Source organism: Mobula birostris, chromosome 1, assembly GCF_030028105.1.
Source record: "Mobula birostris isolate sMobBir1 chromosome 1, sMobBir1.hap1, whole genome shotgun sequence".
Taxonomy (NCBI): Eukaryota; Metazoa; Chordata; class Chondrichthyes; order Myliobatiformes; family Myliobatidae; genus Mobula; species Mobula birostris.
In genome coordinates, this window is record NC_092370.1 from 196922898 (window position 1) to 196994986 (window position 72089).

The 72089-nt window shown below is 41.7% G+C and overlaps 1 protein-coding gene across 1 annotated transcript; it reads right to left on the minus strand.

Annotated features, from left to right (window-relative positions):
• Positions 1-16626: 16626 nt before the first annotated feature.
• Positions 16627-28750, minus strand: dact1 (dishevelled-binding antagonist of beta-catenin 1). The gene is made up of 4 exons (XM_072280791.1): positions 28146-28750; positions 26124-26256; positions 21969-22124; positions 16627-18694 (listed from the first exon to the last, which is right to left on the minus strand). Exons 1-4 carry the CDS (start codon positions 28479-28481, stop codon positions 16824-16826), a joined length of 2496 nt encoding a protein of 831 aa, XP_072136892.1. The 5' UTR covers positions 28482-28750; the 3' UTR covers positions 16627-16823.
• Between the last annotated feature and the right edge of the window lie 43339 nt (positions 28751-72089).

Below are 72089 nucleotides of genomic sequence, written 5' to 3' on the forward strand. Positions count from 1 at the left end.
ATGAGACAGCCTACAGAAAGAAGGAAGGTTTGAGGCCTGGTGCCAGGCAAAAAACCTCTTCCTCAATGTCAAAAAGACAAAAGGAGATTATTATCGACTTCAGGAGGCCTTGCACTACTCACAACCTGCCCCACCCCCCCACCCTGAACCCTTTTACAAAGGCAGTATAGCAGTGAAAACTGCAAGCAGTTTCAAACTCTGGGAGTGCACATTTCACACAACCTCTCTTGGTCCCAGAAAACATCCTACACAATCAGCAAAGCTCGCCAAAACCTCTACTTTCTGAGGAGGCTGAAGCGAGCTGGACCATGCACATCTATGCTCACATCATTCTATAGATGCACAGTAGAGAGCATCCTGCCAAGCTGCATCACTGCATGGTACAGAAACTGCACCGCAGCAAGCAGGAAGACTTTACAATGGGTAGTCAAAACTGCCCAACGCATCACTGGCACCAGTCAAACTGCCATCAATGACAGAAAGGGACAGTAGCATCATGAAGGATCCCAACCACCCTGGTCATAGACTGTTTGTCTCACTCCCATCTGGGAGGAGGCTACATTGCATTCATGCCAGGACCACCAGACTCAAAATTAGATACTTTCCTCAAGTAGTGAAGCTGATCAACACCTCCACCTAGTAACTCACCCCTCAACATGCCCAACCACCACTACTTTGTTTCCTGTCAGTCACCTCATGTACAGGTACTCCTGTGCCCAATGTCACCTTATGGACATGTGTAGAAGCTATCTTATGTATTGATATATATTGTGTCTTTTATCTTTTCTGTTTTTTTGTGCTGCATCAGATTCTGCAGTAACAATTATTTTGTTCTCCTTTACGATTGTGTGCAGGAAATGGTATTAAACAATCTTGAATCTTCCAACTATTCTAAGAATGTACTGACTGTTCCTGGATTCAACTCTAAATTAATCATAATCCAAATGGTAGAGGCAAGACAATGAAACTCAGTATTTTCATTAATAACAAGGATTATCACAAGCAAGTCTGAGCAAGAATTCCCTCAATGTTTGCTCTTTCAAGAGATTCTACCAATTAGTTCTCCTCAACATTTTTTTCACCATCATACCAAATATTTATTGATTCTCAATTATTACTCTACCTCTGGTCAGCTAACCCTGTTTTTCTCTCCACGGATGCTGGCTGGCCTGAGAACAAAATACTAGACATTTTTTTGTTACATATAACCTGGCACAGATATCCACATTTCATCCTACAAAACTTTTGTTTAAATTCAATCACAGAAAGCAGGCACTGCTGAAAAAAAATCTGATTTATTCCTGGTTCCGTCTAGCTCTTGAACCACCATAGTCTTTGTGGCAACGATAACTCTAGTTCTGCTAGGCAGGGAGTTCATGGATTTCAATCCAGCAAAGGCAAAGGAAGAGTAGTACATGGTCTGTAACCTGCAGAGGGATAATCCAACCCAGTGATTAACTAAGCCAGTTCGTAAGGGTCCATTAAGGATAAACCACACTGCTAGGTCAGGTAAAGGCAGCAAACTCTTTTTGTAAAGTAATACATTAAGTTAGTGGAATTTTTAATGATAATTGAAATATTTCATGAGCACTTTCATTGAATATGCAACACTACAGTACAGCCCACAATGTTGTGCTGACTTTTCAACCTATTCTAAGATCAATCTAACCCTTTCCTCCTACATAGCCCCCCCCAATTTTTTATTTCACCCATATGCTTATCTAAGAGTTTCTTAAATGTTTCCAATGTATTTGCCTCTACTACCACCCCAGCAGGGCAAATTTTCACCCTTTTAATGAAATTGATTTTTTGCTAAAATTCCAGATTTATTGAACAAATCAAGAATTCACCAACTGCAAAGGTTTGAAGTTATATCTCTAGGCACGTCCCTGCATTGGCAGAAAAAAACACAATGACGTCATAACCAGGTAAGCATTTCAAACAATGTCCTCACCCAAAGACTCTCAGAAAAAGTCTCTTTACATGGGGAAGGAGTCTGTTTATTTGATATCAATTTAACACAATAAAATAAGATCTTGAAGTAAAATGGGCTCATCAGTACATCAGAACAAAGCAATTTAATAGCACTATCTGTTGAAATAACTCTCAACATTGTGGACAAAGAGATTCCAAAGATCCACATTGCAATGAGAAATGTAGCATTCAGAGCACTTAAAGATGGACATTTAATGGTAAATAATTTTTAATAGACATCCTTACTCATAAAACCCTTAGATTTACTTTGTCTCACAGGCATGTTGATGGTAATCTGGATAATGTTTTTACTGTAAATCTTTCCTAATCAAATCCCTTGACATCATTTTCCTTTAGGGAATCAGCAACAGCTTAGCACAGCTCCAGAGCAGTTGTTCAGGTATTAAGTTTGTCCACCTGGCCACAAGCTGACCACATCATTGACCTTTTGGGTCAGCCTTCTGCGGATGCACTCACAGAATCACTTAAAATCAAGACAGCTGACCTGCTTTCAGGTCAGTCAGTTAACTTCAATCTTTCATTCCCCCATTATTGTGAAAGAAAATGAGGGCTGCCTTATGCGCTTGGTCTACCAATTATATAATTGAAAAAAAAGGAGTCTGTGGTAAGTTTCAAACAAAATTGAAAACCTCCGTTTGCATCAGGTAACTTGACACTGAAGAACAATTGCTCTCTCAATGAGAAAACATTGAAAAGAATTACCCTGGGTGACTGTTCACACAAAGGAAGAAAGTGCTGACTGTCCGTATTTTGATACCAGATCTAAGAGATTTTATATGTTTTTCCCCCTGCCAGTTCTTTAATAATTAGCTTACGTGAGAGAATTTATTACTGGTAATTGTCAATTTCACTTTACTTTCATGGATAAATAAGATATTACTTCCATTGATAACAATCAAAATGGACACAAAGACCCAAATCAGACAAATCCTTTGAAATGTAGCAAACAGCTCAAGTAGATTAATACACTGTCCTCTGGATTTCACAGAAATGCAGTCTCCCTGAGAGTGCATGAGCTGATCGGTGGCAAAACAACCTGCTACCATACAAGCCCTAGGTCACTCTCAAAGGTAGTCATCCATAGTAAACAGGAGGGAGAGCGAGTTAGCCAACAAACACCAGTGAGGATTGAGAGTCTGTCCACCTGGAGTGGCAGGCGCAATTTCTCCAGACACAGAGGAACGTTGAGTTCCATGGCTCCAGGTCCCACAATTCCTCAGTTTATTACTTACATATCAAAGATTTTTAACTTCTTATATTTTATCTGCCCTCAAAAATAAAATTGAGAGAGTACAGAGGAGATTTACTAAAATGTTGCCTGGGTTTCATCTCCTAAGTTACAGAGAAAGGTTGAACAAGTTAGGTCTTTATTCTTTGGAGCGTAGAAGGTTGAGGGGGGACTTGATAGAGGTGTTTAAAATTATGAGGGGGATTGATAGAGTTGACGTGGATAGGCTTTTTCCATTGAGAGTGGGGGAGATTCAAACAGGAGGACATGAGTTGAGAGTTAAAGGGCAAAAGTTTAGGGTTAACATGAGGGGGAACTTCTTTACTCAGAGAGTGGTAGCTGTGTGGAACGAGCTTCCAGCATAAGTGGTTGAGGCAGGTTCAATGTTGTCATTTAAAGTTAAATTGGATAGATATATGGACAGGAAAGGAATGGAGGGTTATGGGCTGAGTGCAGGTCGGTGGGACCAGGTGAGAGTAAGAGTTCGGCACAGACTAGAAGGGCCGAGATAACCTGTTTCCGTGCTGTAATTGTTATATGGTCTTATATGTTAATCCTAATTTTATGCGATCCAGAAAGTTCAAAAACCAAAATAAATGCTTTAAAAATTTTCTTCTCCTGTCATTATTAAAAAAAATTAGAGATAGCATGGTAGCAGCAACTAGCATAATGCTTTAACAGTGCCAGCAACCTTGGTTCAAATCCTGGCGCTGTCTTTAAGGAGTTTGTATGTTCTTTCTGTGACCACTTGGGTTTTCTCCAGGTGTTCTGGTTTCCTCCCACATTCCAAAGACGTATGGGTCAGAAGGCAATTGGTCACATGGGTGTAATTGGGCAAAATGGGTTCGTTGAGCCAGAAGGAGCTGTTACTTGCTGTATCTCTAAATAATTTTTTTAAAAATTCTGTTACTTCTACAAATGATCTTTTACTCTGGTTAACTTTGTGTAATCCCTGGTAAAGGTTTTACCCTACAACATTAGCAGTATTTCATGAAATAGTCTTTCTGTAGAAGCAGTGTTTAGGTTACTGTTAGAGATAAGGGATGCTTAGGAATGTGGGCCATCCAATCAGGAGAGTGGAAAGTGGAGAAGGTTCTAGAGAAGGCTGGGTGAGTGGTTTTGTGACTGACACAAAGTTTGTTTTTGTTTGGCAGGAGATGAAGAGAGAAGATGCTGGAGAGAACCAGCTGTAGGATTCAATCCGGTGGAAAAATGCAATTCAATGGAGCCCAGGCACGGAGGTCTACTGAGGATCAGTGAATATGGCTTTTAGAAGATTTGAGCTCCAAACTGTGTACATTTGACTGTTTAATTATAATCAGCCGTTTTTATTTTTTTTCCTTTCCTTTCTTTACTAACTCTTTGGTTAAGTTAATATTCACAAATATACTTCTTTATAATTCTATGCAGTGTGCAATCTCTTATTTCATGCTGACGGGCTATTGCAGGGCAGTAAATCACACGACATTCACACAAACTGGGGTTTGGGTAAGCGAGACATCCAAATCTCATGGAACAAAAGTTGTATAAACAAACCCTAGACGTACGAAGCCAGAGAAAGGTGGGTTTTCTGGGCGCTGAATCATTGGCTCTTAGCAAGGGGCTAAAGAGCCATTTCTAGAGATGCCCAGGAAAAGGGTTTCATCTGAATTGCTCTCAGAAAAGGTAGAACAAGTTACGCAGTTTGTCATTAATGCAATCATCAGAGAAAGTAAAAAACTAGGTGGACCACCTGGCATCCTTTAGGAACTATATGCAGAAAAGGCAAACTCATTCCCAGCACATTCCAATGACGGTGTATAAATTGGGAGAGCAATCCCTGAAATGGGTCAAGTAACAGCCCTACATTTGTACTTCAGATGTGCCAGACTCTTCCATCTCAACTGTCCTTTAAGTCCTCAGGTCACTATTGACATAATTTCAATCGGGCAAAGGGAACTGCCCCATGATTATTTACTACTGCCCTCTTTCAGTTGATAAATAAGCAGCCCACCATTTTGAAAGCTAGCGTGGGAATCAATGAGGGATAACTCTACTTGAGCTCATCCACACCAGCCTGTATGAGACAGATGCATGTGTTTACAATAACGTCTGTAGAAGCAATCACTGTTTATTCTTATACGATCTTCATATCAAGGACACATTTCATCCCATTGGGTGGTGCCCCAACTGTACTAAATTGGTTAGATGCAGAACAGATGTGGCAGCTCAAAATTAAGTATCTGCAAGGTGCCATTAGTATATAAAGCTACCAATTTATAACCTCCTTGCGCCACAATTACTATCAAAGCAGGTAATCAACTTTATATTATTAAGAAGGGAATGCCGGAGGCAGCACCAGGCATACTTTGAATGGAAAGGTACTAACCTGGTGAAACTGCATGACAGAAATGAATGCATGCAAAACAACATGCAACAGATCAAGCCAAACAACATGAAAACTAGCGCATCAGATCAGGGCTCTGCAGCTAGTGGTGAATGAAAAGCACATACAAGTTGGTTTGTGTTTTGTGAGCTCTAAATACAGACTGGATTATTCAGCCAATAATTAGTAAAAATTGTTGAACAGACGATCTATCTTAGCTTCCCCCTGAGAGTCCCATTATCACAGATGTCTGCTGCCAATTCGTTCATTCCACATGATTTCAAGAAACTACAGTACGGGCTGCAGGAAAGGTTATGGGACAAAATGTTCCAATTTGCAGTACTGAAGACCTGTGCCCTAGAAACGGCTCCATCTCCAACCAAGCTATTTCGGTACATCACTGGTGATTACCCAATACTGTGAAAATACACCCAGTTCTGTCCTGTCTGCAACAGCAAGGCAAATCTAATCTGGCCAGTTACCACCTAATCAGTCTCCTTTCCGTCGACAGATGTGATGGAAAGTATCTTTGTCTCTTCCATCTAGCAACACCTTCTCATTAATGTCCCTTCTGGGTTTTGCCACTTCTCCAGACCCATCACAAACAAAGAGCCGAATTCAAAGGGATGGATGCCAGTGATACCAAGGCAGCTTTTCCCTCAGTCTGGTGTCACAGAGCACCAACAACACATTACACAAAGCAGTAGTGAGTGTTGGCGATCAGTCATATTTGGCCTCGTAACACTGCAGGAGTTCCTCACAGCAATGACACAGATCCAGCCACGTTCACCTCCTTCAGAAATGACCTTTTTTTCCATTTTATAGGTTATACATGGAAATTTTCATCATTAACTGCAAAAATCTAAAAGCAATTCACAACTTCTGAGCCTCCAAAATATCTTGTAATTGCATGAAAAAAAACGTGGACAATAAACTACTATGTTAGAAACATGGCAAGCAGCTTCTATGCCACAAAAATGTTCCAGGCAATGAGGTTCTCCAGCAAGATGGCGTACTCATCACAGAATCTCCTGTATCCTGGAGTCAGACCAGAAATCCAACTGGACCAGCCAAGCCTACAAGGGAGGTTCAGAGGCAATTCTATGATGACTGTCTGTAGACTTGTCTGCAGAGAAGGAGATCATGGAGTAAGTTGAAGACCGTTCCTTGTGGACTTTACATATCAGTTTTAAAAATCAAACCGGGCCTGTGGGGACTTGTCTGCAGAGCAGGAGACTGCTTGGGTTAATGGTAACTAGGTTTACTTAGCAAGTGGCAATAAAAAGAAGTGGGGTTTGAACAGAGCAGCTATTGTGTGAGTGGATAGTGTCAGAATGGTCAGGCTTTGGGTCAGCAAGCTTGGGCAAGAATAGACACAGTCTAGAACTTGAAGTACATTTGAGAAGTTGGAGGCATAACAAGTGTAGGCAGCATGTTAGTTCAGGTAGTGGAATGCTCCTCTTGTGAGATGTAGGATTTCAGGATACCCTGATGACTATATCTGCAGGAAGTGCACCCAACTTCAGTTCCTGACTAACAAGGTCAAGGAAGTGGAGCTGGAGCTGGATGCCCTCAGGACCGTCGGGAGGCTGAAAACGTCATAGATGAGTGCTCACACCAAGAGTGCAGGCTTCGGATAGCAGATGTCTGACAATCAGGAGAAGCAAGAGGAGTAAACAGTGAGTGCAGGGTTCCCCTCATAAACAAGTACACCCCTTTGCATACTGATGGGTGGGAGGGGAAGGTTGACCTATCAGAGCACAGCAGCAACAGCCAGGCCAGTTCTGGGGCTCAGCAACGGGAGTAAAGTCAGGCAGGGTGGTAGGGATAGGACACTTGACAGTTATGGAAACGCACAGGAGATTCTGTGGCACGAAAGGGAAGCCAGGATGGTGAGTTCCCTCCCAGGTTCTAGGGTCCAGGATGCCTCAGAGCGGCTGTAATAGATTCTTAAGAGGGATGGTGAGCAGTCCAGTCAGAGGTTGTGGTGCACATTGGCATCAATGACAAGGGTAGAGACGGTGAAGAAGTACTGTGCAGTGAATAAGGGAATTAGGAAAGGTTGAAGAATAGGGCATCCAAGGTAGTAATCTCCGGATTACTCCCAGTACCACATGCTAGTCAGGACAGCAATGGGATGATGATACAGATGAATGATTTCTCGATTTCAGGTTTCAGATTTCAGATTTCTGGATCATTGGGATCTCTTTTGGAGGAGGTATGACCTGTACAAAATAGACGGGTTACACCAGGACACAAGAAGGACCATTATCCTTGTGGACAGGTTTCCTAGACGTGTTGAGGAGAGTTTAAACTAAGTTGTAGGGGGATGGGAACCAGAGTGATAGGGCTAAGGATGGGACAGTTGGTACACAAGTTGATGGAATGTGTGGTGAGACTGTGAGGATAGACAGGCAGATGGTAGGGAAAAACTGGAGTCAGTGGGATGAGGTGAAGTGCAACATAGGGGCAAAATTGAAAGGGGTGGTGAATACAGGAAAGATGGAGTTATATTTGAATACACGCAGTATACACAATATCCTAGATGATCTTGTAGAGCAGTTAGAGATTGGCAGGTATGGCATTATTTAAACCTGAGCCATGGCTTGAAGAAGATCATAGTTGGGAAGAGCATCAAGGATACACCTTGTTTTAAAAGGACAGGCAGCTAGGCAAAGGAGGTGTGATGGCTCTGTTGATAAAAAATGAAATCAAACCATTAGAAAGAGGTGACATAGAATAGGAATATGAGGAATCCTTATGGTTAGAGTTAAGAAACTGCAAAGGTAAAAATACCCTGATAGGAGCCTCGAACAGTAGCAAGGATCTGGAATATAAATTTCAACAGGAAATAGAAAAGGTGTGTTTTAAGGGTAATGCTATAAGATGATTTTTTAGGGCAGCTTGTGGTTGAGCCCAATCGAGGAAAGGCAATTCTGGACTGAGAGTTGAGTAATGGACTGGATTTGATAAGGGAGCTCAAGGTTGTCATAACAGAGGCGCTGGGAGCAGACCCAAATGCAAGACACAGACACTGAAGTACTAGGAACGGGACTAGGAGTGTCAGGAAAGCAAGGGAAGCGAGGAAGAAATGACACTGGACAAGACGCAGGCCCTGGAGGAGACTAGGATGCAGGGCCTGGGCTAGGACTAGACTTGGAAAGAAGAACCTGGACAAGGATTACAAGCCAGAGACTGGACAGGAACCCAGAACCTGGGTCTTGACTCGGGCTTGGACTCCAGATCCAGGCGAAGACAAGACGTGGTGTGGCAACAGAACTGGACGTGAGACTCCTGGACAGGATGAGGGAACCCCAGCACAGGACTGATCGAGGTACATGGACAGGACAAGAACACGAAGCCTTGACTTGGGTCAAAAGAAAACAGGAACGCAGAGCCTTGGTCTAGGGAGAACAGGAACATGGAACACAGAGCTGGGACCCCTCCTTGGGAACAGGACTTGGGGACGGGGCTCAACAGGGTCAGGACCCCTCCTAGGGAGCAGGACGTAGAGCCGGGACTCATACACAGAACACTGAGAGACAGATCTTCACACAAGGTAGCGGCAAATGGCCGGACCTACCTAGCGAAGGCGTGGACACAGAGACAGTTCCAACTCAAGGTAGCAGCAAACAGCCGGACCTACCTAGCGAAGGCGAGGACACAAAGAGACAGCTCCAAACAACGAAAGACAGTTCCTTATCTAGACACAGCAAGGCCCCAATCTTGCCCTGGCGGTTGAATCTGACGGTGTTACAGGCGAGGACACAGGTGAAGGTAGCAGACGAGGCTTCAGACGAAGGTAGCGGGCGAAGCTTCAGGCGAGGGTAAAAGGCGAGGCTTCAGGTGAAGGTAACAGGTGAGGCTTCAGGCGAAGGTAGCAGGCGAGGCTTCAGAAGGAAGGGGAAGGGGACGGAACAGTCCAGCAACTGAAGCTGAACCTAGGAACTGTTTATGTAGCCAGCCCAAAATGAGAATCATGTGCCTCAATCAAGGCACACAACAGGACAAGGGAAAACCAGAAAACCTGGAATAAGGATCGATGGACCGGACCGTGAACTGGAATGCGGACTTCACAGACCAGACTGTGACAAAGGTAAGAAACTCTTGGGAGCCAGTGATCATAATATTATAGAATGCACTCTGCAATTTGAAAGGAAGATGTATCAGTATTGCAGTAGAGTAAAGGGAATAACAAAGGCATTACATCCTTGCCCTTATATTCTAACCCTCTCAAAATGAATGCTAACATTGCATTTGCCTTCCCTAGTATGAACTCAACCTGCAAGTTAACCTTTAGGGATCCCGCACAAGGACTTCCAAGCTCTGATTATTGAATTTTCTCCCCGTTTGGAAAATAGTCTACACCTTTATTCCTTCTGTCAAAGTGCCTGGCCATATACTTCTATATGCTATATCTACAGTATTTGCCACTTCTTTGCTCATTCTCCCAATCTGTCTAAATACTTCTGCAGACTCTTTGTTTCCTCAACACTACCTGACCACACCCCACCTATCATTCCTACAGTCCTGATCGATAAGTTATGGAACCTGGGTCTCTGTACCTCCCTCTGCAATTGGATCCTCGACTTCCTAACCAGAAGACTACAATCTGTGCAGATTGGTATTAATAATTCTTCCTCACTGATGATCAATACTGGTGCACCTCAGGGATGTGTGCTTAGCCCAATGCTCTATGCTCCCTATACCCATGTCAGTGTAGTAGGTTAAATGCCATCTATAAACTTGCTGATGATACAACCATTGTTGGCAGAATCTCAGATGGAGAGGAGAGAGCGTACAGGAGCAAGATAAACCAGCTAGTTGAGTGGTATCGCAGCAACAACCTTTCACTCAATGTCAGTAAGACCAAAGAGCTGATTGTGGACTTCAGAGAGGGTAGGACAAGGGAACACAAACCAATCCTCATAGAGGGATCAGAAGCGGAGAAAGTGAGTAATTTCATGTTCCTGGATGTCAAGATCTCTGAGGATCTAACCTGGTCCCAACATATCAATGCAGCTATAAAGAAGGCAAGACAGTGGCTATATTTCAGTAGGAGAGGAGATTTGGTTTGTCACCTAAAACACTTGAAAACTTCTACAGATGTACCATGGAGAGCACTCGGACAGACTGCATCACTGTCTGGTATGGGGGTGGGAGGGAAGGTGGCTATTGCACAGGATCGAAAGAAGCTACAGAAAGTTGTAAATTAGTCAGCTCCAGCTTTTGGTACTAGACTCTGTAGTATCCAAGGAGCAGTGTCTCAGAAAGACAGCATCCATTATTAAGGACCCCCATCACCCAAGACATGCCCTCTTCTCATTGTTACTACCAGGTAGGAGGTACAGAAGCCTGAAGGCACACACTCAGAGATTCAGGAACAGCTTCTTCCCCTCTGCCATCCGATTCCTAAATGGAAATTGAACGCTTGAATACTACCTCACTGCTATGATTTCTGTTTTTGTACTATTTTTAATTTAACTGTTTAATATACATATATACTTACTGCAATTTATTTATTTATTTCCCTATTTTATCATGTATTGCATTGTACTGCAAAATAAACAAATCTCACAACACATGCCAGCGATATTAAACCTGATTCTGATTCTGAAGGTAGGAGAATAGGGTTGAGAGGGATAATGAATTAGACATGATGGAATGGCAGAGCAGAATTGATGGGTTGAGTGGCCTAATTCTGCTCCTATGTCTTATGATTTTATGGTTTTATGTACTGACTCACTTTCTGACACCTCAAGGGATTTCCATTTCCTGCAAAGCACAAGTCTGGAGTGATGTCTACTACCTCACCTCCCTGGATGATTACTAACAATTCTCAATGATCAGCAAAACAATTCGCTTCATTGGTACCCCATCCATCTCAAACACTCACCCCTACTACTGTAGGAGTATAGTGACTGTGCGTGCATCTTTCATAAAATGCACTTAGTCCAACAGCACCCTACAAACCCATGACCTCTAACATGAAAAAGGACAAAGGCAGCAACTATACAAGAACACTACAACCTGCAAGTTCCCACTACATTTCCTTACACAGCCACATAGGCTTCATCGGATTCACTGCTTTCCTCCTACATCCCAAAGCATTGCCACTTGGTAAGTGAATTGGCCACTGTAAGTTGCTCTTTGTGTAGGTGGATAACAGGAAAATCCAGAGGGATCTGACGAGCATGTGAGAGAGAAAGGGAAATGGGAAATAAATAGGGAAATGGGAAGGCTATGAAATCCAGGATAGATTCAACGGACTGAATGCACAAAACACAAAGACACAATTAGGTTTGGCAGAGTTGCCTATTAACGAACAACATACCAGCACTCATTAGGCAACAGTTTGATTTTGGCTTATGGTTACCTTCCTTGCTTTACTTAGGCAGGATTTTAAGCACAAATATAAGCTAATCCTCTAGCCCCTGGAGACAATCCAGTGAAGCCTCACTGGTGTCTGCACCTCAGACAGGCAGAGGACCCAATCCCTGTATGCTAGACATCCTTTGACAAAAAAACAAAAATGTCACATCTGAATGTATTTCCTACAGCTTTAAGCATCTCTGGTATTCAGATATTTAACTATCACGATGATTGCTTTAAAAAAAAGCAATAGATAAAGGCAAACAGAAACAAGCATTTTTAACACTAAAGAAACATTAATAAAGTTAAATTACTTCTGCTGACTTTTTCCCATTTAGGCTTGGCAGGAATGTCAACAACAACAAATCCCAGCTCCGTACTCCTCTTGAAGTCTAATCACCAAGTGGAGTAACAAATGCACAAGTCTGGAGCTTACTCTACTAGGAGCAGCTCCACACTGGTAGTTCCTTTCGGAACAAACTCATTTTTAATGAGTTTCCCCCATCCCTCCCCACCGATCTCCCTCCTGGCACTTATCCTTGTAAGCGGAACAGGTGCTACACATGCCTTTACACTTCCTCTCTCACCACCATTCAGGGCCCCAGACAGTCCTTCCAGGTGAGGCGACATTTCACCTGTGAGTCGGCTGGGGTGATATACCGTGTCCGGTGCTCCCAGTGCAGCCTTCTATATATTGGCGAGACCCGACGCAGACTGGGAGATCGTTTCGCTGAACACCTACGCTCTGTCCACCAGAGAAAGCAAGATCTCCCAGTGGCCACACATTTTAGTTCCACGTCCCATTCCCATTCTGATATATTTATCCACAGCCTCCTCTACTGTAAAGATGAAGCCACACTCAGGTTGGAGGAACAACACCTTATATTCCATCTGGGTAGCCTCCAACCTGACGGCATGAACATTGACTTCTCTAACTTCCGCTAATGCCCCACCTCCCCCTCGTACCCCATCCGTTATTTATTTATATACACACATTCTTTTTCTCTCTCTCTCTCTTTTCTTCCTCTGTCCTTCTCACTATACCACTTGCTCATCCTCTGGGTTCCCCCCCCCCACTTTTCTTTCCCCTGGGCCTCCTGTTCCATGATCCTCTCATATTCCTTTTGCGAATCAACTGTCCAGCTCTTGGCTCCATCCCTCCCCCTCCTGTCTTCTCCTATCATTTTGGATCTCCTCCTCCCCCTCCCACTTTCAAATCTCTTACTAGCTCTTCTTTCAGTTAGTCCTGACGAAGGATCTCGGCCCGAAACGTCGACTGTACCTCTTCCTAGAGATGCTGCCTGGCCTGCTGCGTTCACCAGCAACTTTGATGTGTGTTGTTCATTTTTAATCTTGACTTTTTAAACCTAGCAAATACAATAGGCCAAATTGATTAGACTATGGCCACAGGTTCCCTTGGATTTTAATTCCTTACTGGAATAAAAAAATGAGTATGTTATCTAATCATTATTATACTTTCACAACTGGCCCAATCACCTAATAAAAATGTTTCAAAATATTTATCAGCCGTAAAATGTAGAAAACAAACCGAAGGATAACATCTTCCTTTGTGTAGTACCTTCAAACTGCAAAAAAATTAAGATAATTTACAAGAACATTGTAAAAGAAAAAAACCTATGGTGCCACATTAGTGATATTGAGACTCATGACCAACATCGAATTTTAAGGAAAATCCTAAAGGATGAATAAAGGGGTGCAGATCCAGGGAAGCTTATACTGTTAACTCAGTGTAGGCATTTGAAGGTCTAGTGACTAATGGAGGACTAAAGCAGTAATTTTCAAGGGACTGAAATTGCAGAGTATTTTTAAGAGTGTTACAGAGTTGGATATTATAGAGAAATGGAGAAAAAGGCAATGGAAGATCTACTTAAGTTGAAGATTTAAAATTGACATTTAAGTCATAGTGTATGGTAACATTTAGTAATGTATCATCTAGCTCTAGTACAATGGACGATTGGAACTTGAGGCAAGGACTCAGGAAGCATTTTTTGAATGGTCTTACAATTCCGGAAAGTAGAAAGGAGGTGACCCAGGAGTGCTTTGTATAATTTAATCAAAAGGTAACAAAGGTGATGAATTCAACTGCAAATCAGCTGAGATAGGAACACAACCAGATAATGTTATAAAGGGCCACAACATGAAATGCTGGAGGAGCTCAGCAGGTCAGGCAGCGTCTCTGGATGGGAATAAACAATCAACATTTTGGGCTGAAACACTACATCAGAACTGCTGAGTTCCTCCAGCATTTTGTGTGCGTTGCTCTGGATTTCCACCATCCACAGAATCTCGTCTTCATAAAGTTGTAAAGGAGAGCTTAACCAATGACATTATTTCAGAAACAAAACACAGGCTCTGCATGTTCTTATTAAAGTCCAGATAATTACCAAGGATAAGGGTGGTGTCAGTGAATAGAATAGACTAAGTATTTGAATTTATCTTCAACAATATAAAATTCTTCAGTGCTTTATTAAAAATGTCTAGATAGCAAAATATTTCAACCAGATAACGTATGGTATCTTTGGAATTAAGGTTGTCATAAAATGTGTGTGCGTTCTTACATTCCCAATTCCCACCTGTTATCTGCAGTATAACAGTGATGACGGTAGATCCAAAGGTGGTGGAACTATTTGTGATTGCAGCTGGTTTGAAGGAAGAAATGTTGGGTGGTTGTTTTAATGAGCAGAGTCTGGTTCTCAAGGATAAGGACACAAGAGAGGAGTCAGATCAAGGTGCAAGTACAGATTTGGTCCATTACAGGAACTACTTAAAAGATTCTGCCACTTACTATTGATAGCTAAAAAAAAGAATCGGTGGCAACAAGAATACTGGAGGTAAATAATCAAGGGTGAGTGGGTGTAACCATGCTTAGGTTCTGCTCCAGCCTGCTCCCTCTATTTTCCATGTCTCCCTGCCTGTATTTGCACTTGTCCCAAGGTGAAAACATTACCAGCAGAAACCTTGGCAGGAACAGAGGAAAGGGAAGCAGAAGTAGTAAAGTAGTATTATTTTCACTATATAACAGGAATTCTGCAGATGCAGATGCTGTGTGTTGCATTAGTTTCACTATCCCCATTTTGACTTATTCTCTCCTATTGTTCAATTTTATTTCAGGACAGGACTAAAGAGGATAATCCAGCCCCTTTGCAATATTACATGTGATTAAGGTGATAATTGCTAGTATTAGTACGTATTTAATATAAAGCAAATGGGATCAGAACACATATAAGTAATCCAATGATAAAAATTATAGTTCTCTCTAAAGACAGGCAGAAAAAAAATAACCAATGTGATTGACAGAGCAACAGGGAACATGGGAAAAGCACAGAAACATGAAGATGAGACAGAACAATTTTATTTAAATGACAGAACAGACTCGTGGGATTATATGACTTTCTCTATTCCCGTGTTAATGAGAGAGTTTGTTGGGCAGTATGGTAGTGCAGCAGTTAATGTAATCCGGGCTCAATTCTGTTAGTCTGAGTTCTCTGCTTTCCTCCCACGTGTGGGTTAGTAGGATAATTGGTCAGAAAATGTAATTGGGTGGTGTTGTCTCATTGGGCTGGAAGGACTGTTCCTATTGTCTTCTCTACGTAATTAAAAAAATAAGCACGGTACCTCCAGATGATTTTTTTTAAAATACACCCGTAAAATATTTCACTAAATCAAATTAAAAAGGAATTGAATCAAATTCTTAAAGTGTCCAGATGTTTCCCCTCACCTCTTGAAAATGCTTCTTCATTCCAGCTTAATAAATAAAAGTTGGCCAAGCTTAGTTTCCTCAAACCAGCTTCACAATCAGAAGGGGGAGAAAAAAAACACTGATCAGAAGGGGGGATCCAAGTGTATCCTAGCACACTAGATTTTTAAAACTATTTGCCAACAGGTTAAGTTTCTCTGATGCATCAGCCCAGCTAAAGCCATTAATACAACACAACAGTTATGGTGCAAATACCAAAGGCAATTTAGAACACACAAATGAAACACAATCTTACAGAAAATGAGTAAGTTATATAATGTAATGAAAGATCAGGCATGCAAACTAAATGCAGCAAACCGGTGTGTATGCCCCTCCTGAATGTAGGTACTTCTATCCAACACTGAAATATTCTACAGTTCATTGTCAGAACAGCAGGGTGAGCCAAGCTGGCATGTGCAAAGTGTAAACATTGACATTTAGATTCCCCAGTTTTGTTCTATAGCTCTTTTAATTACTTACTCACTGATTGCTTCAATCTCAGGAATGTTGCATTGGCAGCAGAGACAAATTTTGGTCATCTTTTCTACCCTTTTACATAAACTGCTTTTCCTCAAACTATACTTAAAGTGTAAGGATGCGTTTTAGTTAATACCAACCATCTCATATTACAGGTCTTCCCCCATTCACGTAAACCCATTTTAAGTAAGGTATTTACATAAAAACTGACATTAGAGCTGCAGGCATCTTTTGCCGTGTGGAAACTCACTTCGTAACCTCTTTTCTAACTTGCAAACAGTCCAGGTTATGAACAGTTCTCAGGGAAAAAATATCCTACTGTAACCTGGGGAAGACCTATATTGCACAATGTAAAAGAACAAAGTGAAGCAAATTTCAAAACAGTTAAAGATTCAAGATAAAACAATTTATTAAAGCATGAAACAACTTGTATTAATGTACAGGTACTATATACAAACAGCAGTGTACAATTTAGAGCCAATATTGAACAATAATATCATGCACAGAATACTGATAGTTTAAAACCTACATGCTTAGTTCTGAGAAATGGTTCCTTAAATCCTTAAGTGTACAATTCAAAGTAAGATCCTACCCCGTCACATGGAGTTCAATATAAATGTCAGATTCCCTTATACAGTTGTCATTAATTTTAGTGAACCTGATCTGAAACGTAGAATCTTTTTCTTTAGATTGTGCGATGCTTTGATTTTGACAAAGGCCTTCGATGGAGACTTCTTTAACTCTGCAGCTGATTTTTGTGCAGGCCGAGACTGGGTAAATTGTGACCAGACTAGTGCACCATTTTCATCTGAGTCACTGGATGAAGTAGTTTCTCCTACGATATCGACATCGCTCAAACTGGACTCACTATCTCCAAAGCAATTGGTGGTGTAATTGCTGTGCTCGTCCTCGCTAGTGTCTGCCACAGTGGAGTGAAACAAAGACTCACACTCAGCAGAATACTCCGAATCACTTCCCCGTAGAGCACAAACACCATTGTTCTGCCTGTACACACCAGGCACACGACAGAGCACCTCCTTTCTGTTGTGCCTTCTGAAGCGTTTCATTGCTTCTTCACGAGAAACCTCAGCTGAGGACCTCCATTTCCGGTAATCAATCCTTTGTTTGTACCTGGGCTTCACCAGGACAGCTTCCCTTCCAAGCCCACTACACCTAGTAGATTTGGTCCCAGTCTGTCTTCCAAGAACGCTGTTCTCAGATATGGTATGGAAGGACTTCTTTGTTCTGGATGTGGGCCTCCTCACATTTCGTTTCACATGATCAATGTCATCGGAAAAGTGACATCTTTTTGGAGTAACTTTCGTTTTTTGTTTCAAGGTCTGAACATTTGATTGAAGAGTTCTGTCACAGTGGGGCCTGGACTTCAATGTGGAGCTCTTAAATTTGCTGACCTTTACATTTTTGGAACCTTTGTGAGATTTTATCACTTGTTGCTCAGCTGAAATGAATTGGCTATTCACTAATTGCCCATCATCTTCTAAACTCTGTACAGAGGATGCTTCACTCCTGGCATCTAGTGGTGCTCTGTCTTCCACGGGAAAGGAAGCCACTGGTGGTCTTTGCGGCCTTTTGGGAATCGCCACCTTAAGAGGCTGCATGACCTTGTCTTCATGTCCTGAGAAATGTTGATGTGCATTATCTTTAGGTGTGCAAGAGCCACATTCACCAGTCCCTTCTTGGTAATCTACAGTCACAGGACATTTAGTTAGCCCATTGGTCAATACATTGGCCTTTTTTTTAGGCAGGCTACTCAGCTGAAATTCATTAACAGTAGTTTGAACAACAGTTATTTGGGTATTTATAGATTCTATTTTAGATTCTTGCACGTTTTTCTGGCTCTGTTTATTTTCATTGCCTGGAAATTGCCTTTGTGGGGACACTACATTGCAGTCAGACCCATTAGTTGCAGGAGGATGGGTGTGAACATTTTTGGGCATTTTCAAATCAGAGTTATTGGGTACAATCGTCTGTTTGACACAGATACTACCTTGCCTCAAGATTCCCTTCAACGGATCTGTATTTAGGCTGGTCCTTGGCTTATTTGGTCTAAGAGGTTGGATTTTCTTCTGAACAAGGCCAAGTATATAATTATCCAGTCTTTTCATTGTTGAAGGGTGAACCACTGGGCAAGAACTGTTCTGGGAGGCTGGAACAGCAGAGTCGGTTTTTACGGGTTCACATTCTGATGCTACTGATGAAGTGCCTGCACCACACTGAGGTTTCTCCTCTTCCTCTTTAACACTCCCTGTTGCAGGGTGAAAAAATATTGGACTCTGTACGGCAACTGCATGTAGAGGGCTTGGATATCGATACACATCATTACCGTTTTTGGAAACCAAGTCACATTGATACTTGGGGTGAATATCAGTAACCACATCAAGGGAACTAGAATAGGGTGCAGAGAACGAACGTCGAACAACACCAGTATATTGGCACTCAAAAAGCTCCTCTCCATAATCTCTCCAGCCAATGAAATCCTCTGCAAATAAAAAAAACAGCAATTAAAAGGTCTCACTTTATTTACATCAGTATTTCAGTCTTGTAGTATTTATAGCCATGCCTTTCACCTGATAGATAGATAGATAGGTAGATATACTTTATTAATCCCGAGGGAAATTTGGTTTTCCATAACATTTGGAAATACCAGAATCTCATTTGCTATACCTTGCTTTAAGAGGTCCCTCAACACTTAGCTCCCTGATAAAGTTTGAAGTCAGTCAGCATAATATGGAACCATCAAATTATAGTTGAACCACACACACAAAATGTTGGAGGAACACAGCAGGTCAGGAAATGAATAAACAGTTGACATATTGGGCAGAGATAGTTCTTCAGGACTAAGAAGAAAAAGGAAAGATGTCAGAATAAAAAGGTGGGGGGAGGGGGGAGAAACATGATAGCTAGGTGATAGGTGAGGGCAGGTAGGCTGGAGAAAAAGAAGAGAGGAGAGTCCATAGGAGAAAGGGAAGGAGGAGGGCACCCCAGAGGAGGAGATAGACAGGTTAGATGAGGTGAGAGGCTTGAGTGGAATCTTCCCTTTTTCGGTCCTGAAGAAGTGTCTCAGGCACAAACATCAACTGTTTATTCATTTCCATAGATGCTGCCTGGCCTGTTGAGTTCCTCCAGCATTTTGTGTCTGTTGATTTGGATTTCCAGCACCTGCACACTTTCTCATGTTTATGAATTGTGTTTGATGCTTTTACACAACACTTTTGGGTTTTTTTATTATATTAAAAGGGTAGTTTATAAATTGTATTTCTTGTTGACTTCCAATTTTCTTTTACAAACTGGTTGTTTAGAAGTGAACATTCTGCTCAGAAGCATTTGCAGTTGCTGAAGCTTAGGTATTGAAAATGGCAGGAAAATGTGTTAGCAAAAGGACAACTATTTCTCCAAGTGACACTGAAGAATAAATCATTGGCATGACACTGGAGATAAATTCTGTTATTCAAAAATTATATTTATATCCATCTCCAAATGGTAAATAGATCAACTCACCTCATTTGAGAAACGGTACCACCTATATTGTAGCATAGCCTTGGTTCTAAACCAAAGCACCAGCCGACAGTTTTATATTCATTTCTCTGGTATGGGACTAGGAACATTCAAATTGTTTAACTCAGAACCTTGGCCATTACTAATGGAATCAAAGGTGGTACGGCTATGGCTGTAGAGACACAGCAAACAATATAGAAATAAGACAATTTTATCAGAGTTTGATCAACTAAATCATGATCCACTGTTACCATATAACAGTGTGAAATATACAAATGAATGCTGAATTATGTCTTCATATTGCAAAAATGTACATTGTTAATCAGAATGGCAGTGTCTGGACCATTGAAATACTCCAGTTCAAAGACTTCAAACCAAACTCTGAAGCAACACTGAAATTATATCCTTTTGCTTCCTAAAGTGTAATTGTTAGAATGTTACGTTTTTACACCATTAAAAAAAACAAATTACAAAGCACAATTTTAACATCTACTTGTCTAGGCATATGTTTTCTCATGTCATTCTACAGGTGTGCATTAGACAGCATCCTAAAAAGCTGAGTCACTGCTTGGTATAGAAACTGCACCGTAGTGGACTGGAAGGCTCTACAATAGGGTCGTCAAAACTGCCCACTGAATCACCGGTACCAGGCAACCCACCACCAAGGACATGTATAGAGAAAGGTGCCAGAAAAGGGCCAATAACATCATAAAGGATCTCACCCACCCTGCTCATGAACTGTTTGTCCCAGACCCATCAGGGAGGAGGCTATGTAGCATCCATGCCAGGAGCACCAGACTTAAAAACAGTTACTTTCTCCAAGCAGTAAGGCTGATCAACACCTCCACCTACTAATCCACCCCTCCACATCCCAAACCACCACTACTTTATCATTTCCTGTCAGAGTCACGTTATGTACAGACACTCTTGTGCTCAGTGTCACTTTATGGACATACAATCTATGTACATATGCTATCTTATGTATTTACATTTATCATGGATTTTTTGTTATTATTGCGTTCTATGTATTATTACGTTTTTTTGTGCTGCATTGGAACTGGAGCAACTACATATTTTTAAAGTGGAAAAGCTATTGCACTAGGAGAGTTCTAATCCAGCTCTAGTGGTATGAGTAGTCATTATAGACTGCAATCTTCCTTGATTGTAGTGGATGACCATGACTTCTCTGTGCCTTGCCATGTCCTTCGCTCCCCAAGAAGTGTTGCAGAACCACCTTCCTGGCAGTTGGATCTCACTGTTGATCTTATCTGCTTAGTCCGCTGGAGCTGGATTCACATGCTAGGACAGACATGTCCATGTTTCACCAGGGTACGAGGCCCACCACCTACCTTCACCTGGTTTAGCCCGCCTGTCGAAGCAGTGTACTGGAGTGTGGCTGCTAACAGTTACTTGGTGCCACAGGTGAGAGCTGTGTGTCCAATAGGGACCAAAAGTAAGTGAGCTGCCCCAGGATGGACACGACAAACCCCCTTCACCAGAGGTGTTACCCCTCCCTGGACATCCCATAGACCGCAGCGTACACTGAATGAATTTCCCCCATTGGTAACTATTAGGAACTAATACATTGTATTATAGTACTGTAGTAGTTTTGGTAGTGTTCTAATTTATTCTGTATTTGGCTTAAGTGCTTAATTTGTTACTCGGTTAAACGGTAGTTTGTCTTTTTTATACCTTTTTAACTATTTCCATGAAACCTTGGCTAATTGGAGCAATCATTTAATTGGGTCAAAATGTACTGGTTCCAATGTGTCCCAATTAACTGGAATCCACAATACATATATAAAATATGTGTTTTTTTAAAATCACAAGCTAGCACAGAGGGGATTGGCTTAATCGTGTACATCCACGTTATATCAAAATCCCAATTTGTAAGCTTCTTCATAAATCGTCCCCCACTCAAGAGATGGACAAGATAAACCCAACTACCCATCTTCCTTGATAAAGTATTCAGCAATCAATAAAGACCTCAAGGTGTGGCATCTCTGTATTTTAGTTGCAAATATGCAATCGGATGAAGCATTTTAGGGGAAAAAATGCTAAGAAATCATCTCTGTTCTTCCCACCACAACTGTAATGTTATGAACTAAAAAGTTAAATTTGACATTTTTTGCTGCTCAACATTTGATGCAAACATCACCGCATTAGCAAGAAGGTACCCAACTCCATATTAATTGCAAGTCAGATCACCAGATTATAGATGAATTTCAGTCATAACAATCCATTTACATGTCTCTTACCTGTTGACTTAGGGCGGCCATCTGTGATGTTCAGTGGTGCATCCAGTGGACTACAGAAACAGGTGCTGGAATGACAACTGGATAAACACTCACTGAAAACAGAATTAGAGGAGTTTGAAAGTGACCCTGATGCTCCATCACTCATTTCGTAAAAACCTGTCAAAATCAAAGAGAAAAATGAATTTTCTATATACCAAGTTCACATAAATTTGTTAGAGAAGTTACTCAATCTTTCAATAAACTAGATATTGCAAAAATATATACACAGTATATGGTGTAGTGTAAGAGAATATTAGATCATCACATTTGATTAGGATACCGAAATACTTAAAAAGAAAATTTAGTTAAGTGACAAAATAGCATTCTTTTTTTTAAATCATTTGTTTCAGTTAAAGCTGCAATAAGTTGAACTCTATTTTGGGTGTAACATCAAAATGTTTGGATAATTTCTACCAGAAGTTTCATGACAAAAAAATAGATTTCTAATAAACACGTACTTAAAAGGCAAGCAAAAATGTAAAGGCTTTATAATACGGTTGAAGACATCAGCAGCAAATGAACATTATTATAAAAATACATTAATAAAGAAAGGAGAAAATTAGAAGTATCTGAAACAGCATTTTATTGGCACAGGGAAGAACAATCACCTTTTAAGGCAATTAGAAATTCTGAAGTATAGGGCAGTAGTGGTGAAAGCATGTTAATAATTTTACTTTTGTATTATTTTGGCTAACATCAGGTAAGCAAATTGGGTTCTTTCCTATAAATGAAAAAAGTATAATTCAAATATGGTAAAACAAAAAAGTGGTAGAGTCGATATGTGCATTAGTTAAAGGTCTTCTTACCAATCAAATACCTTAATGGTATTTAGTATACATTCCATATATTTTGAGAGTTTCAAACATCTACCTTCCTTAAAGGAAACCATATATTACTTACTTTGCAGTATTTCAAACAAAATAGTTGATTGCTTAAGATTTAACATTAAAGCAAACCAAAGATGGTCAGCAACATTTAAAATTATTTATATGTGCTTAGTATTTTTGGTATTATTACATTTTCTTAATTTTTCTATTCCCCCCACCCAATTTAGAATTTAATTGGCTATCCCCAAGTTATTAGTGCAGAAGCCATTTAGCACAGCGGCACAGTAGCATAGCATTAGTGCAATTACTTTATAGTACCAGTGACAGCCAATATCAGGGTTCAATTCCCACTGGTGTCAGGAGTTTGTCTGTTCTCCCTGTGACCGCGTGTTTCCTCTGGGTGCTCTGGTTTTCTCCCACATTCCAGCAACGTACAGTTAGGGTTAGTAAATTGTGGGCATGCTATGTTGGCACCCGAAGCATGGCAACACTTGTGGGAGCCCCCAGCTGATTTGATTTGACATATTTCACTGTATGTTTCAATGTACATGTGACAAACAAAGCTAATGGTTTTTAAAATTTTTTTTAAGAGCTCAAATATTGACTTCCAATATTTAAGTATCAAATATGCCACAGCCAAGGAAGCTCACCAATGGCTCTGCTTCCTTGGGAGACTAATGAAATCTGGCATGCCCTCATCAGCCCTTACCAATTGTATCAATGCACCATAGAAAGCACCTAATCCAGATGCTTGGTATGCCTGCGACCACAAGAAACTTCAGAAGGTCATGAACACATCTCAGGACATCATGGAAATCAATAACCCCTCCATGGACTGTCTATACTGCTCCTTACTTCAGCAGCTTGTATAATCAAAGAGTCCACCCACCCTGCACATCCTTTCTTCTCCCCCCCGCGCCCCCCCCCGCCACCCCATCAGGCAAAATATACAAAAGCCTGAAAGCACATATCACTGGGCTCAAGGACATCTTCTACCCCACTTCTATAAGAACATTGAATGGGTCCCTAGTTCATTAAGACAGATTCTTTACCTCATAATCTACCGTGTTATGATCATGTACTTTCTCTTAAGCTGTTGTACTTCATTCTGCAGTCTGTTATTATTTAACTTTGTTCTAAGATGACACTAAGATTGCATTGAAAGCGAGGAAGGCTTTCAAAGCTTGCAGAGGGATTTGGACCAACTGGGGAAATGGGCTAGAAAATAGCAGATGGAATTTAACGCAGACAAGTGTGAGGTGTTACATTTTGGAAGGACAAATCAAGGTAGGACATACACAGTAAATGGTAGGGCACTGAGGAGTGCAGAGGAACAAAGAGATCTGGGAGCTCAGATACATAATTCCCTGAAAGTGGCGTCACAGGTAGACAGGGTTGTAAAGAAGGCTTTTTGGCATCCTGGCATTCATAAATCCAAGTATTGAGTATAGGAGTTGGGATGTTATGGGGAGGTTGTATAAGGCATTGGTGAGGCCAAATTTGGAGTATTGTGTACAGTTCTGGTCACCTAACTATAGGAAGGATATCAGTAAGATTGAAAGAGTGCAGAGAAGACTTACTAGGATGTTGCCAGATCTTCAGGTGTTGAGTTACAGGGAAAGATTGAAAAGGTTAGGACTTTATTCCTTGGAGTGTAGAAGAATGAGGGGAGATTTGATAGAGGTTTACAAAATTATGAGGGGTATAGACAGAGTAAATGTGAACAGGCTCTTTTCACTTAGATCAGGAGAGATAAATATGAGAGGTCATGGCTTTAGGGTGAAAGGGGAAAGGTTTAGGGGGAACATTAGGGGGAACTTCTTCACTCAGAGAGTGGTGGGAGTTTGGAATGAGCTGCCATCTGACATGGTAAATGCGGGCTCACTCTTAAGTTTTAAGGATAAATTGGATAGGTACATGGATGGGAGAGGTCTGGAGGGTTATGGACTGGATGCAGGTCAATGGGACTAGCGGAATAATGTTTCAGCACAGACTAGAAGGTCCGAATGGCCTGTTTTCTGTGCTGTAGTGTTCTATGGTTCTACTTCAATGCACTATGCCTTATTCTACTTCAATGCACCATGTAATGGTTTGATCTATATGAATAGTATGGAAGATGACCTTTTCACTGCACCTTGGTACATGTGTCAATTATAAGCTATTTCCAATAGGGTTCTTGCTTGACATCAATACATATATATGAGTGATAGTGATTAGGATTATCAGAGCTGCTTGAAATTCTAAATTTGCTGTCACTTATTGGACATGTTTAATGAGCACAGACCAAGGGTTAAATGCACCTTTCAGATGCATAATCGCTAGGTGGGTTACTGACACAAAGGATGATACACTTACCTACTAAGCCATTGAGAAACCCAAAGCAGCACAGCTTTTTTAAAAAAGTGGAATACCCTGCCAAAACTAGAGGGACAAAGGAAAAAAAATGTAATTTAGGGTGGTCTCCAAATCAGAAGGTCATGAGTTCAAGCTCTGTCCCAGACTTGAGCACATAATGTAGAATGGTGAATCTGCAATACGTCAGTACTGCAGTTTTGGAAGTGGCCTTTTCGATGAGATAGCAAAACACACAAAATGCTGGAGGAACTCAGCAGGTCAGTCAGCATCCATGGAAATGAACAGTCAACGTTTTGGGCCAAGACCCTTCTTCCAGACATTTGTCAGTGATTTCATGGTGCATTGTAATGGAAGACAATTTGATAAACAAAGCATTTTCCTGGTGTCCTGAGCACTTAATGCCAAAACAGATCAACTAGTTGTCGTTATCTCTTGACTGCTTGGTGGGATATAGCTTTGTTACATTTGTGTATACAGCAACAGAGAATAAACATCAGATGTAATTCTTTCTGGGATATTCTGGCATGTGAAGGATGTCAGTAATGTTCTTAGAAAATAGTTGGCAGTCAAATAGTTTGTATTGCTCAATTTTATTAATTGTTTAACACAAACTATTTTGCTACGGTAATTGCAGGATTATCACCTATATTTGCATTCTCACAACTTGGTGAAATGCAGGATATTAACTGAAGTTTTTCATTTTGAAGTCCGTGAGCACAGAGGAAAAAAGTGACAGTACAAAATTTCTCAAACTACTGCAGTTTGTAATCAGATTCTAATTGTCAAGGTTTTAAAACAACATGATCAAATGGAGAAGGAAGTAGATTTAAGAACTGCAGAGGATATTTGGTATTCCAACAGTGTGGAAATGTTCCTACTCATATGAATCATCCTTTGATGTACATATCCAGATGTCTACCATAAGCAGACTGACCTGAACTGGGTCTGCTGTCTGTTTCTAGGTTGTCATTTGGACCCTTTTCCACATCCAACTGAAGGTCACTGATCTGTCGATCCAGCTCCTGGAGCTGATTTATGAGGCCAGCATCTCTCCTCCTCAAACAGTTCTGTAAAGATCAAGCAGCAGCACATTTTAATCAATCGCAGAAATAACTAATTCAGGCTTCAGTGAATGCTAAGAAAGCTATTAATTCTGCCCTTTAACTGATGTTTAACATTCCACTGTCCCAGTCACATCATGAAACCTCAGGTGTGTTTCCTGCAAATAGCAGCATACATTGCTGATTTATAAAAGGAGTTAATTGTGAATTATTTCACTCCTCAGTTAAATCAATGAAATTATATTTGCAGCATGTATTGTGTCTTTAAAATTCTGGAATACATGAATACAAGTTGCTAAAATGTAGAAAATTGGTTAAATATCCCGGATCCCTCCAGAGAATTATTGAATGCAGTCAGTTATTCATAGAATATTACAGCCACGAAGTAAAATGAAAATACTGTTAGCTCCTCGGTTCAAAAGCAGAAGATGAAATTCCTGAAAGGGGGAACAGACTTCATTATTGGCAACTTGCCATCTACACACACTCACACGATTACAATGTGGACTTTTATTTTCAAAAAGCTATCTTAAAGAAACGAGCAACGCCAATGCCCGCAGTGGATTCGATCGTCTGTAGATCCGGCGTGGCAGTAAGTTCAATGTCATTGATAAACCCGTGAAATATTAGCAATTGACACACAGTTTCTTAGCCTTTTCCTCCATTGTCAAGCATGGCCGAATTAATGCCTTTAAATAAAATAGGCGTTGACAGAACACCTTATCCAAATGCCTCCCGAATGGTGTAGAATATACCCTGGAACTAGAGCTCCACAGAGAGCGGGTCATTTCCCCCCCCCCCCACCACCACCACCACCACACACAGACACACACAGACACACACACCTCTGTGTATATATAGATATACAAATTTAGGGCTTAATAATTCGAGAAGAGCTAACCCAGTTACGTCCAGTACAATTTCCAGTCAGTCAACTGTCAGAGTAATCTGGGGGCAGGAGTATAACCAAATGTACAATTTTGTCAAGCTACGATCCGTTCTATTGTTCCATTAAATGATGCAGCAACACTGCACAGAAAGAGGCAAGGTCTGCTTCATCCCGGTCAGCTGATCGGTAACATAAGCAGATTCCAGCCCCTCGCTCTGCAGGAGAGCCGCGGTCTGCTTGTAAAGTTCATTTAAGTCACTATGTCTATTATAAGCGGCCAAAGGGGTTTAAAACGTACAGCCGGACCTCCTCCTCCTCCGAGGAGATTAGTATTATGCTGTTATTTCATTAGTAGGAAGTCAATTTATTGCATTTTTTTTACAAATAGCCACGACTCCTTCTCTGCCATCTCAAAAGACTAATCGAACTCGTTGTAAATGCCCCAGCTGCATTTGCCATTAACGACCAGCTCCCTCTATCACACGTCTTCTACAGCAATATTGTACAGTCTGATTGTTACTCTGTGCAAATGGAAACTGATCTACTTCGCCCCACTTCTTTTTAAACAGACATACAAACGCACAGCTGCAATCCCGAGCCGGAAAAGTCAAGGGGCCAAAAAAAAAGTTTATGCTCCCAATAAACCCTTCACTTTTTCGTTAGCTTGTTCAGCAAGATCAAGAAATTCAGCAGTACGTAAATCCAGTAATTAACATGGCACGAAGGTCACTCAAAGCAAACGCGGAAATCATTAAAGACCTATGCCAGAGAATTACATTTTTTGAATGGACGCGTCTCCCAGAATCTTCGATTCTGTTTTGCTATAATGGACTCTAGTATTATTTTACAAGCCACGTTGCAAAGTATGACGCTGAATTGACTAATTAAAATGTAGGATGATATTTGGGGAGATTTACAGTTAATGTCACTATACCGCTGCAATTATCAAGAGTATCACGCCAATAATACATCTTTATTTTAGAAGCAGTTCGTTTTAATGTCTCACCAATTGTTTCCTTAACATGATAATGTTATCTTCTAATTGCTTTTCCTCAGGGGTCAAATAAAGTTCCCCTTGAGATCCCTTTCTCCTTTCGCCTTTGAGAGCAGCAGTGTTCTCTGAAGCTTTCAGTAATTCCATTGCACCCCGAACCAAGTACTCCTGTCTGTGTTTCAGCAAATCCAGCTCTCCTAGTCCAGCCAAGGTAGCCTCGAACCTATCTCGGGTCCGGCACCGATCGCTCTCAGCTTCTGCTTTCTCCCGGTTTCGGGTCTCCCCTTCCAGTTTTATCGGGTGCCGAATCCCGTTAACAGGCATCGTTAAAAGAGCCTGTTTTAGCATAATAAAAAAGGCTCTGCTTCAGTTGCTAACGCTGGCTTCCCGCAGTCTTGTCCTTTTGTTCAGATATTGGAAGAGCTATTTTTAATCCCCTCCGCCGGGGTGTTTTCCCGGGATGACAGATCGAGGTTAATGAGATGAAGACCACAAACTACACTCCTTCCTCAAAACGTTGCGGCAGCCTCGACCGTTGACAGCTCCACTGTCCCTCTCCCCTTGACTCAAATACAGAAGCACCCAGGCGCGTCTTGTACGTGAGCCCGCAATTTACGTCCTGCCGCCCCGGCACAAGCACCGCTCTAATCCTAATCAAACTGTGATCAACTATAGCAGAACAGAGCGGCCACATCAAACAGCACCGGGACACCACCTTTGTTAAAGGGGAACCTCCTGTTTGGAGTGTGGGGGGCGGGGAGGATCGGTATTCAACACTTAAAAACAGAACATCGAATAAACAGCCACTCTTCGTTTAAATAAGAATGTTCTTATCATCATAATTTTTTAAAAAACATATGAAACCCAGGGGACGGACACTTTTAAAATCCATTTTCGATAACTGATGATTTTCAAAATCAGACTTGTGTTATTCGATTATAACAGATTGGGAAATGCATTTGCGCATTTAGACGGAAGCTCGGGTAAATAATACTAAAAGTGCATGATAAAGCAGAAACTGTATTGCTTAAACTCAGTGGATTAGCTGACGACGCATAACGGCGTGAGTCTATAGGCAGAGTCGCGGTGATTTTCGCCGGTTCCGGATCGGCATCTCATTCTGGTAAATGTCAGGTACAAAGCAGAAAAAAAATACTCGGCAGGGCTGGCAGCATCTGTGGAGAGAGGGTCGGAGTTAAAGTTTCAGGGAAATGACCTTTAATCAGAAATGGGAAATGTTAAGGGTCAAACATGGCAGGCGCGAGAACGGGACTCAAAGAGAAGGTGAAAGGAACGATAGGAATGATGAAGGGCCTCGGCCCGAAACGTCGACTGTTGACTCTTTTCATTAGATGCTGCCTGGCTGCTGAGTTCCTCCTGCATTTTGTGTGTGTTGTTTGGATTTCCAGCAGCTGCAGAGTTTCTCTTGTTTCAAATAAGAATGGGGCATCTTTTTTACATTATAGCGGAACTTGTGCTTCTGGATAATCTTAACAGGATTGGCACCTCTGTTCTAGGAGAAGATCTACTCTTCTCGCTCACGCGGTTTATCTTGTTCGCTTTCACTGAACAAGATAAATCTCATGGGGGAGAAGGTTCCTATCTGTCCTTCAATCTATCCCAAACATCACTTTTTCTTCTTTCTTCCCCCACACCGCTTCCTCTGCATCTTAATACTTGTCACATCTTTCCCTAAATTAGCTCCCAATCTATGAACAGAAGCAGCCGGCTGGCCTGCCGAGTATTTCAAGCTCTTCCGTTTCCTATCAGGTCTCCAGCACGTGCAGTATTTTAGTTTTTGAACGATAAGTAACCATGGGCCCTATAGTTCAAACTACACAGTATTTCTTTGCATTGCAATCCCTTTGTTGGATCACCCTGTAATTTGGCCTAATCAATATTAATAAGAGCAGTTTCTCTCCCAATCGCCAAGTGTGCATCACAGCTTCCTGACTACAACCAACAACTGACGCCCGAGTTTGATTTTAGGCGATATTGCAGCAATTTTGATAAATAACATGTCATCTCTTTAAGAAAACACATCGGCAGTACGAAAGGGAGGGTAATCAGCCGGGCAGGATGTTCACAGCAGACTATTCGCGATAAAGAAGCTGAGAACTCGATGTCAAACTGTGATGTCAATTCCTTCCAAACTTCAAGCGGTTTGAAGTTGACATGAAGATTAAGAGAGATAACATCCACCCAACCCCAGATACTGGGGAAATGTACAGTAGATTCACCAATTGACAATCTTATCCAAAGTAATAATCGGTGGAATGCGGGAAAGTTTTGACAATGAAGTGAAGTTAAATAATGAACTTGCGTTGAAAGCTTGTGAGAGGTTCCTTTCCAAAGTGAGGCTACAACCAAGCCCTATCCCCTCCAAATTTATTTTCTGTTTACTGTTCCGTTATAATTTACAATAAAACCCAACAATTGTGGTATTTGGGACAACTCCAGTTGTTCTACCGAGTACCCGTTGCCGAAATGTTCATTTCGACTATATGCAACAATCCCAGTAATGGGCATTTCGCTGGATAACAAAGCCAATGGGATCATGCAGGGCCCCTTATAAAGTGCAATTATTTTTTTCCCAGCCAAGCCTGTCACAAATTTTTAAAGTCATAATGCAGAGAGTGGTGCTGACAGTCCAGCGCATCTGTAGATGTGAACTTCCCACTATTCAGGACATTTACAAAGACAGGTGTGTAAAAAGGGCCCGAAGGATCATTGGGGAACCGAGTCACCCCAACCACAAACTGTTCTGCTACCATCCAGGAAACGGTACCGCAGCATAAAAGCCAGGACCAATAGGCTCCCGGACAGCTTCTTCCACCTGGCCATCAGACTGCTTAACTCATGTTGAAACAACTGTATTTCTATGTTATATTGACTATCTTGTTGTACATACTATTTATTATAAATTACAATAAATTGCGGATTGCACATTTAGACGGAGACGTGACGTAAAGATTTTAACTCCTCATGTATGTGAAGGATGTAAGTAATAAAGTCAATTCAATTCAATTCAATGGTATATTTTCTCAGTTGCCACAGACAGAAATCACGACATCTCACAATGTCATTGTCTGTGCGATGGTTAAGATGTGTCATGCCACAAAACCGAAGAAATAATTTCTATTATTTATTTTCACTTCGTGACAAGAAACAAATAAAATGAACAGCGACCTCTGTTTTTAACCGGCTACAGTGCAAACTTGATGGGTGAACCATTCTTTCAGACATTGTGCCCTTTCACGTGACGTCACCAACACGTTGAGTTGGGATGATGGCTTCAATGTGGTTTTCATACTGTCTGTTTAGGAGCTCATTATGAATACACTGAAGTTACATATTTTATGAATCTGGATTGAACACACCTACAAAATTGGCGACCTTGGCAGCTACTTCAAAGAAGAAACGACCTGCTCCTATAGTTCTGCCAAGTGTTCTTATTCCTCTCTAGGAAGAGGTATAGTCGACGTTTCGGGCCGAGACCCATCGTCAGGACTAACTGAAGGAAGAGTTGCGTTCACCAGCAACTTTGATGTGTTTTGCTTGAATTTCCAACATCTGCAGAATTCCTCGTGTTTGTGTTCTTGTTCCTATTGAGTGCAACCCAAAGGTGATGTTCTCACAGAAATGTAAGGCATTCATGAAAAAATAGTCTACCAGATCAATCAATTTCTCCCATGTTTTACCAGATCGAACAATTTCTCCCGAGAACTCAACAAGCGACCGCCTGTTATTTTGCTCGTGATACGCATTGCAACTTTAAACTATGACTTGTGATCTACGTTGGTTCGCGCTACTAACACGATTTTTACGAAACTTATTTCAAACGTGCAAGCAGTCTTAATTCCTGCTCTCTCAGTTCCTGTATGCCGCGCGTGTGTCGCAGCAGCCATTTCCCCTTTCAACTGCGGATCAACATGGACCGCGACGCTCAAGTCGCTGGAGCAAGAATGATTGATCATATCAGTGTTGCCCTCCTCCAAATAGCCACCTTTGTGTGTGGCTGCATCAAGCTGTTTGTAGAACTGTCTAAGCCCCTCAGTGTCCAGTCCCACATACTCTAGACAGGTGTATTGTTCGGAGGTCATCTGACTAGTATCGGTGCTATGTTTTTAAAATGTATTAAATTGATAACCCTACCAATGTGTAGACTTAACAACTGTGAATGCATAGTCTGATCATTGCTGTATAAGTTTAAAAAAAGCTGTTACTGTTTTGTATTTCGTGGATATATTTTAATGAATAAAGATTATTTAAGGAATTTTAAAAGTCTAAAGAAAATAAGTTACAGGAACTGCTGATAATGACAATTTGGGACTCAAAGGGGTCATAAAGATTGCATGCAATGTAATTGAATCTAGTGATTTAATTATCTATTCAAAGGACATACCTACGCAAACTCGACCAAATGATCTCATTGTGTATTACTTTCTAAACTGTAACCTGAGGGTATTCACATTGAAAACTACAGGCCAGTTCCAGTTAGGATGCAAGGTTCCTCTATTATTCAGCACTTTGTACTACACTGCCCAATTTTTTTTAAAAAAAGCATGATTTTAAATCTTGGTAATGTCTCAGCTGTAGTAGGTAATACTTGAAGTAGAAATTCACTCAACCAAGAAGTTTTTATTATCAATTCCGACTACAAACATAAACCCTTTCTGAAATGACCAGAACTATACATAATGGACAAAAACAGGATCTTCAACATTGTCAGAAAAAATTGTTTATAAATTAGGAATGGAAGAACAATAAAAAGATGCCTTGTTTAAGACTAGCAAATTCGAGGCTTATCCAATTCCATGGAATCTCGTGGAAGGTGTTTATAAATTTCTTATGCTTTGTGATAATCTGTATATGTCATGGTCCAGTCCGTGAAATCTGCATTCTGGTTCACAGTCCAGTTCATTGATCCTTAATCCGGGTTTTCCTGTTTTCCTTTGTTCCACTGGGTGCCTTAATTGAGACACCTGATTCTCATTTTGGGCTTGCACATAAGTACCTCTGTGAACCAAGGATTCCCTGCTGGACTGTTCTCTCCCCTCCCCATCTGAATCCCTGACAGTTTCCTCAGCAGTCCCCTCGGCATGTATCCTCGGCAGTCATCCCAGCCCTGCACTCCAAGGAGGGTCCTGGCTCCGTACCCGAGAGCCTAATCTAGCCGAGTCCAAGAAACGAGCCAAACCTAGTCCAAGAGCCATGTCCTGTGCTGGGGTTCCTCACCCTGTGCTGGAGTTCCTCGCCCAGCCCTGGAGTTCCTCACTTAGCCCAGTGCTGGAGATTCCTTGTCTTGAGCTGGAGATTCCTCGTCTTGAGCTGGAGATTCCTCATCCTGTCCAGGAGTCCCTCGTCTAGTCCAAGCCACGTCCAAGAACCTCGTCTAGTCCAAGCCACGTCCAAGAACCTCGTCCTGTCCAATCAAGGCTTTGTGTTCTCATTCTGTCCATATGCCTTGTCCTGTGCAGGAGTTCCACGTCCAGTCCTGTAGCCTAGCCACGTCCTGTCCTTGCCAAGATCCTAGTCCCGAGTCCTAGCCTAGACCCGGGTTCCGCTTCCAGGTCCTTGTCCAGGCTCTGGTTCCGGAGTTCCTTCTTCCTAGTCCAGGCTCCTTGTTCCTAGTTCCACGTCCGGCTCCCGCGTTTCTAGTCCAAGTCCTAGTCTCATCCAGGGCCTGTGTCAATGTCCAGAGTCATTTCTTCCCAATTTCCCTTACTTTCTTGATAAACCTAGTCCTGTTCCTAGTACTTCAGTGTCTGTGTCTTGCATTTGGGTCTGCTCCCAACTCCCCCTTATGACAGTATAGTTACTTAATCCGTATTGTAAACATTTAACATGACAATGTTTGTTCGAAAATTGGGTTCTGGTCAGTTACTTAAAAGGAACATTCAAAAAGTACTTTGTTTACAATACAGAATACTTTACATTTAGAAACTTGCCTCCAGGACTGCTTTGTTCCTTTTCACAAATATTCTTATTGGAAACCTATACAATCCCATCCTGCTCTTGGAACAGGATACTGTGGCACAATAACTCTCCCTTGAGTCAGTGAACTGATATGTATAGTTTCCTGTGTATGATAGTAAGATTCATTAAGCCCTATTGCGGTTTCTTGTAATTATACAATTATGTGTAGTTCAAATAATATCATAAAATAGGAAAAAGGAGGGTTGTTCATCTAGTCCCATCTTATCCATGCAAAAGAAAGGGATAACTTTCATATTAATGTAGATAACTATTTCATCACAATTCAATTTTTTCATACCACCACAGCTCCCAGAATTTCATTCAAATATTCAGTGTATTTCATATTTAAAATATCCTCATAAAAATGGAGAAATTGCTTTTTGGCGGCTTTCACCTAATGAATTTATTATGAGGTCTTGCATACATCCCCACTGTATGCAGAACTGAGTTGTACGTAAACAGGTCGTGTAACATGGTACTTGCTTTACCCAACCACCTGGGGAATTCCTAAGGTGACAATAAAGGGTATGGGGGTGTTTGATAGCAAGCAGAGGTAGCAAGAGATTACAGCCTGAATTTCAGAAATGAGTTACTTATTGTATGCACTTGATCCTCAATGCCTCATAATTAGTTATAATAATCACATGATCACCTCACCAATTGCTAACCCACTGTTCTCTGAGATTTTGCTCGAAGCATGTTATAGTTATTGAAAAGCAATGTGACACTTCTTTATTTGGCATATCATGAGAAATCTGGACTGAGGAAATCCTGTTATTCTGGGCCTGACCCGCGCATTATTGCCATTCACTACTGTAGTAGAGTGTTAGCTAGTACTATTCCCATAGCTACACAAGTCCTCTGACTTAGGGTATGGTGTTCACTGGGGTAAATTTCAGAATCTGCCCTTTCAAATGGTCTTGGCCACATTTTCCTAGTCCACAGCCCAAATGAGATATTGCTGCCTCACTTTATGTACCTTGAGGCAAAGAGTCAGGTTTTGCCTGAGCTATGATAACATTATAACTTTCCCCTTTATTGATCGCAGCATTTGAGGTTGGACTTAAACAATAGGCTGTTAACAGTGGTCATTAATTTATAATGTAAATGACAGAAGCAGACCAAACTAAAAAGTGTAGACAGCATTGTGTGGATTATCAAAAATATGTTTTTATTCTAGCACCAAGAAACCAACAGCAGCCAATGTATCAGTTGTGTGAAAAAGTTCTTTTTCGAATGGGGCAATGAAACTGTCTAGGCTCCTTGAATATTTGAAGTGACCACACTCCAATAATGCAAAAAAGAATTTGGATTATTTTCAATCACTTTGTGGAAACTTTCAGAAATGGAAAACACTTCAAAACATGTTTGCCAGCACCTCACAACAAAATGGCAATAGTTTGTAGGCTCTTACAACATTTAATTGCTTAGTGCTAAATCTGGAAGGCCCCATATAATTGCAGAAGAACTGATTCTGCCAGCAGTAAGGGAGGTTCTGAGTATGGTTTTGCAAAAGTTACCAGACCAAATAATTAAAGGAATTCCACTCAGTGATAATACTGTTCAAAGAAGATTATTAGATTATGAGGACACGCAGTCCTATTTATTGTCATTTAGTAATGCATGCATTAAGAAATAATACAATATTCCTCCAGTATGATATCACAGAAACACAAGACAGACCAAGACTGAAAAACTGACAAAACCACATAATTATAACATATAGTTACAACAGTGCAAAACAATACTGTAACTTGATGAAGAATAGACCATGGGCACGGTAAAAAAAATCTCAAAGTCTCTCAAATGTCCCATCATCTCACGCAGATGGGAGTAGGAAGAAAACTCTCCCTGCCATGAGCTTCCAGTGCCTCAAACTTGCCGATGCAGCATCCTGGAAGCACCCAACCACAGTCCAACTCTGAGTCCGTCCGAAAACCGAGCCTCCGACCAGTCCTCCGACACCGAGCACTGAGCATTATCTCTGCCAAGCGCTTTGACCCCAGCCCCAGCCGTCAGCAACAGGCAAAGCCGAGGATTTGGGGCCTTCCCCTCCGGAGATTCTCGATCACACAGTAGCAGTGGCAGCAAACCGGGCATTTCAGAAGTTTCTCGAGATGTTCCTCCATGCTTCTCATGTCTGTCTCCATCAAATCAGAATTGTGCACAGCATCCTACTTACAAATACAATTATCATTCACCGGAGAGGCTGCGCGCACTGAATAAATGATACGTCTGGGAATGTGGAAGATACATTATGCAACATACTTAAAACAACAGAATTTGCTCTGCAGTTGGATGAGTCAACTTTGCCAGGCAACAAACCTTTGCTTCTTGTTTATGCTCACTTCATAAAAGATGAAAACATGATTCAAGAGTTGTTATTTGCAAGAAGACTAGAAAAAGATATGAAGAGGGAGTCAATATTTTGGGTTGCTGAGCAATTTTTCAAAAAGAAACCTTAAGGCCATAAGACATAGGAGCAGAATTAGGCCATTTGGCCCATGAAGTCTTCTCCGCCATTCAATCATAGCTGATCCTTTTATTCCCCCCCACCCAGTCCAAATCCCTGGACTTCTCCCAGTAACCTTTCAGCCATGGCCAATCAAGAACCTATCAATCTCCACCTTAACTACACCCAACAACCTGGCCTCCACAGCTGCCTGTGGTAACAAATTCTACAAATTCATCGCCCTCCAGCTAAAGAAATGTCTCCGCATCTTTGTTTTAAATGGACACTCCTCTATCTTGAGGCTGTGCCCTTTCATCCTAGACTCCCAAATTATGGGAAACATCCTTTCCACATATATTCTACCTAGGCCTTTCAGCATTCAAAATGTTTCAATGAGATCCCCCCCTCCCATCCTTCTAAATTCCAGTAAGTACTGGCCCAAAGCCATCAAACATTCCTCATATGATAACCCTTTCATTAGAAACCCAAAACTGTTCACAATTCTGAAGGTGAGACCTCACTAGTGCCTTATAAAGCCTTAGCATTCACATCACCGCTCTTATATTCTGGACCTCTTAAAATGAATACTAACATCACAGCAATACACATCAAAGTTGCTGGTGAACGCAGCAGGCCAGGCAGCATCTCTAGGAAGAGGTACAGTCGACGTTTCAGGCCGAGACCCTTCGTCAGGGTCTCGGCCTGAAACGTCGACTGTACCTCTTCCTAGAGATGCTGCCTGGCCTGCTGCGTTCACCAGCAACTTTGATGTGTGTTGCTTGAATTTCCAGCATCTGCAGAATTCCTGTTGTTTGCGTTACTAACATTACATTTGCCTTCCTCACCACTGACTCAACCTGCAAGTTAACCTTTGGAGTGTTCTGCACAAGGACTCCCAAGTCCCTTTGTATTTCAGATTTTTGGATTTTCTCCCCATTTAGAAAATAGTCTGCACATTTATTTCTTCTACCAAAGTGCATGATAGTGCATTTTCCAACATTGTATTTAATTTGCCACTTTCTTGCCCATTCTTCTAATCTGTCTAAGTCCCTCTGTAGCCTTCCTGTTTCGTCAATACTACCTGCCCCTCCACCAATTTTCATATCATCTGTAAACTTTGCAACAAAGCCACCTATTCCATCATCTAAATTATTCATATACAGCATGAAAAGAAATGGTTCCAACGCCAACCCCTGTGGAACATCTTTAGTCACCGGCAGCCAACCAGAAAAGGATCCTTTTATTCCCACTTGCTGCCTCCTACCAAGCAGCCGATGCTTGTAACTTTCCTGTAATACCATAGGCTCTTAACTTGGTAAACAGCCTCATGTATGGCACCTTGTCAAAGGCCTCTTGAAAATCCAAACATAAAACATCCACTACATCCCCTTTATCTATCCTTCTTGTAATCTCCTCAAAGAATTCCAACATGATTTTCCTTTAAGGAAACCAAGCTGACTTTGTCCTATCTTGTCCTGTATCACCAAGAATTCTGTAAGCTCATCCTTCACAATTGACTCCAAAATCTTCCCAGCCACTGAGGTCAAGTAACTGGTCTAAAATTTCCTTTCTGCTGCATCACTCCTTTCTTAAAGAATGAAGTGACATTTGCAATTTTCCAGTCCTTGGAACCACACCAGAGTCCAATGATTCTTGAAAGATCATTACTGATGCTTCCACAATCTCTACTGCTACCTCTTCAGAACACTAGGGTGCACTTCATCTGGTCAGGATGGACTTATGTACCTTTAGGTCTTTCAGCATTTTAAGCAAAATACTCACTTAATTCATCTGCCATCTGCTTGTCCCCCATTATTATTTCTCCAGCCTCTTTTTCTAGCGGTCCTGTATCCACTCTCATCTCTCTTTTATTTTTATATACTTGAAAAAACTTTTGTTTTCTATTCACCTTGATGTTGTTTACTAGCTTGTTTTCATATTTCATCTTTCCCCTCCTAATGATTCTTCCCACAATTCCTCTCACCAAAATTCTTGCTTCTGCAACAGGTGGGACACCAGGACACCACTGTGGGGTTATTACTTTCTTGAAAAAAAGCTGTACTTAACCTACTTACCATTCACTGTGTAATTCACAGACAACATCTTGTCACAAAGGACCTAACTGATCGGCTGCACAAATCATTAAATACCATTATCATAGCAGTAGCTAAAATCAAGCCCCATGTTCTTAATTCTTGAGTATTTCGAGAACTTTGTATTGAGAATAACAAACAGTTTGAATGCCTGCTTTTGCACACAGAAGTCAAATGGCTCTCAAAAGGAAACTGTCTGAGATGTTTCTATGCACTTTTTGAAACAGTGATAAAATTCTTTGAAGACTCAAATGTTTCATTCAGCAATCAATTCAAGAATATTAGATATGGCATTGTGTATTTCTCAGAATTATTCAGAAGTTTAATGTGCCCATTCTTCAAGAGCATGTTGTGAATCTTATCAAAGTCAATTCAATCATCTTCACATTTCTGTCCAAGTCAACCCTACTGAAGTGCAGCATTGGCCGTCATGACCTTCTCCAATTCCCAAGCATCTCTAAGTTGCAAGAGAAAGAAACAATACAAGATCATGACCTTCAAGCACACTACGCCCACCTGGGTGAGCTGCATAAAGACATTTTGAGAGATTTCAGGATCTTCTCTTGATCCAATTGGCAGACTGGGTAATAAATTCATTCCCGAACATATGTAATGAGGAATTAACAGGCAGGATGGAGGAAGAACTGACCTCACAATAAAATGACTTTGAACTGAAACAGAGGTGCAAAAAAATCATATCAAGTCTTTTGGTTGCGGAAGTAAATCTCTGAATGCTATCCTGCGCTGTGGAAAAAAATCAAGATGTTCTACATTGCCTTTCCAATAACATATTTAGTGGAGTGCAGTTTTAGTGCAGCAGCCCAGCTTCTTTCAAAGCAATGAAACAGACTGCAAGTTACTGAAACTCCCTAGTGACATTCAGCCTGATGTTGAGAAGCTGATATCGTTGCACCAAGACTATCCATCACATTGAAAGGTGAAAATGCAATATGTATTCAATAGTTTGACTACTAATGCAACCTCTGAAATTGTTAATGACATTTGTTTAAAAAATACTTTTATTTGTATCTTTACATAGATTTGAGTATGTTTTGCAATTATTTCTCACTGCTTTGAATTTGCAGTTACTATTTTCTTTCACTATGCATCATAAATCATTTTTTAAACGTAAGGGGCGGAAAAGGAGAAGGGGCGCTGGGGATATCGTTTAGTGGCCATGGGGGCGAACCCAACAAAGTATGGGAACCACTGATCTAAATCCTTTCCCATTTAGCTTCGCCACTACAAAAATTGCAATACACTCATTTGAAAACGGGTGTGAATTGTGTCTTGACATGATGTAGTTTAATAATTATTTCATTTCATTCAGTGAGATTGTTTAGTCTCTGTTGTTTTACGTGCACTCCCAAGGACTACCGGCTGCAATTTATTCATTACATATGCAACACAATGGAAATTGTTGTATTTTCTGGAAAAAAAAGATGTTACATTTTAAGTTTATTCCCACCCTTCCGTATTTTTGAGCAGGTAACGACCATGCTCCTCTGTCAGAAGATGGGCTGGACTTCGAGGTCCTGTCTCAAGAGGGAGGTGTTGAAATCAAAGTGGATCTTTCCGAAATGTGTTCCTTCACCAGTTCCTACTCCCTCTGGTAGGACGCTTTCTCCGCGAACTGGAGCGACCTGAAAAGCAGCGAATGGGAGTCAGAAGGAATTTCAATACTCTCGCACGATGTTAGCCTTAGTGAATACAATATCCTGAGCAGCCTACAACCCTGCCTTAGAGCAGTTGAAAAGTCACAAGGCATTGTCTCGGGTTACCATTCCACACACGTTCTGTGGAACACGAGGTTCATGAGCTTTAGAAAAGCAGAGACCCTAATCTGTTTACACTAGATTGATTTGCATCCTTTCGTTTTTGAGCAGGTTTAAAATGGCAACCAGATGTGGAAACTTTATTCGCAACCAAGATTGAAGTAAACAAATTTGCACCACTTAAATGGTGCCTTTTAATTTGAAACAGCTGTATTCTTTCTTAAAAATAAAGGTCACCTTCAATAATACAAGAAAAGTTTCCGAAGTTAGTGAGAAAAAATACATTAAAAAATTAAAATGAAAACGTAGTTATGGTCATAGTCAGTGGGTCGGACCTGCAGTATTAAACGTGTTGCCAACATTGTCATTAGCCTATGGAACGCTACAGAAAATAATCTGCATGACAGTAAAATAGTTTCTAAAGTTCCGTTACTTATCCCATACGTCATTATAATCTCTTCTAATCACTGCAGAAAAATTGAGTTTGCATGTGGGATAATTTTCCCTGATCTGATCTGGTTAGGAATATTTTGGATTTTTTCATATTTGCGTTGGCATTAACAACTATCTTTTTGCTTGCCTGATAACCCAACATTTAATGTACTGTTTAGCGTTTAGCAGTAGAAGATCTGAGACCCCACACTCAAGTATCACTGTCTCAACCCACCTGCTGCTAAAACTCAGTTATCTCCAGAAAATTCTGCTTCATTGAAAAGCAAAGTTTGAAAATATTAAATAAGGGCATGAAATATTGGGCAATAGCAGGATAGGCAATACCTGTGGATTAGAAGAAAAGTTAACATTTCAAGTCGATGACTTTTCACCAGTTTTTATTTTTATCCCTGTCACAAATTTCAGAAGGGAGTTTCTCAAACACTCAATTTCTGAGCTTGGGTCGAACTGGTGGTTAGTCAACACCACAGATGAGAAATTCTGTCAGTATTGATAGAGCCTTGGAGGCAGCCTATCCTTCAGGATGGGGCAGAGGAAACAGTTTTGGCTGAGCATAATGTTATGGAGGGTGGAAACTGAAAGGTCAGTTGGGACTCATCATGTCAGGAGATAACCAGGTAATGGAGGAGGGATTAGCAGCAGATGGTTGAGGCAATGGTATAAATTGTTGAAATTTTTGAGGTAGAAGACTAGTAGAAAGGTAAAATACACTATCTTCGGTTTCCACCTCACACACAAATCATTTGGCTAATCAACACCTTGACCATTTTGAGCTAAACCTTATCTCATCTCAGACCATTCACCACTGAAACTTTCATCCTGCCTTTGTGATTTCCAGAGTCAATTACTTCAATGCTTTCCAGATTAGCCTCCACCCCTCATTTTAAATACAAGGTGATTCAAAACTGTGGCTTGCATCCTATCTAGCATCAAATCCTTCCTATCTTGACCTTGGTTCTCACTAACACACAATGGTTCCCAGTTCCAATAGACAATAGGTGCAGAAGTAGGCCATTCGGCCCTTCAAGCCAGCACCGCCATTCACGGTGATCATGGATGTTTCAGATTTAAAATTCACATTCTTGTGTTTAAGTTCCTCCATCTATCCCAATAGATCTTTTCCACTTTCACACTTATTACCCATTCTCCATAACTCCAAAATTCTCTGTCCTCCTAAATGTCCTTTGTGGTTCCTTCATTTTTGTAGTCTTTTCCTTAATTTTCTATAACCTTCTTCCTCCTATGCTCCATTTGGATTCTCTCCAAAACCCATCACTTTTTCATTTATTGTCCTTATCTCTCTTCCAGTGGTTTGATATCAATTTCTTCTTGCTTGGTTTGCAACATACTAGGGAGATTTTTTTCTTACATTTTTGATGAACCACATTTTTAGCATTGGTTGACCTGTCTGGAAAGACTTGAAGGATTAAAGCAATTTCACATTCAAAGCAACCAGAAGTGCATTTATACATAATTACTATGACAACAACATGCTGCCTAAACGAAGAGCTCTTCATGGTGGAAAGCTTCAAATCAGCAACCCTTCTCAAAGTTGCTCATTCTGCAAACATTCTGTCTCCTTTGGTTAGAAGATATAACGATCCAGATTTTTGCTTTATTTGGTGTTTGCTGTTTATTATAGAGCATTCCTTGTATCTTGATTCCATTGAATCCCCCCCCCCCCCCAAATTACCATAAGCTTGGCCACGCTTCTAAGAATGGCAATTTTTCAGCATATCTCTTACATGGTCAGTCTTCACGTGTGAACTCAAGCAGTGTTGAGTCGTCTTCTTCAGCAGTACCTCGTGGTTGAGGACAATCTGCCTCTAGTTCTGGTTCTCAATGCCATCCCAATGCTTCTTCTCCATCTTGACTGGCTGGTGATGAGAGATTTGCTGAGACAGTGGGGCTGTTACACTTGTATAAGGTGACTCCTTGATCATCCCCATTATATACCTGATAATCACTTGCTGTGACAGAGGTTGCAGTACAAGGTCTATTCTAGGAAGTTGCCATCTGCCATGTGAATTAGTAGATAGTCCATTCGAGCCAACTGACCAGAATTAGGTCCTCAGTACTGCGAAGAGCATGTTGACATCGGTTCACTTACTTTGCTCATGGACCTGGATGATTTTTGCAAAGACAGCATTTGTGATATCTTTCAGGCACCCCAGCAATCTAGGCCCCTTCTCCAGGCAGGAAGTAGACCTCAAGCTTCAACACATGTTCTTCTGTACTGCTAGACATTTAGAGAAAACAGTTAGTTAAGAAGATACCTGACAATATCTTGTTCTATATCCAGCATTTAGTTCTGAATACAGTGGATTCTATTTAATTGGGACACATCGGGACCAGTACATTTTGGCCGAATTAAGTGGCTGCTCTAATTAGCTAATTTTTCATGGAAATAGTTAAGAAGGTATAAAAAAGACAAGCTAACATTCAACTGAAGTACAGAACGTATTGGAACACTGCTTATACTACTATGGTAGTATAAAACTATGTTTTAGTTCCTAATAGTTAATGAAGGAGGATTTCATCCAATGTATGCTGCTGTATTTTTTAATTGACTGTAGATGAACAAAATCAGCAGACATCTCATGTAGTTAATGAACTACCTTAAAAGTTCAAAGTAAATTTATTATTAACATACATATATGTCACCTTACACAACCTTGAGATTCATTTTCTTGTAGGCATACTCAATAAATCCATAATAGAGTAACAATCATAATAGAATAAATGAAACATCACATCAACTTGGACATTCAACCAGTGTGCAAAAGACAACAAACTGTGCAAATATAATAAGAAAAAATAATAATAAATAAATAAGCAATACATATCAAGAACATGAGATGAACAGTCCTTGAAAGTGAGTTCATAGGTTATGGCAACAATTCAATGACGGGGCAAGTAAAGTTGAGTGAAGTTAGCTCCTTGGATCAAGAACCTGTTGGTTGAGGGGTAATAACTGCTCCTGATGCTGGGTGCTGTGAGTCCTGAGGCTCCGGTACCTCTTTCCTGATAGAAGCAAGAAGAGAACATGACCTGTGTTGTAGGGGTCCATAATGTTGGATGCTGCTATCCTGTGACAATGCTCCGTGTAGATGTACTCAATGGTGGGGAGAGCTTTACCCATAATGGACTAGGCTCTATCCACTACCTTTTGTAGGATCTTCCGTTCAAGGGTATTGGTGCAGTCAGTCAATATACTCTCCACCATGCATCTACAGAGGTCTGTCAAAGTTTTAGATGTCATTCAAAATGTTTGCAAACTCCTAAGGAAATAGGGGCACTGTCATACTTTCATTATAATTGCACTTATGTGCTGGACCAAGGACAGATCTTCCAAAATGATACCACCAAGGAATTTAAAACTACTGACCCTCTGATGAGGACTGGCTCACGAACCTCTGCTTTCCTGCTCCTGAAGTCAATAATCAGTTCCTTGGCGTTGCAGACATTGAATAAGAAGTCGTTGCTGAAGCATCACTCAATCTCTCTCCTATATGCTGATTCATCACCATCTTTGATTGATGCAATGCATCAATGCTTTCAATGATTGCGTCCTCCAAATCTTCATTTTCATTGTAAATCGAAGATGATTGTTGATACCTTCAAATTTTTCATAGTTCCTAATTTGTTGAAGTATTGAAATTTTTTCATTTTCACTACCAGTAGTTCTGGATCTCCAAACCTGAATGCTTGAAACTGCAGTGAGCAAAACAGTTATGAATTCTCTTACTCCTTATTCCTCACTGACTACTAGCGACAAAAATCACTGATAATTGAACACAAATACATGCAGCTACTGCTATAAAAACCCTTCGCTCAAAGCACAGTGCAGATTCTAATAGCCACACAACTGCATGAGAGCCTCCTGTCCTAACTGAGCAGCATGGTGTCATAAATATACAAATTTTCTTGATAAGACCATAAGACCATAAGACATAGAAGAAGAATTAGCCCACCTGGTGCATCGAGCCTACTCCACCATTCCAAAATGGCCCATTCATTATCCTTCTCAATCCCATTCTCCTGCCTTCTCCCCATAACCTTTGATGCCCTGACTAAACAAGAACCTATCAACTACAGCATTAACTATACTCAATGACCTGGCCTACACAGCAGTCCGTGGAAATGAATCCCACAGATTCACCATCCTCTGGCTACAGAAATTCCTCCTCATCTCTGTTCCAAATGAACGTCCCTCTATATTGAGGCTGTGCCTTCTGGTCCTAGACTCACCCACTATAGGAAATATCCTCTCCACATCCACTCTGTCTATGCCTTTCAATATTCAATAGGTTTCAATGAGATCTCCCATCATTCTTCTAAACTCTTGTCCAGGCCCAGAGGCACCAAATGCTTGTTAAACATTAACCCTTTCATTCCCAGAATCATTCTCACAAACCTCCTCTGCACCTGCTCCAACGCCAGCACATTTTATCTCAGATATGGGGACTAAAACTGCTCACAATATTCCAATTGCGGTCTGACCAATGACTTATAAAGTCTCAGCATTACCTCCTAGCTCTTATATTATAGTCCTCTTGAAATGAATGCTAACATTGCATTTGCCTTCCTTACCACCAACAAAACCTGAAAGTTAACCTTTAGGGAATCCTAAACAAGGACTTCCAAGTCCCTTTGCAGCCATGATATTTGAATTCTTTCCCTATCAGAAAATAGTCTACGCCTTTATTCCTTCTACTAAAGTGCATTATCACACACATCCCTACACTACAGGGGCACAATTGAGAGCATCCTGACTGGCTGCATCACCGCCTGGTATGGGAACTGTACTTCCCTCAATCGCAGGGCCCTGCAGAGAGTGGTTCAGACAGCCCAACACATCTGTAGATGTGAACTTCCCACTATTCAGGACATTTACAAAGACAGATGTGTAATAAAGGCCTGAGGATCATTGGGGACCCGAGCCACCCCAACCACAAACTGTTCCAGCTGCTACCATCTAGGAGCAGTACCACAGCATAAAAGCCAGGACCAAAAGGCTTCTTCCACCAGGCCCTCCGACTGAATAATTCATGCAGTCACAACCGTATTTCTATGTTATATTGACTATCCTGTTGTACATACTATTTATTATAAATTGCACATTGCACATTTAGACGGACACACAAAGTAAAGATTTTTACTCCTCTTGTACTCTATATGAAGAATGTAAGTGATAAAGTCAATTTAATTCAGTTCAACCATATTCCATCTGCCACTTCTTTGCCCATTCTCCCACTTTGTCCTAGTCCTTCTGCACACTCCCTGTCCCTCCACCTATCTTTGTATCATCTGCAAACTTGGATATATAACATGAAAAGAAGCGGACCCAGCTCCATCTTAGGTGAAATACCACTTGTCAGCTGCTTCCAGCTACAACAGGTCCCCTTTATTCTGACTCTTTGCCTTCTGCCAATCAGCCAATCTTCTATCCATACTAGTACCTTACCTTTAATACCATCGGCTCGTATCTTGTTAAGCAGTTTCATGTACAGCCCATCTTGTCAAAGGCCTTCTGAAAATCCAAGTAAACAACATCCACTGACTGTCCTTTGTCCTCCCCTTAAGGAAATCATGCTGACTTTGGCTTACTTTATCATGCACCTCCAAGTGCCCCAAAACCTCATTCTTAATAATGAATTCCAACTTCTTCCCAACCACTAAAGTCAGGCTAACTAGCCTATAATTTCCTTTCTTCTGCCTCCTTTCTTAAGGAATGGAGTGACATTTGCAATTTTGCAGTCCTCGGGAACTATTCCAGAATCTAGTTTTTTTTTGAAGTTCATTATTGAAGCCTCCACAGTCTCTTCAGGTGTCACTTTCAGAACCTTTGTGTGTAGTTCTTCTGGTCCAGGTGACTTATCTACCTTCAGACCTTTCAGCTTTCCAAGCACCTTCTCCTTGGTAATAGCAACCACACTTATTCTGAACCCCCATGCTCTCGAATTTCTGGCAAACTACTCATGTCTTCAGCAGCAAAGACATGCAAAATACTTATTAAGTTTGTCCGCCATTTCTTTGTCTCGCATTACTTCCTCTCCGTCGTTATTTTACAGTGGCCCAGTATCTGCTTTCACCTCTCTTTTACTCTTTATATACCTGAAAAAAAACATTTGGTATATTTTTGATATTTTTGGTTAGCTTACCTTCATATTTCATCCTTTCTATCCCTTTTTTTTAGTTACGTTTTGTTGGTTTTTAAAATCTTTACAATCCTCTAACTTCCCACTAATTGCTGCTCTATTATATGCTCTCTCTTTTGTTTTTATCCTGTCTTTGATTTCCATTGTCAGCCATGGTTTTCTCATCCTTTCTTTTGAATACTTCTGTAACTTTGGGATATATCTATCTTGCACCTTCCAAATTGTCGCCACATACTCTAGCCATTTCTGTTCCGCCATCATCCCTGCTGGTGTTCCCTTCCAATCAACTTTGACGAACTCTTCTCTCATGCCCCTGAAGTTACCTTTACTCCACTGTCATCAGATTTTATTTCTGACTGGTACATCTTATTTTATCCTCTCCCTCTCAACCTCAGGGTGAATTCTATCATATTATGATCACTTCCTTTGAAAGGTTCCTATTAGCTTTAAGCACCTTAATCAAATTTGTTTCATTACATAGAACTCAGGAGGTGGGAGGAGAAGATGGTGGCGTGCCTGTGTGTGCGCAGCCCTCCGGCGAAAAATGATATCATATCTGTTAAATAGGGGCCGTGGACAATTCTGATTTGATGGAGAATGGATGTGAAAGCACAGAGAAACATCTGGAGAAATTTCTGAAACGCCCGTTTGCTGCTGTCATTACTGTGTGGTTGGAAATCTTTCTGAGGGTAGGCCTCAAAATCCCCGGCCTTGCCTGCTTTTGGCGACCGAGAAGGAGGTCAAATTGTTCGGACAGAGATGGCGCTCAGTACTCAGTGTCGGACAGCTGATCAGAGCTTGAAGTTTTCGGATGATTCAGAGTCGGATTGTGGTCGGCATGGCAGGGAGAGTTTTTCTTCCTTCTCCCATCTGCATGAGATGTAGGACATTTGAGAAACTTTGAACTTTACTGTGCTCATGGACTTCTTCGTCAAGTTATGGTATTGTTGCACTGTTTGTAACTATACAAAAACATAGAAAATAGGTGCAGGAGTAGGCCATTCGGCCCTTCGAGCCTGCACCGCCATTCAGTATGATCATGGCTGATCATCCAACTCAGAACCCTGTACCAGCCTTTCCTCCATACCCCCGCTCCCTTTAGCCACAAGGGCCATATCTAACTCCTTCTTAAATATAGCCAATGAACTGGCCTCAACTATTTCCTGTGGCAGAGAATTCCACAGATTCACCACTGTCTGTGTGAAGAAGTTTTTCCTAATCTCGGTCCTAAAAGGCTTCCCCTTTATCCTCAAACTGTGACTCCTCGTTCCGGACTTCCCCAACATCGGGAACAATCTTCCTGCATCTAGCCTGTCCAATCCCTTTAGGATTTTATACGTTTCAATAAGATCCCCCCTCAATCTTCTAAATTCCAACGAGTATAAGCCTAGTTCATCCAGTCTTTCACCATATGAAAGTCCTTCCATCCCAGGAATCAATCTGGTGAACCTTCTTTGTACTCCCTCTATGGCAAGGATGTCTTTCCTCAGATTAGGGGACCAAAACTGCACACAATACTCCAGGTGTGGTCTCACCAAGGCCTTGTTCAACTGCAGTAGTACCTCCCTGCTGCTGTACTCGAATCCTCTTGCTATGAATGCCAGCATACCATTCACCTTTTTCACCGCCTGCTGCACCTGCATGCCCACTTTCAATGACTGGTATATAATGACACCCAGGTCTCATTGCACCTCCCCTTCTCCTAATCGGCCACAATTCAGATAATAATCTGTTTTCCTGTTTTTGCTACCAAAGTGAATAACCTCACATTTATCCACATTAAATTGCATCTGCCATGAATTTGCCCACTCACCCAACCTATCCAAGTCACCCTGCATCCTCTTAGCATCCTCCTCACAGCTAACACTGCCGCCCAGCTTCGTATCATCCACAAACTTGGAGATGCTGCATTTAATTCCCTCATCTAAATCATTAATATATATTGTGAACAACTGGGGTCCCAGCACTGAGCCTTGCGGTACCCCACTAGTCACTACCTGCTATTCTGAAAAAGTCCCGTTTATTCCCACTCTTTGCTTCCTGTCTGCTAACCAATTCTCTATCCACATCAATACCTTACCCCCCAACACCGTGTGCTTTAAGTTTGCACACTAATCTCCTGTGTGGGACCTTGTCAAAAGCCTTTTGAAAATCCAAATATACCACATCCACTGGTTCTCCCGTATCCACTCTACTAGTTACATCCTCAAAAAATTCTATGAGATTCGTCAGACAAGATTTTCCTTTCACAAATCCCTGCTGACTTTGTCCAATCATTTCACCGCTTTCCAAATGTGCTGTTATCACATCTTTGATAACTGACTCTAGCATTTTCCCCACCACTGATGTTAGGCTAACCGGTCTATAATTCCCTGGTTTATCTCTCCCTCCTTTTTTAAAAAGTGGGGTTACATTAGCCACCCTCCAATCCTCAGGAACTAGTCCAGAATCTAAAGAGTTTTGAAAAATTATCACTAATGCATCCATTATTTCTTGGGCTACTTCCTTAACCACTCTGGGATGCAGACCATCTGGACCTGGGGATTTATCTGCCTTTAATCCCTTCAATTTACCTAACACCATTTCGCTCAGTTCCTCCATCTCACTGGACCCTCTGTCCCCTACTATTTCCAGAAGATTATTTATGTCCTCCTTAGTGAAGACAGAACCAAAGTAGTTATTCAATTGGTCTGCCATGTCCTTGCTCCCAATAATCAATTCACCTATTTCTGTCTGTAGGGGACCTACATTTGTCTTAACCAATCTTTTTCTTTTCACATATCTATAAAAGCTTTTACAGTCAGTTTTTATGTTCCCTGCCAGTTTTCTCTTATAATCTTTTTTCCCTTTCCTAATTAAGCCCTTTGTCCTCCTCTGCTGGACTCTGAATTTCTCCCAGTCCTCAGGTGAGCCACTTTTTCTGGCTAATTTGTATGCTTCTTCTTTGGAATTGATACTATCCTTAACTTCCCTTGTCAGCCACGGGTGCACTAACTTCCCTGATTTATTCTTTTGCCAAACTGGGATGAACAATTGTTGTACTTCATCCATGCAATCCTTAAATGCTTGCCATTGCATATCCACCATCAACCCTTTAAGTGTCATTTGCCAGTCTATCTTAGCTAATTCACGTCTCATACCTTCAAAGTTACCCTTCTTTAAGTTCAGGACTTTTGTTTCTGAATTAACTATGTCACTCTCCATCTTAATGAAGAATTCCACCATTTTATGGTCACTCTTACCCAAGGGGCCTCTCACGACAAGATTGCTAATTAACCCTTCCTCATTGCTCAATACCCAGTCTAGAATAGCCTGCTCTCTAGTTGGTTCTTCGACATGTTGGTTCAAAAAACCATCCCGCATACATTCCAAGAAATCGTCTTCCTCAGCACCCTTACCAATTTGGTTCACCCAATCTATATGTAGATTGAAGTCACCCATTATAACTGCTGTTCCTTTATTGCACGCATTTCTAATTTCCTGTTTAATACCATCTCCAACCTCACTACTACTGTTAGGTGGCCTGTACACAACTCCCACCAGCGTTTTCTTCCGGCTAATGTCCTTCCTTTCTATTGCATTAATCTCCTCTCTAACCAGCAATGCTACCCCACCTCCTTTTCTTTCATGTCTATCCCTCCTGAATATTGAAAACCCCTGAATGCTGAGCTCCCATCCTTGGTCACCCTGGAGCCATGTCTCTGCACACTGCATGGATTTGTATACCAACTGTTCCATTTTAAGCTCTATCACTCCGGTTTCATCCCCCTGTCAACTTAGTTTAAACCCTCCCCTACAGCTTCAGCAAACCTGCCCACAAGGATATAGGGTGCCACAGTAGCATAGAGGTTAGAACATCACTATTACAGCTTGGGGCATTCCAGAGTTTGTAGTTCAATTCTGGCTCTGTATGTCCTCCTCATGATTTGTCTAGGTTTTCTTCAGATCCTCCTGTTTCCTCCCACAGTCCAAAGACTTACCCATTTGGTTAATTGGTCATTGTAAAGTGTCCTGTGATTAGATTCGGGTTACGGGTTAATCAGGTTTGTTGGGCCTTGCTAGGGCAATGTAGCTGGAAGGGCCCACTCCGTGCCATATTGCAAAATGAAAAATAAAAATAATTATTGGTTCCCCCTCAGGTTCAGGTGTAACCTGTCCTTTTTTTTTACAGGTCATACTTTCCCCAGAAGAGGTCCCAATGATCCAGTAATTTGAGACCCTGCCACCTGCACCAGTTTCTCAGTCACTCGTTCATCTGTAGTATCATCCCTTTCCTGCCCTGATTAGCACGTGGCACTGGGAGTAATCCAGAGATTGCTACCTTGGAGGTCTGACAATGAACACACAGAAAGAGATGAGAAACTGCTGCATTCCGGTTTTCACCAAAACATGGTTAAACAACAACATGCCCGACTTGGCATTCAGCTCAACAGGATGACTCTGTTCACACACTCAATGATTCAGGAACAGCTTCTACACTTCTGCCATCTGATCTCTGAATGGATATTGAACCCATGGATACTACCTCACTACTTTTATTCATTACTTAGTTTACTTAACTTTAATATACTGTATAAACTTCTTACTGTAATTCACAGTTTTTATTATCATGAATTGCATTGTACTGCTGCTGCATAACAACAAATTTCATGGCATATGAAAACACACAGTCCTCTTTTATTGTCATTTAGTAATGCATGCATTAAGAAATGATACAATATGCCAGTGATATTAAGCCTGATTCTGATTCTGATTCTGATCAAAACTCACAACTTTCTACAGATACGCAGTAGAGAGCATCCTAACATGATACATCACTGTAGGGCGCGGAAACTGCACAGCAGCAGATGGGAAGTCTTTACAAAAGGTAGTCAAAACTGCCCAACACATCACAGGCACAAGTCTACTCATCATTAAGGACATAAATACAGAAAGGTGCCGGAAAAAGGCCAGCAATATCATGAAGGATCCCATCCATCCTTCTCATCGACAGTTGTCCCCCTCCCATCAGGGAGGAGGCTATGTGGTATCCACACTAGGACCACAAGACTCAAAAAATAGTATCTTTCCCCGGGCAGTAAGAGTGATCAGTAATTCCACTCACTAACCTACCCCTCCACATCCTGCAACACTACTACTTTTGGGCTGAAGGGCCTGTAATGTGCTGTAGATTTCTATTTTCTTTATTATTTCCTGTCGGTCACCTTATGTACAGACACTCCTGTTGCTAGCTTTACTTTATATAAATATACACGCACAAATGCAGGAGGACTGCATCAGGTCAGGCAGCGTCTATGGAAGTAAACAGTTGACATTTTCAGCCGAGACCCTTCATTAGGATCTGGATTTCCTTACATGTGATCATTAAGCTGGACTCCACTGCTCTGCAGGCATTGTGGGCAATCTATATCTTCTGTTGGGAGTCATCTGTGGGAAGCTTTCTTTGTGTGTTCTTAAGACCCTAGATTATGATTTCCTTGCACCAATGCTTCCGTTGCTAACATTGTTTTGGAGACTGGCTAATGGAGATAACAGCGGAGATTAGGTGATCAGTATTCATTATGGTCTAAGTTTTGTGGACACCCTTGGATGGTAAGTGTCCAATCCCTGAATAACAGATGATATTATGAGTGCTCTCTGTTGAAGTAACATGTTGATTATGACAAAGCTGTGTTCCAAGGAAGAGGGCTCCACAGAACTCAGATTTCCTTCGTCCTTCCTTGCCAATCAAGAGGATTTTGTTCTCTTCAACCCTAACTTAGGAGCATCAGCTTGTCTCTCACCTGGATGCACCCCAGGGATTTACAAGGTTGAAGTAAAACCTGTTTAGTTTGACACACAGCTAGCATTAAATTCATAACAGAACATAGCAATGAATCTGTATTTTATAAATTAATTACGTACTCCATTTGTATGTATTCACTTTAAATATTATGAATAGTACATTGTTCATTGAGGTCCACGATGGCGGAAGATGGATGTCATCAATAATACTTCAAAAAAGCAGTGTTTTTGTACTTAGGGAGATTTCAAACACCCAGGAGCTAATTATGCTATAATTTTATAAAGCATGCAGGCTTAAGAGCAGGGAGGTTATGCTGCAACTATACAGGGTACTGGTGAGGCTGCACCTGGAATACTGCGTGCAGTTCTGGTCTCCTACTTGAGGAAGGATATACTGGCTTTGGAGGCAGTGCAGAGGAGGCTCACTTGGTTAATTCCAGAGATGAGGTAGTTAGTCTATGAGGAGAGATTGAGTCGCCTGGGACTGTACTCACTGGAATTCAGAAGAATGAGAGGAGATCTTAGAGAAACATATAAAATTATGAAAGTTTAAGTAAGATAGAGGCAGGAAAGTTGTTTCCATTGGTAGGTGAGACTAAAACTAGGGGATATAGCCTCAAGATTTGGGGGAGTAGATTTAGGATGGAGATGAGGAGGAACTGATTTTCCCAAATGGTGGTGAAAATCTCTGGAATTCTCTGCCCAGTGAAGGAGTGGGGGCTATCTCAGTAAATATATTTAGGACAAGGTTGGATAGATTTTTGCATAGTAGGGGAATTAAGGGTTATAGGGAAAAGGCAGGTAGGTGGAGATGAGTCCATGGCCAGATCAGCCATGATCTTATTGAATGGCGGAGCAGACTCAATGGGCCAGATGGCCTACTCTTGCTCCTATTTCTTATGTAACTACCATTCCAACTAGTATTACCGTCACAGTTAAAATAAAAACATTTTTCCAATGACTCAGTTGGTAAAGACTTTGTTCATTGTGTGTTTGTACCATTAATTCTAGGAATATTTCTGCTTAATCATCAGTGTGTGCTGAGTTATCTGATCCCACTTCTGAGATATTAAAGCTGACCTCAACTTCTGGAAGAATCATGATTCTCGATCCTGAGAATGAACTAATCATCTATGGTCATCCTGCTGAAAATGCTTCTGGTAAAGACATAATCAGGATCACCTCAAATATTCTCCTCATTGCAGTGCTTGGCACAGAGTTACAATGTGGCTAATTGTTTGAATTTGAAGATAATCTTTATGTGTGGGTGTCCTTAATCCGCCACTTTACCTTCGCAACGTGGATATAATTGAGATGGATCCAAGCCTTACCTTTTGCATCAAATGCTAAAATAACATTTGCTGGGTCCTGGGATAAGGTTTCAGTTTCTAATATTGCTGGTAGTCTTCAATCATTTATAGGAGCATGGCACCAAGTTCTCAGGCTTCCTGCAGTGCACCAATAGGCCCTCTCATAGTGCCGGCTGGCGGTGCAGTAGCATCAGCATCGGACTTTGAGACAAATGGTCCTGAGTTCAAATATGGCCGGCCACTTGCACGTTTTCCATCCATGCTGGTTTGAACTCAGCCTCGTAAAAAAACAGTTAACTGGCAAAAGTCCTGCCTGATGTGCCACAAGGTGTGAAAAGCAACAACAACAATAGGGCCTCTGAGACTTGAGTTGGCATGAAAGGAAATTTTGCAATGTTTATTAATTGGAACAACTCTGATAGGCAGCTCAGCTTGATTATGCAGACAGTCATTAAAACCTTAAAGTCAACCCAAAGCAATGGTTTCAATGCTGTTACATATCACATCTCTCTCGCTGGTTGAGATACTCAGTACAATGTCAAAATGTAACCTGTAAGTACCTATCCATTACAATCCCTATGACTATGGCTTCAAGGAGCACTTCATGTTCCTGCTGCCCATGCCTCATTAATTTCAACAGAGGATTTGAAGGAGAAATGGGCATCTTGGCCACAATGCACCAGATGCACCTCAAATCCACCTTTGGCTGTAAATGTATTGAGCCATTTAAAAAAAAATAATGGGCGATATCACTCTGTCCTGCTCTTAATATGTCTTATAAATCTCCACTTCAATTTACATGAGATAAATTAGGTTTGCAGATTGGTTATGAATTTGTCATAATCTTTGATGATGCTCTGCTCACAATGACTTGATTGGCATTTGTGTTTAATCTAGGTTAATTTTAAGGTTTTAGTTACAAATGTCTGGTGTGAGATGGCATCAGAGAAGGCTGTGTGGCGATTAGGAATTGACTGGGGATAGCATACTAATTTGTACAACACTTACTCTGCTACCAGGCTTAGTGCTCTGCTGGTGATGGGAACATGGCATAGTAGAGCTTCTAGCTCATAGCTCCGGAAACGTGGGTTCAATCCTGGCCTCTGCTGCTGACAGTGTGGAGTTTCCATATTCTCCTTGTGACTATATATAATTTCCTCAGGGTGTTCGGGATTCATCCCAAGGACATGTTAGGTTATTGGCCATTACAATTTTCTTTAGTTTGTATGTTGAGTGGTAGAATTTGGGAGGAGTTGATGGATATGTGGAGAGAATAAAATGGATTTCATGTAGGGTTGGAGATGAGTGGTTAATTGTTGGTACGGACTTGGTGTGGCAAAGGGCTTGTTTGACCTCATGACTAAGGGAGCAAGTGAGAATGTGTCATGGTCCGGATCGGGGTCCCTTTAAATTTACCTTGTTTATGTTACGATCCAGACCGTTGATTCCGTTTTCCCGTGTCCCTCGACTTTGGTGATTAGAGGCAACTAACGCTCGGCTGAACCGGTAATTTATAGTCTCCGGCTTTCAGCTGTTCGGCATGGGAGCATCTGCAAAGTCATCTAAGGTACGGTGTGCCAATGTCATCTGGCCGGAGCAAGCCTAGTCTCTGCCGAAGCATGTGCCGGTAATTCGCCTCTCCTCACCGGAGTAACCCAGTCCAGTTACCTCGCAAAGCAAGCCTGCAAAGTTTCCTCACCGAGGTGGGTCCGTCAGTTAACCTGCCGGAGGGAATCTAGAACCACTGTCTACTGTTCCCGGCCGTGTCGAGAGCTCACCACTACCCGGAGGCTCCAAGTCAAGTCCTGGCCCTGGCAGCAATCTAGCACCAAGTCAAGTCCTGGCCCTGGCGGCAATCTAGCACCAAGTCAAGTCCTGGCCCTGGCGGCATTCTAGCACCAAGTCAAGTCCTGTCCCTGGCAGCATTCAAGCACCAAGTCAAGTCCTGGACCTGGCAGCATTCAAGCACCAAGTCAAGTCCTGGTCCTAGCAGCATTCAAGCAGCAAGTCAAGTCCTGGCCCTGGCAGCTTCCCAGTTCTAAGTCAAGTCCTGGCCCTGGCGGTCTGTGATTCCTGTCCTACCCCCTTGTCTGAATCCCTTCTCTGCCCCTCTCGCCTCTAGCTCTCATCTGCAGCCCCCGCCTGCACTTCAGTCCAGTTCCATCGCCGGAGCTAGATAGGTACTGTCTGGTGTTCATTTGTGTTGGTCTTGTCTTGTTTTGTCCTCGCCTCCATGGGGGTAAGTCAGGTTGTCTTGCCGTTGCCCTGTGGGGAGTCATGTCTTGTCTTGTCTTGTCCTCGCCTCCGTGAGGTAGGTCAGACCGTCTTTCCGTTGCCCCGCGGGGGGGTCATGAGTCCCGGCCCTATGTCCTGTATCTAAGGAGGGGTCTCGACTCTGTGTTCTGTGTATGTGTCCATGGTTCCATGTACCTGCTGTCCCAAGACCGAGACTCTGTGTTCCCGTGTTTCTCCTCTCCCTAGCCCATGTCATGTCCATGTCTAGTTCTGGGGTCCAAGCCCCAGGCAAGACCCAGGTACTGGGTCCTTGCCTAGTCTCTGGCTCGGAGTCCATACCCTAGCCTCTTCATGTCTCCTTTAGTTCTGGGAGCCAATTCCGAGTCCTGGCCCAGACCCTTGGTTCCAGCCTAGTCGTAGTCCTCAGTCCTTGTCCAATTCGCTACTCCTGCTCCTGCCTAGTTCTCCTGATATCGAACAATAAACTAAATTTAATTAACCTCACAAGATGTATCTTGCATTTGGGTCCACCCTTGCTCCCTATGCCCCCACCATTGTGACAGAACGCTCCCGCCAAACATGGACCCAGCAGACACAAACTGTTTTTCCAAACTCTTGTCAGCCTGAAAGTCAAGGTGTAGTTGTTCTGTTTTGCCCGCCGGCCAAATCCCCCTCACCCACCCGGGTCATCGATAATACAGGCAAATCTGTTGGTTGCCTCGAGGCTCCCATTGGGAGGGGGATACTGTCACCATGGTCCGGATTAGGGTCCCTTTAAATTTACCTTGTTTATGTTACGATCCGGACCGTTGATTCCCTGTTTTCCCGTGTCCCTCGACTTTGGTGATTAGAGGCAACTAACGCTCGGCTGAACCGGTAGTTTATAGACTCTGGCTTTCAGCCATTCGGCACAGGAGTGCCTGCAAAGTCATCTAAGGTACGGTGTGCCGATGTCATCTGGCCGGAGCAAGCCTAGTCTCTGCCGAAGCGTGTGCCGGTAATTCACCCTTCCTCACCAGAGCAACCCGGTCCAGTTACCTCGCCGAAGTGAGCCTGCAAAGTTTCCTCACTGAGGTGGGCCCATCAGTTAACCCGTCGGAGGGAATCAAGAACCGCTGTCTACTGTTCCCGGGCTGAGTCGAGAGCTCGCCACTAACCAGAGGCTTCAAGTCAAGTCCTGGCTCCAGCGGCATTCAAGTTCCAAGTCAAGTCCTGGCCCTGGCGGCATTCAAGCACCAAGTCAAGTCCTGGTCCTCGCGGCATTCAAGCACCAAGTCAAGTCCTGGCCCTGGAGGCATTCAAGCACCAAGTCAAGTCCTGGTCCTGGTGGCATTCAAGCACCAAGTCAAGTCCTGGCCCTGGCGGCATTCAAGCACCAATTCAAGTCCTGGCCCTGGAGGCATTCAAGCACCAAGTCAAGTCCTGTCCCTGGCAGCATTCAAGCACTAAGTCAAGTCCTGGTCCTGGCGGCATTCAAGCACCAAGTCAAGTCCTTTCCCTGGCAGCATTCAAGCACCAAGTCAAGTCCTGGCCCTGGCGGCCTCCCAGTTCTGAGTCAAGTCCTGGCCCTGGTGGTCTGTGATTCCTGTCCTACCCCCTTGTCTGAATCCCTTCTCTGCCCCTCTCACCTCTAGCCCTCGTGTGCAGCCCCCGCCTGCACTTCGGTCTAGTTCCATCACCGGAGCTAGATAGGTACTGTCTGGTGTTCATTCGTGTTGGTCTTGTCTTGTCTTGTCCTCGCCTCCGTGGGGTAAGTCAGGCCGCCTTGCCGTTATTCCGTGGGGGGTCATGTTTTGTCTTGTCTGGTCCTCGCCTCCATGGGGGTAAGTCTGGCCGTCTTGCTGTTGCCCCACGGGAAGTCATGTCTTGTCCTGTCCTCACCTCCGTGGGGTAAGTCAGGCCGTCTTGCCGTTGCCCCGCGGAGAGTCATGTCTTGTCTTGTCTTGTCCTCGCCTCCGTGGGGTAAGTCAGGCCGTCTTGCCGTTGCCCCACGGAGAGTCATGAGTCTCGGCCCTATGTCCTGTACCCAAGGAGGGGTCCTGGCTCTCTGTTCTGTGTGTGAGTCCCGGCCCTATGTCCTGTACCCAAGGAGGGGTCCCAACTCTGTGTTCTGTGTATGTGTCCATGGTTCCATGTACCTGCTCTCCCAAGACCGAGGCTCTGTGTTCCCATGTTACTCCTCTCCCTAGCCCATATCATGTCCATGCCTGGTTCTGGGGTCCGAGCCCGAGGCAAGACCCAGGTACTGGGTCCTTGCCCAGTCCCTGGCTCGGAGTCCATACTCTAGCCTCTTCATGTCTCCTTTAGTTCTGGGAGCCGATTCCGAGTCCTAGCCCAGACCCTTGGTCCCAGCCTAGTCGTAGTCCTCAGTCCTTGTCCAGTTCGCTACTCCTGCTCCTGCCTAACTCTCCTGATGTCGAACAATAAACTAAATTTAATTAACCTCACAAGATGTGTCTTGCATTTGGGTCCACCCTTGTTCCCTATGCCCTGCCAGTGTGACAGAATGACGTAATAATAATTTGATTTTGCAGTGTATTCCTGGGGACCCCTATAGGAATAAACACAAAGTTTGTGTTTGGCAAATAGAACATTCCGGTCGATGCACAATCCGGTTGCGTTGGGGTGGTTTAGTTGAAGTTGCCACTTCAGGAAGTAAGCTTCATGGAGCTTGAGGTCTCAGGTCACACAGAATTCTAGATTGACTGTGCCCTGCGGGAGGGTCCTTGATCTGAACCGTTAACTCACCACAGAAGCAGCCTGACCAGCATTTTCTGCTTTTATTTTTGACTATGAACAACGTTATCTATGTAAATGAATTAACAAATCTCTTTGAACAGATTTGAGGAAAATCTGCTCTGTGTGAGAAACCATTTGATTGAGTAGGCCACCGTCAAGGGATGAAGGTGACTTCATTTCTCTCTCCAAACAATAAATTACATTTGTTAATTGAATGATGGCCGCCCATGGAGCTCAGTTCTTGTCTTGTCCTTCTCAATGTTTACTTTGTAAACAACTGACAAATCCTACCTTTGAAGGATATGTGGTCAGTTTATCATTTTCTTTCTCACCTTGAGAATACCATCTAAAACCTTCCCATTCAAAATGATTTTTCACTAACATTCTTACCTCTCTTCTTAGTATTCAGTTACTTCCCGAGATCACGGAGGCAGAGTTTAGCGGAAATACAGCTCGGAAACTCCGGGCCACCGAGTCTGTGCTGACCATGAAGCAGTCATCTACACCAGTCCTACAAATGACCCCTTTCTTAATTCCCACCACATTTCATTCAATTCTTCCTAGATCTTGCCATTCCTCTGCACGCAAAAGGTAGTTTTCAACGGCCGTCAACAGTGGCAAATTAACCTCAACCTCGGGATATCTTATTTCATTATTTGCAAATCAGATCACACACAATTTGTTGTAATATAATAGTATATTAAGTAGATTTTATTAGGTAAATTTACATACGATTTACATAATTTACATAAGATTTGCCCTACACTAAACGAGATATTTAGCCCAATTGGCCGGTTGCCACCTCTTTACCTCTCTTTCTATTGGTCCCACTCTTTCTCACACATTTGTTTATTTCGCTTTCACTTAAAACTGTTAACATCAGTGGCCCCCTCCACTCTACATGACAGTAAATTTGATGCTGCAATTCGGGTGCTGTCCCGAATTTTTCAGCGTTTATTTCTAGTTTGCCGCTCTATGTGTAGCACTCCCCGCAGACGGAGCAATGCAGCAATCTGGAATCCTGGTGATACTGTGAAGCATGGATTCTGAAATGGTTAATGACCTGGAATGTGCATTCTGCTGTAGCTTCATTTCAACTACCTCTGTGTAAATGGCAGGATGCCGTGACTTAGATTAGAGCAGTAAGAATTAGAAACTGCAGCTTCGTACCGAACCCCGCTTTTTCATTTCCCGCAGACCCCTCTCCCCTGAAGCTTGCAAACGGGAACAGCACGTGCTGCAATATGAAACTGCAATGCGGAGAAAACGATGGCAGAATTATTAAAAGGCAGCCTTTAACAATTTTGAATCGAGTATTTTGAGAGTGGAAGTCGTTAGCTTACATCAAAGCTGGAATTAACAGAAAGGAGAGAATCGAGGGCCACCATTATTTGATGTACTCAAGATGAGAACTAATTTGTGACCATTTGTAATTCATGCACCCGCGGCAGTTATGAAACTGGAGTTGGTTATTCTGTGTGCATTATGCTGATGAGGACTTCAGAATGGCTCGCACTACAATCTGCACAGCCAAGTAATCTTATGCCGGGCGGACGGACGTAAAGATTCAGACGTCGGGGTGACCATGTTATATTTTAGCCATCATTATTCAAATACGAATTGCAAGATCATTAAATTAGCTCCCTGTCGGACAGATATTAAAATTAATCAACTCCTGAAATTATAAGGAAGGAAGGATTCTCAGTCTCTGATGTAATTAGTCATTTGCATCTCCCATATAATTATCAGATAATTAATTCTCGGGGGTTTCCTCACTTATATATATTTGTACATTAATTATTACTTAAATCACTGGCAAAATGTCATTGAGTGGGCATTCAGGCTTTGTAACATCTCGGGAAGATAATGGCGTATTTGTAGGTTTAACTAATCTTGCACGTTGATCCGATAGCACGAGAACGATGCAAATTGTGAACTCACTGCGAATCACGAAGTGAGCTCGATCAATTCACTTTGGGTTTTTTTTCACGTATGGTCACAGAACAATATCACCGCACTCTCCCGAACATGCCGTGTGTAACTTGCCAGGACGAAGTAAATGGCAACTGGACCCAACTCGGAAACTTTGGGGATCACTGACCAGACAGATTATGCAAGAGAATTGAGAAGTGAAATGCAGTCGAGATCAGCGAAATGTGCAGCACTTCCAGGACAAAATTGCCCATGTGCTCGGTTCACTAATGAGGCTGAAAAGCTGAGCGGCAGTGTTAGTAAACTTCACATTAAAAGAAAGGTTAGCAATTATAGAGCTGAATCTCAGCACCACTAATTCAATCTAGAAATCAGCAGCGAGCGCAACGCAATGTAATTCAGAGGAGCTGATAACATGGTGCTCCGGTTCTGTCTCCTATTGACCACAATAATCTATAAATATCTTGTGAGATTCAGGGACATCGTCCTCAGTTTTGTTATGTTGACTCTTGTCGGTGCATTCAACTTGGTCCCGATTTCATTTCTTCATTTGCAAAGGCAGATTTGTTTTTGTTGTAAAAGGACTAAGAAGATTTCCCACCCAGAGTGAACAAACACACAAATATTTTTAGAGAGTGCCAATGCTGCCCCTTTCATTTGTTATCCTTCTCCACCTGGCGTTGGAGAAACCAAAATATCTTTGGATGTGTTGAATGAATCTGCTTAGGAAATCAGATTTTTTCCAGCAGTTAAGACACAGGTATGCAAGCAACCATTCCTCGGGTTTATCCTTCTCTTTGTTGCTGTGTTTGTTTATTTTAAAGCCGCAATATTTCTGTTTTGATGATCCATCTCGTTGTCACGTAGATTTGCGGCTCCCGTTTCACCGCCTAGCTGAAGGCTCAACTAGTCTCATCGTAATGCTGCATACACTTTCATTTTAACAGTGACTGGAAGTGGGACAATTGACATATTTCTAGATCCAATTTGTGGTGCCGACTGCAGCTCTCCAAGTGTTCATCTTTTTGGTCTTGCGTTTCTTCACACCAGTTACATCGAAAGCAAACACTTTCAACTGCCCTGCTTTGAACATTCTTTTCTCCAAAACGGCGGAAAAGATAATATTTCAAACTCCAAGAATGAAGTCGGGAGATAAAAGATGACAACGATGACATGGATTTGAAGACCGGAAATGTACCGGTTGCGGAAGCAAGGTATTAGCCGATCCTTGCATCATCTAAAGGATTTGTGCATCTTCGCACTAAGTGGTGCAAATTTCGGATGGGGTTTGAACCGATTTGCCGTTGCCATGTTATCATATTAATTTTGGGGTTTGGATAGCGACGCACAGAGCTTATGTTCAAGAGTTGACCCTCTTAAAAATCCCCTGACCTGTGCAATCTATTCACTCGAGAACTAACAGCGCATTCATGTTTTCATCTGCGGTTCTAAGGTAGACCAAGAGGTATTAAATCTATAGTCTCCCGGAAGATACAATCACCAAACAGTATCTTAGAGTTGGCTCTACTCTTACCCAAGAGGAAATTTTCTCACCCTCCTCTTCCTGCATCACTCCATAAGACCATAAAACATTGGAGCAAAATTAGGCCATTTGGTCCATTGTGTCTTCTCCACCATTCTGTTGTGGCTGATTTATTTTCCCTCTCAATCCCATTCTCCTGTCTTCTCCCTATAACTGTTGCCACCCTTATTAATCAAGAACCTATCAATCTCTGCTTTAAATGTACCAATGACTTGGCTTCCATGGGCCTCTGTGACAATTAAATCCACAGATTCACCACCCTCTGGCTAAAGAATTTTCTCCTCATCTCTGATCATTCCATTCTGAGACTGTCCCCTCTAGTCCTAGACTTTCCCAATATTGGATACATCCTCTCCATATCCACTCTATCTCAGCCTTTCAATATTCAATAGGTTTCAATGAAGTATCCCTCATTCTTCTAAATTCCAGTGAGTACAGGTCCAGAACCATCAAACACTCTTCATATGTGATCAGGAAGTATTGTAAAATGTGAGAAGTACTGTGACCTTCCAGCTTTCTTCAGGCCCTTTAAAAGGTGATTGATCAGCTCGAGGGCATGCCCCTCTGTGCAATATTCCCCTCTCTTTATGGAGATGTACACTAAGTGACCACTTTGTATTGCCAAGTATGCTTGCAGAAAAAGAATGTCAGGGTCGTACGTGGTGACATGTATGTACTCTGATAATAAATTGAACTTGAACTTTGAGGAATGCTATTAATGCAAATATCTAATCAGTTAACACACATAAAAGTTGCTGGTGAGCACAGCAGGCCAGGCGGCATCTCTAGGAAGAGGTACAGTCAACGTTTCAGGCCGAGACCCTTCATCAGGACTAACTGAAAGAAGAGCTAGCATTACTAGAGATGCTGCCTGGCCTGCTGTGTTCACCAGCAACTTTTATGTGTGTTGCTTGAAATTCCAGCATCTGCAGATTTCCTCGTGCTTGTGTATCTAATCAGTTAGTCATGGCAGCAACTCAATGCATAAAAGCATGCAGATGTGCTCAAGAATTGATTGTTGGTACCAGACACGGTGGATTGAGAATCTCAGAAAATGCTGATCTCCTGGGGGCTTTCATGCACAACAATCTCTCAGGTTTACAGAGAATGGTGCAAAAAAACAAAAAGCATCATCCAGTGAGTGGCAGTTCTGTGGGCGCAACTGTCTTGCTAATGAGCGAGGTCAGAGGAGAATAGCCAGACTGGTTCAAGCTGACAGGAAGGCGACAGTAACTCAAATAACCACATGTTACAACAGTGGTTTGCAGAAGAGCATCTCTGAACACACAGTATGTTGAATCTTGAACTGGATGGGTTGCAGCAGCAGAAAACCCAAACATACACTAAGTGGCCACTTTATCAGGTTCAGGAGGTAGCCAATGAAGTTGCCACTGTGTATTTGCAGGCCTCCAACTGAGTTCCGCCAAGTGAATTCATTGATATTAACATCAATCTTTGCTGCTGCTTCTCCGAGTATTTGACCCAATCAAATGGTACTCATTGCTAGATGATTGGGTCCCATGCTGAATTTCAGATCGAGTCATACTATAAATTAGAACTTCTTTCCCATATTCTGAGGAAGAGGTACTTTTCAGAGGTCTTATCCCAACCTGAACGTTGAGAGGCAGAACATTTGTGTCATGGAATGGAGATCAAATAAAGAAGATTGTTTGATCTGCATGGCTTATAAACATATAGAATGTTGCAGCACATCAGTGGACTTCAGAATTTTTCAAAAAATTAGAACTTTCATGCTTTCAGTACACTTATGCATCTTCTGCAGTTGTACAGTAGTGGATACGAAGTAAGGAATAACTAAACCATGCAGACTACATTCAGTCTTGAATCTCTACCAGAACAAGGGTTTCTCAAACGACTGACTGCATATCTGAATTTGGGAAAGAAACTTCAGGATTCTTACTGCTGATCTCAGATGACTCTGGTTGCAAATCTGACCACTGCAGTTTTTATTAACTTATAGCAAGTTTCCAGCAAACAAGCATTTTGTTCTAGCCTTGTACCCATTAAATTAATTTTATTCAATGGTTTAAAATCATTAACTCTTTACTATTTAATTCCCCCTCAAGTTCAATTTAAAATAAATGATCGAGAAAGAAAATACCTAGATCAGTACTCTGGAGGCTTTTAGAAGTATCATTTGATTAAAAGCCTTTATACATGGATTTAATAAACTATATGAGGTTTCCAATCAAAATAGAAATGTATTCCTGCAAGTTATTTATAAATAGGATTATTTTACACAGGAGTAATTCAACACCATGTGGTAGGCATACAGAAAATATGGAATATATAACCCTAACCATCTCAAACTGTGATTTAAATGTAGCACTGAGGGAATTGGATTCTAGCAACTCCTAACTTTTTGTATTTGTGTTACTTCTGGCTGTAACTCTAATCTTTCAGCTGATAGTGGGGTGCCATGGTAGTGTAATGGTTACCATGATGCTATTACAGCTTAAGATGTCAGTCTGGAGTTCAATTCGTCTGTAAGGAGTTTGTACATTCTCCCCTTGACCATGTGGATTTTCTCCGGTTTCCTCTCATCGTCCAAAGACGTATCGGTTAGTAGCTGAATTGATCATTGTAAATTGTCCTGTGGTATGGCTAGGGGTTACTGGGCAGTGTGGCTTGTTGGGTTGGAAGGGCCCATTCTACACTGTATCTCTAAATAGTAAGATAAGTAAATTACGTTCAATTGTCTCCAACTAGTTGGCTCTTGTTATTCTCTGCCTACCTTTAACACCTTCCTCAATACCAGGCTTGTGGAACAAATATTTAATTGACTTTGCCATTTGCCCTTGGTGTACATGCTCCTTGCATGTTCTTCATTGTATGCTGCCATGAAATTCGCAAGTTTCTGTACAAACATAGGCAGTGGAGCTGCTGGAAAACTCAATGATGCCAAATCAAAATTTTAAAAAACTTTGCAAGTAATTAACCCCAATTGTTTATTACAATGACATTGTGAAGTTTTTTTTGCAGGCAAAATTGACAAAGTATTTGCTTAGCCATGGGTGTCATAAGGGCCTGAAGAATTAATCATGTTATGGTACTTGTAGGCTAGTCAGCAAATAGGAGATAGGTTCTCTTCCTAGAGGTAAACAGTGGATTCTTTGAGCTTTTCTGGCAATCAAACAACTTTCATTGTGTTTTGTTTGCTCTATATAAAACAGATGTAACCTGATTTATTAGCTATGTTTACGTTTTGGAATTTGTTATGATTGAATTTTATTATGATCGAAGTTGACAATTTCCATATAGTTAGCCCTTTATTACAATGAACATCAGACTGCACCCAACAGAATTGGAACTGGACCAGATCCTGACTCAATTGTTCAGTATAAACTGAGTTTTTAAAATAAAGAAGAAAGAGGGATAAAGGTAGAATAAAACAAATGCTAATGTTGGAAACCTGAAATAAGATAAAATAAGTTAAAACTTTATTAATCCCAAAGGAAAATACAAACAGTAAATACTGGAACACTCAATAGCTAACATCTATGGAAAAATAAAAATAGAGTTAGTGTTTCAGTGAAAAGCTTCTCTGTCAGCACTATTAGAGATAGTGGATGTTTAAGTATCACCTTCCAGATTTCTAAGGATTTTAGAATTATTCAGGTGAATTAGAGGTTTGCAAATGTGATCCCAATGTTTAAGAAAGAGAGAAGGAAAACAGACAATTACTGGCCTGTTAGTCAAAAAAGAGTTCATGAAATCTACAATAAAGTTGTCATGACAAAATAACTCAAAAAGAATATTAGGATTAAGAAGAATCAATATGGATTTATGAAAGGAAAATTGCATTGATTAATGTGCAGGTGTTCTGTGAGGCTGTGATGAGTTGAATTGAAAGGAGTAAACCAATAAACGTGATGTACTCTGGATTCCTATTAATTGGTCCATTGGTTAATCAGGACAGCTGTTTATTTGGGACAACTCTTAAAGAACAAAAACTAATCAAGAAAATAGCCAGGATTTCCTTATTTATTTGGGACACAATGTCACTTGATTGGGACAGGAGACTTTTGCTGACCAGTTTCTAACTAGCGTCAGTCACGTGAAGTTGTCTGATCGTTAGATACTGCAGCGTGTTTAGAGCGAATAGATGTTAAGTAGTGTCATTTGGGTGTGTTTGTGTTCAAAAGAGGTTTTTTTTCTCACTGATGGCAAGAAATAAACAGACAATTTAGAACTGTTTTGCTTACTGCACTTTCAAGCATTCAGGTTTGGAGATGCCAGAAACGGCTGGGACTGAAAATGAAATGATTTCACTACTTCGGCAACTTAGGAATTATGAAGAATTTGAAGGCATCACCAATCATCTTCAACATTGCAATGGAAATGAAGATTTAGAGGATGCAAGCATTGATAGCTTGCATGAAGGCACTCGGTTGTCCACGCTAATTGTGTTCATTTTCAGTCAACCAAAAGAACGTGGTGTGTGTTGGTTGTCTGCCGTGTCCGACAATGCCGGTGAAACCTGTGCAGGAGAGTTTTAAAGTGGGAAAACCTGTTGCACTGAGACAGTACCATTCTCTCAACCTCAGAAATCTGGGCCCAGTGGTATGACTAGTGATCAGAAACTGGGTTCTTGGTTACAGTAGATAAACATGATGACTTCTACGCCTTACCATGCCCTTTGGTCTCCAAGAAGTGTTGCAGAAGCCACCGAACTGTCCGCTGGATCTCATTGTTGATCTCACCCGCCCGGTCCGCTGGAGTTGACTTCACCTGCTAGGACAGGTGTGTCCCTGTTTCACCGGGGTACGAGGCCTGCCAGCTACCTTCGCCTGGTTTAGCCCACCTGTCGAAGCAGACCGCAGTGTGGCCGCTGTCACATGCAAACAGCTACTTGAAGCCACAGGTGAGGGCTGAGTGTCCGCTGGGAACCAAAGGTGAGTGAGCTGCCCCAGAATGAACAGGACAAGCCCCTTCACCAGAGATGTTACCCCTCCCTGGACAGCCCAGACAAGGGAGTATATACTGGATAAATTCCTCCATCGATAACTATTAGAAACTAATACACGGTTTTATCGTAGCATTGGTAGTTATAATTTGTTCTGTTTTTTAAAAGTTTTGTATCAAAGTGGATAATTTTGTATTATTCCATATTATACTCCATGTGCCAGACCGTTACCCAATCACATATCTATCCATATCCCTTTGTAACACCCTTGTGTCCTCTTCACAACTTAGTTACCAATTAATATTTGTGTTAGCAGTAAGTTTATTCTTGTTTAACTACGAGTTGCACATCAGGGGAAGTAAACAGTAAAATGTGCAAATGAAATATATTCTTTAATTTAAATTATAAAATATTGTGGCTCTTGCACCAATCCCTGCAGCTCTCCACTTAATATAATTTGCTAGTAACACCTATTTAGGCCTACACTGCCTATTTTCTCTCTTTTGTTTACACTCCAATAGTTAATTCTTATACCATGAGTTTTTATTTTCCCTAGTAACCCTTCACATGACACCTTATTAAATGCATTCTAGAATTCTAAGCAATATATATTCTCCGGTTGCCTTTTATCCCTCAGCACGTTACTTCTTCAAAGTGAAGGACTGCAGTATGTGACCCTGTAAGAGGCAAAGAGACTGAGCTAAAATGCAAGATCATATTTAACTTGTATTCTATTGGTGTTGCAAAAATGCACACTGGTAAGTGGATATCCTTGAAAATCAGTTAAGTTTATTGGCCACAAGTGCACATCACACCTTTTCAACTCACCTAAACCAGTGCAACAGATCACTGATTGGAACTACTCTGTCCCCTCTGAATTACCATCAACAGAACTGTGTCTTCAAAATTTCCCATGCATATAGACTTTGCCCTCACCAAAAAGATGCTATCACGTGACAGCCAGTGATTGTTCTGTGCACATAAACATAGTACGCATTCCAAATTTAAGTATCTTTTCATACAGTTATTGACAGAGATAGAAAATTATTAATTGGATTCAACCAGTGTAATTGCTTGTAAATTTTGTCTTTTATAATAGGATCTAGCTTAAGGGAGAAAGTCAACAGTTTGGATAAAACCCTTGTGACAAACCTTGGTTTTATGCCCTAAATGTAGAAATGTTCTTTTTTAGCATTCTGACTTGCACATCATTAAATAACCGAGCTCAAAATGATAAACATTAATTTTGTCTTGGGTTCAGAATTCTTTGGATTAACTTATTTGACATTTTAAACTCCAAGGAAACAGCTGGAAATTCTCTCTTATATTTACTGTAAACCTGTCAAAACAGAATTAATTTCTGATCTGTGGAGACTCTAGAAAGTGCTTTCAAATATTTAATATGATGTATTGTATGCCCAGCAATGCTTCCTTCTATGTGACTGTTTACCTTCTTTGTCATGCAAAGAAATTCAAATAGGTGCAGTACATTCTCAAAAATACATTCTTCAGAGACTGTGCTTCTCGATAGGTTGTAAACCAATCAACAGATGACTTCCACAGGGTCAGTCTATGTGTTGGCTTTATAGCCATGATTCTGTAAATTAACCTGTTGTGCTACCACATGACTGAAGTCTCAATCTAAGTTTCTACTTGAAATTCCTGTGCAAATCAAAGAAATGGAGTCAAAAGCTATTATTTGAAGATGACGTGTGCCAGATAAACAGCATTCAGCTTCCTGTTGCTCGTGGCCCCCGATCACACAATTGCTGCAGTTGACAAATAGCTCTAATCAGCAATTTGTAGCAGCACTCTGCAATTCAGGAATTTTCTATTTAAATGAGGAAAAGGTGTTGTGTTTGAAGAACAAATATGTTTTGGAATGGCCTCAAAAATCACAGAACAGTAGAGAAGCAACAACAACAGTAATTCTTCCAGGCCTGGTAAGAAAAATAGTTTGATTTGGCAGGATGTAGTGGCTCCTTTTTAAAGCATCAGCACACAGGAGAATTATTCAAGATGTACAAAGGCTGCCTTATAAATCAAACATCTGAGCAATTCTGGTTGTGGGTTCATATTGAAAAGAACAAGCTTTGTCGGGGACAGAAAGTAACTCTGATATAGAGGATTTTTGATGCCTTTTGCAGGAAAAATTGCATAGCACAGGCAAGAAAAGAATACCAAGGAGATAATGGGTGAATTTTCCATTTTCTGCTCAAGAGACCCAATCTGAACCTGCACCATTCCTGAGCTCAGTCCAGTGAGTCCAGCTGTGGAAATGGCCCATCGCGAAACTCAGCTTGAGGTCATGGAAAACCAATCACTCAGCAGCCAACCACCTCACGTTTGCCTGCCAAGTGGAACACAAGATTAAGTTTAAGGCTTTAATTTTTTTTTGCTTCAATAAAGAATAGAACTAGGTGGTCAAATCATATTTAGGGATATAAAATCTGGTTCCATCGAAGCTGAACTGTTTCCAGAGATTCCTGTCTGTATGGTGCTGGACAATTTCTTGGAAGAAAAGGAATCCTAGGCAAGTTTGTGGACAAATACAGGGAAGGCATAATAATGGCAGGGAGGGCTAGTGAATAATAATAACAATAATAAAATACTTAATTGATCCTGAGTGGGAAATTCTTTCATTACAACAGCAACATTTAAAAACACACTTAGCAGTGTGCAGGTTTAACTAATAATAAAGTAGAGAATAATAATATAGACAATAATAATTTACCAATGTGCAATAATGTGAAATAATGATTTACAAAATAATAAAACAGACTATTATACTATGATGTGTGTTTTCCTGTTGCACAGAGATGAACTGTTGTATATGTTTACTGCATTTAGTAGGAAAGATTTTCTGTAACGATCCTTGTGACAGTGGAGCTGAATGAGTCTGTTTGAAAGGGGGCTCCGCTGCTTGTTCAGTAGGTCACGGAGAGGATGTGCCAGATTGTCCAGAATGGATATCAGTTTGTTTAGTGCCCTCCTCTCCACCACTAACTCAGAAGAGTCTGGGTTGTAGTCAAGGATGGATCCAGCCTTTTTAATGAGTTTATTTAGTCTTTTTGCATCACCAGCACCAGTGCTGTTCCCCCAACATAAAGCTGCAAAGAAGACTGCACTCGCTACAACAGACTGGAAAAAGATCTCCAGCATTCCGCTGCACACATTGAAGGATGGCAGCTTCCTTTGCAAACAAAGTCTGCTCATCCCCTTCTTGTAAACAGCCTGAATAGACAGTGATGGATTCAAACAGGGATGAGAAAACCTCCTCACAATTACTACCTACTGACCAACCTCAGCTGATGAATCAGTGCTCCTTCATGTTGAACAATATTTGGAAGAAGTACTGACAGGAGTAGCACTTCTGAACAGACACACAGGAGGTTCTGCAGATGCTGCAAATCTTGAGCAATACGTGCACATTGCTGGAGAAACTCAGCAGATCAAGCAGCATCTATGGCAAGAAATGAACAGTCAATACTTCAGGCTGAGACCCTTCATCCAGACTGCTTTGAATGTTTAGGATGTTTGGTTTCTGAGTCAGATACATCACAGGATGGGAGGTGTCCAGAACCAAGAGTAGTCTGCTAACACCACTGATAAATTGATCAAGTCTTACATGACCTGGCTGTTAAACTAGGCTTGCAGGAACTAGAACATGCACCAATTTGTGGGATATACCACCTGGCCTCTTCCTAATTTGTGATGGATGCATTTATTCACGGTAACACTGATAGGAAGAAAATGGACTGGCATAGAAAAAGGCTCATCAGAACGCCATATCCATGCTGATTAATGCACTTACCCTTACCAATCCCAGAGGTCTCCAAGACCTGGGAGACTTCAGATCCTTCCTTTTGTAGCCTTCTATGCCTTGATGAAATCTGCATAGTCCTTAGAAGCTTCAGTCTGTCCTTCACACTGAGGGCTGCCTCTATTGACTAGCACGACAATGGTACCAAATGGAATAGACCAGCAGCTCAAAACAGGGCATCCTTGATGCAGCAGCAGAAATGTCCATTACCACAATCTGTAACTTCTAAGCCTGGAACTTCCCTCAATTTACCATTACAGCCAGACCAGGGAATCAGTCCTGGCTTACTGTGAATGCAGAAAGTCATGTTAAGAGCAGCACCAGGCATACCTGATAAAGATGAGATGCCAGCCTAGTGAAGCTGCAATACAGGACTATCTACGTGCAATTTTCAGAGCTAAGTGATCCCATAACCAACAGGACAGATCGAACCTCTACATACCTTCCATATCTACTTGTACATGGTGCGGGAGAAATTGAGCCTGTTTGTGTTTTGACTCATAGTGTCATAAAGCACTACAGCACAAAAACATTTCAGTCTTTGATGCATCTTGTCCATGCCAAACTGTTATTCTGCCTTGTCCCATTGTCCTGCACCTGGACCATAGCCCTCCATTCCTCTCCTTTTCATGCACTTATCCAAACTTCTCTTAAATGTTGCAATCATACCAGCACCCACAACTCCCACTGGCAGCTCGTTCCACATTCACACCACCCTCTGAGAGAAGAGGTTCCACTCAAATATTTGAC

Excerpts from the sequence above, each read along its gene's own strand:
- dact1 (XM_072280791.1), bottom strand. The coding sequence starts at position 28,481 with ATGCTAAAACAGGCTCTTTTAACGATGCCTGTTAACGGGATTCGGCAC. Across the intron at positions 26,257-28,145 it reads TCATGTTAAGGAAACAATTG|AACTGTTTGAGGAGGAGAGA; the intron begins GTGAGACATTAA and ends TGATCTTTACAG. Across the intron at positions 22,125-26,123 it reads AGACAGCAGACCCAGTTCAG|GTTTTTACGAAATGAGTGAT; the intron begins GTCAGTCTGCTT and ends TGATTTTGACAG.